Genomic DNA, 71937 nt, shown 5'->3' on the forward strand with positions numbered 1-71937 from the left:
GAAGGGCTCCATGCCGTTGTTGATATGTCTGCTATTCTTCGTTTTGGCATCTGTAAAGTAGGCGGAGTATCGGGGGGGGGGGGGGGGGGGGGGGCACACAGTCGAACACCTTTATAACGAAGTGCTTGCAGCCTGTGAATTCGTTGGTTATGCAGGTCACTTCACTATAAAAGTAGCACACCATGCACTTCACAATGGAACTGGGACAATAATTGTTCCTTCGTTGTCGACGCCATTTCGTTGCAGAGACATTCGAAGTAGAGGCGCTCGAGTGCATTATCAGTTCTTGTTTCCTGTTTTCATTTCCTCGTCTATCGAGCTAGAGTCACTCAGTTTGAGTTCTATTGATCCCTCAGAGGACGCGCATTAACCCAGGAATTCTCCCTAGTAGAGTCTCATTCCGCTTGGACACGGCCTCTCGCGCGCCTGCAGAATTACCGCTGGACGTTACTGCAGTACCGGCAGAGGCAACAACCCTGTCTGGCTGGTTCCCTTTGAGGGGTGCTTCGAGCTGCTTGAGTGACCGATAGGCAGTACAATACCAGCTTCATACGGCGACTCCTCGTTACCAGAATACTACCGACTGTTATTCAAATATACGTAGTACTGATCAATAAGACACTAGGAAGCAAGGACTTAATGTTGTGTTTCCATTGCGAACCATGGTAAATCGTCCCCTAGTGGGTACGTGCCATAATTCCTAGGAAGAAGAAGTAGACGAAGAAGATGGAGATCCCTGGCCAACCTCGTCTACTCGAAATCCCGCTTCGCACTATTGGTCTAAATTTAGCAGTGCCTGTGATCCTATCTTTTGGAGCCTCCATTATGGGTTCAGTCACAGAAATGTTTGCTTGGCAATCAGAAATTACCTCATTGAGACCAATCGATTTCCATGTTAGACTGATCGTTCTCCCTCCCCACCATAGCTTTCTTTTAGTTCTGATCTATTATCATTATTTTTATACCCGGTTTTCTTAGGATTATTTTCTTTTCTCCGAACACAAAACGATCACTATTAAACTCCAATTTTCAAATTGTTAACTCCCTCATTATTATTTTTTGCACCTCATTTAAGCACCTGATTGATGGCCAATCCCCCACTGTGGGTATGTGCCATGGCCACTCAGGACAACAACAACAGCAACAACCTCGCCAACCATCCTTTCTTTTGGGGCGACGTCACTGGGATCCAACCACAGGGATACTTTTCTTGCAGTTTACAATTTTATTAGAGGGACAAAAAGAGTACCTTGCTGAATTTCTAAAATTATCAATAATTTCTGGTATTCCATTTACTTACGTTACCTCATTTTATCACAATTCTTAATATTTTCATTACACGTCTAAATTACAGTTCTATATTCCCACGCTCCACTATTTAAATCTAGTTTGGCTTTACTTATAAGTATACGAAAAACCGCCTGCTTCTTGGCCAATCCTCCATAGTGGGTATGCGCCACTGTCTGGGATACAAGACAAGACAATCTCCCAGTGCGAGTACGAGGCATAGTATGACGCAATCATCATCATCATCATCATCAGAATAATAATAATCGTGATCATCAGCGGCTGACCTGTTTAGCGCTTGGAGTCGTAGTCTCCGCAATGCGCTTTGTGTCCCGCGAAGACCAAGATATTTCTCTTTAAACCTCCTTGGACGAGCCGTACGTGTAAGCAGGAACAAAGCGCCTTCCTCTCGCAGAGCTGCACGCATTTCCAATGCTTATGGATACTGCACCAACGATTACCTAACGATAACACGAGGACTCGCCTAACGCAAAGTAGTCTTCCTTCTGAGCTGAGGAATCGGGACCGTTTGATCTCGCGGCCATTCAGGTGAACACAATGGCAGCCCCTTCCGTGAAAAAAGATCCGTCGCTCGTTGGTGGCTGCGTAGAGAGCAGTGATACCCCTAACTCTGATCGCGGACCATTACCGACCGGCGTGCACTGCTTCTGACGACCAAGCGTGCCAGATAAACGACCATCTCCGCATTTGCAACGAGTTGCTCTTCAATGCCTACCTACAGCTGCGCGAACTTCCAGGAACCCACGGTTTGCTCACCGTCGCGAGCCTTAACGAATGCGAGCCAATGCTGACGTGCCCAACAGACTTCGAATCGCACAAGGCGATTGCGTTTCTTCAATGGTTACACAGGACCCACGTCTGCGTCGTAGGTCTTGACCTCGACTTCCTTGCCATAGACAGACATGGCCCGACCTTCTGGGAAATCCTGCCTTAACAGTCCGCACTGAACATGATAAAGCTACAGTTCATTGGACCCACCTCAGACACACATTTCGCAGCCACCCTACCTTGCCTGACGAGTCTGAGTGAACTCGAATGTCGCATCTCCTGGAGCCGCACGGACGCGCTGGTTGCTTCGCTCGCGACACTTCTGCCAGCAACGAGTTGCCTGACTTCGCTAACGCTGGAAGAGGTCTTTCTCGACGGCGAGCCCGCGAAGATATTCTTCGAGGCACTCGCTGCGAACTCGAGGCTCAAATTTCTCGACCTGAGTTTCTACAGCGCCGAAGCAAACGAGACGGGCGTGATTGCGGAGAACGCGAAGATCACCAGATTGCGGGAGAGTTGGTCAATTCGTGACGCGACTTTCAACACAGTGCTTCTCGGGGAGGTCATCCTAGCCAACAGGAGGCTTTCGACGCTGCGTATTGATTCTATTCTCCACAATGAAAGATGCGTGGAGTACCTGTCGCGAATTCTCACGGAATGCGACGCCCTCACGAAGCTGACCATTGACGCGCAGTGGCTATGGAGTGTCAGGATACCAGAATCCACTTTCGAACGCTGCGTGAAGGCGCTGGTAGAGAACAAGACGTTGGAAGAGCTCGCCCTTCCTTACGGCTTGTGGAGTCCGAGGAAGTGGATCGCATTATTCGCGTTTCTGCCACAAAACAAATGTCTAAAGAACCTACACGTCTCGGGAAACGATACTATGTTTTGTGGAAGAGTCCAGCATGTCCTTGAAGCACTAGAGCAAAGCGAGTCGTCAAAAGTTTCTTTAGGAGCTAATGTACACGGTCACAGACTAGACCTCATGAAATTCGCGGCATTTTCAAACATGGAGCTTCAGTGCCCCGACAACGTGCCACTGACCGCTTTAGAACGCCTGCCTACGTTGCCTCACTTCACTGTCGCTCGAAATCTCCGAGAGAAATTTGATTTTGTTCACCTCTCTCGCCAAGTACATCCGGGAAACGATCGTACTTCGCGAACTAATCCTGGATGTCAGCAAAGACGAGGTCCCTACGAATGCACCAACCCCGTGCTGGATAATGCTGTGTGATGCCATCACGCGTAACGCGAGTCGTCGTCAAAAGTTTCTTTCGGAGCTAATGTACACGGTCACAGACTAGACCTCATGAAATTCGGGGCATTTTCAAACATGGAGCTTCAGTGCCCCGACAACGTGCCACTGACCGCTTTAGAACGCCTGCCTACGTTGCCTCACTTCACTTCACTGTCGCTCGAAGTCTCCGAGAGTAATTTGATTTTGTTCATCTCTCTCGCCAAGTACATCCGGGAAACGACCGTACTACGCGAACTAATCTTGGATGTCAGCAAAGACGAGGTCCCTACGTATGCACCAACCCCGTGCTGGATAATTCTGGGTGATGCCATCACGCTTAACGCGAGCATAGGAACTGGCAGCAACAAGGACGAGGAGTGCCTGGCTGACACAGTCAGCCACAGCAGGAACATCACGCGAGTGACACTGGTACTGGGCAATTTTCTCCGGCATCCTACGGACTTCGTCTAGCGACTGTCGAGGAATATCGAGGACAACCACACTCTCCTCGAAATCATTCTGCTCACTGGTGAGCTCGACGCCGAAGGAACGCTGGCCTGGTGGCTCGAGCGAGCAGTGTTTTCCCGCACTGCTCGTCTCGACTGGTAGCTGTATCTGAATTTTTTTAATGATAAGGTAAAGACGTATCTCCTGTGAATTAAACACACCGTGAGGTAGTGTTTTGAATATTCTAAAAAAATAGGAGCACCGGGAGCCAGATCTACTCATCTGAGCTCTGTTCTAACCTAACCTAGATATTATGCGAAGCATATTACGAGGGCTCAACCCAGCTCCTCAGGCGCGGCGGTGACCATGAAATCACGTGACACCGTGACGTCACGACAGAGGAGAAGTGGCTTTGGCTCAACTCCTGCAAGACGGGCTGGGTGGGAATCGAACCAGGGTCTCCGGAGTGTGGGACGGAGACGCTACCACTGAGCCACGAGTACAACGCTTCAAAGCGGTACAAAAGCGCCTCTAGTGAATGCGGTGTTGCCTTAGAAACGCGCTGTTTCTAAGGCGTGCGTCTCTTGCTCAGGCGCACATTTCGTTGCCGCGCCGAACGCTGCTTTGCTCGACGCTCACCGCGTCCAATGCGGGGCGCGTAGTCGCTGCCCTGTAGCCCATTGTCTTACACCCCTTGGCGGGTCGACGGGAACGCTGTCGCGTTCCACTCTTGAAGGCGAAGAAGTAATGCATGAGTTGTTTCTTCGTCTAGCCGAACCAAATATAGCCAAGCAACAGCAGTTCACCAGGCTAAACAGTGGTTCAACAACTAAAATAAAGGCTAGTATGCTTCGCATCCTGGGCTTAACCTTACCTAAGCCACAGCCATTTTTTTGCTGTAAGTGCATTTCCCCCCTTATTAAATGCCATCGCAAGTTCCTATCGATATTTTACCGTACTGCAAATCTTATGTGAGATCATAAAAAGGATACACGCCCAACGACAACGTACGAAGTCATTATAAATACTAAAGACGTTTGCAATAGGCAACTGACCATGTGTAACATAACGAAACGCAAGGCAACTTTGACCCTAGACCCTGGAGTAACTGCAGTTTGAACAGACAGTCATTACAAAAGTGCTTACCCTAACTCACGGTGTAAAGAATATTATGAGAGGTGTGCGAACAGCGGCTCCTCGCCGTGCTGAGCGCACGTCGGCGACTCGCGTGTGCTTCGGCCATCCTTCGAGTGCGGCGCTATATGTTCGGGGGCCGCCAGCTCGTTCTAAAGGGCGAAGCCAAACCGACATGACATCATTGCTCGCGTTCGTCGCACGCAGTTGCGAGCACTTCTGTTATATACTTCTGTGCTTTGCGCTGGTGTACGTGTGTTGCTTTAGCACGGCTTCTTGCGGTATGAATTGTTTTGCGAACCTGCTCACCCATTTATTACTCACCATGGCATTTGAAGCAAGCGCGAACAAGGCCAAACCAACAAAACAAAACAAGCGCGAGCAGACGATAGTACGAAACGAGCGGTCGGGCGGGTCCGCGTAATACCAGTTTCCCCCGCGCACGCCACCTAAAGAGATTCTAAAGAAGGAGATGGAAATATGGGATTAAGTGCAGCGCAGTAATTGTCTTTCCGCAGAGGAATAGAGCCACTGAATTTTTTTTTTTTCCAGTGACTCTACAGAGGACACCTCAACCGCGCTGCACACGGGGAAAAGGGGAATTAAAAGATGGGTGAGAAAGAAAGAAAAGCCCGGCGGCGACAACCGAAGCGGTAAGAAGGGGCAGCTCTCTTTGGTCGCCACCAATTGTGGCTCGCGTTCTCCATCTCCCGCTGTGCTCGTTCGCTTATGGCGAGGCGACGCCAACGGCGGATGCAAGTCGCTCCTCCATTCCAAGCCAAGCGTAGGTGGCGCTGTTGGCCGTAATGGAAGGCTTAGGTAACGATTGCATACAGCTTTTGAGAGAGATTTACCTGGAAAATACCGTTTGCGTTGAATGGGAAGGGATGAGGAGCGAGGAGAAAGTTCATATCAACAAGGGACTGAGGCAGGGGTGCCCTTTATCCCCGCTGTTATGATGTACATGGTGAGAATGGAGAGGGCGCTAGAAGAAGTAATATCGGGTTTAATCTCTCATACAAACAGGCGGGTACAGTAATAGAGCAGCAACTCCCAGGTTTATTTTATGCGGACGACATTGTGTTGCTAGCTAACAAGCAAAGTGATTTGCAATGTCTGGCTAATATCTGTGGACAGGAAGGCAACGATTTTGGTTTGAAGTTTAGTGTTAGAAAATCAGGCGTTATGGTATTCAATGAAAACAGTGAACAGACAGTGGAGATAAAGGGCCAAGAAATACCTCGGGTAACAGAATATAAATACCTTGGTATATGGATAAACGAAGGCAATGGATATATAGAAACACAGGAAAAAACCATAACAGTAAAGGGGAAGAAAAATGCAGCCATAATGAAGCACAGAGCGCTATGGGGATACAATAGGTACGAGGTCCTCCGAGGTATGTGGAAAGGTGTAATGGTTCCAGGACTTACTTTTGGAAATGCGGTTGTTTGCTATAAATCAGGGGTACAATCAGGACTCGACGGGAACCAAAGGTCAGTGGGTCGCCTCGCATTGGGCGCTCACGGGAAGACTACAAATGAAGCTGTGCAGGGTGATACGGGTTGGACTAGTTTTGTAGTGAGGGAAGCTTGCAGTAAAATTGAGTATGAAGAACGGCTGAGGAATATGGAAGAAAGTAAATGGGCTGGGAGAGTGTTCAGGTATCTGTACAGGAAAAACATTGATTCACAGTAGAGAAAAAGAACTAGGAAGCTTACCAGCAAGTATGCGGCCTGCAGGGTGGACAACACAACAACAAAGGTCAAGCGGAAAGTCAGAGAAGCTGAAATAATCTCATGGGTGGCGGCAATGGAAAAGAAACCTGCCATGAGTAACTACTTGAGAGGAAAAAACGAAATCAGGAAAGAAACCATTTATGATAACTCAAAGGGAAGCTCATTACTTTTCGAAGCGAGATCAGGATGCCTTAGAACACGCACCTATAAAGCGAGATATAAGGAAGAAGAAGCATGTGCTTGCTGTGGTAAAGCTAGGGAAACTACGGAGCATGTTTTATTAGAATGTGAAGACGTCTACCCAGCAGTCGATTTAGGCACCACTGGCCTCCTTGAAGCCCTTGGGTTCAGAGGGAGCAGTGGTAAAGCAAACATGACCGCAATAGACATTAGTAAGAGGCGACTGGAGTGGTGGAAGAAAAGTAGGGAAACGACAAAAGACGGAGACGTACAAAAGCACAGTTCGCAATAGGGGATCAGAAAATTTGGCCGTGGTAGTTCATAGTGTTCTTTTGTGTCTTTTTTCATTGTTTAACCTAGGTAGAATATTAGGCAGTATAGTAGCAAGAGCTTGGTGGAGCAACCCACCGCCCCGTTCCAAAGGGGACGCTCATAACATCAATTCATCCATCCATCGATGCATGGTACGCGCCGCTGGCTTTGAGCATACGCAAGGACGCAGGCCTGCCGTGCACGCAACGCGTTGGCCTTTCAGTGATGTTGTTGCAAGAATGGTTTAGCTCATTAAACGCTAGTCGAACGTGACTACGGCGGACAGAATGCAATTTTAAGCCGTGGTAGTGCAGTGGTTAGGGCGCCCGACTGTTGTGCCCAAGGAGGAGGATGGCATCCCGGCCGCGGCGGCCGCTTTTCGATAGAGGCAAAAAACAAGGCGGCCGTTTGCTGTGCGATGTTAGTACACGTCAAAGAACCCCAGGTGGTCGAAATTTACAGAGTCCTTCATGCCTCCACTATGGCATCTCTCATAGCCTGAGTCACTTTAGCACGTGAAACCCCACAAACAAAACCATTAAAATCGAGTGGTTGCCTCTGCAATACATCTGCTGCGTAACACATCGGCGTATCTAAAGCGTTATTCGCGAATCCTTTCAGTTTCAGGAATTGAAGGGTCCGAATGAGTCCCGTGTGGTCAAGATAGTACATGATGACAGTAGGAGACACAGACCCAAAGAATTAAGATAGAAATATGTTTCGGGTCCGTGTGATTGCATTTTTTTAATAACGTTGTTTATTGCCTCAGGGCATAAAGGAACATGTAAAAAGGAAATTAAAAGGGCTATTAAATGAGAGAAAAAAGGTTGGCTGTTCTTTGGCTGGTGTCTTCCACTCCTTAAGTTTCAGTAATATGAAGCGTCAGCTTACTCCTAAAAAATGTGAATGGGGTTCAGAACAGGTAATACAAAGCATAGCTAGCATACATAGCAGCACATTATGCGCTGTTCAGTTTTTGTATGCACACAAAAATTTCAGCTCCAATTACTCCTCAAACTATTGTACCTAAAGTTGTTTCTATGAAAACCTATTAAAATTTTATGTGAGACGAGTATTCTTCTAAAAAGTAAAATGCACCCAATAAACATAGCAACGCCTAGTGACGCTGGCAACCATGTGTTTACCTGTGTTTTTTTGTGTGCAGCATGGCACGGCTACTTATTTTTGCTGTGACTGTGTCCTGACTAACATTTTGTTCCCGGTCCTTTTGCACACAATTAGAAAGCATGACGGGGCACTACCACAACATGATGCATGCAAAGTAAACCCAACAGTGGCTCTAGGTAGAGAATATAGGGAAGCAGCAAACATAAATGTAATATAGCATTCCTTGAACTGTGCTGTAATGGAACCAAACTCACTATATTTACAAGCAAGAGCAAATTAAAGACAAACGAAATTAACATTTCAGTTCTGTCATGTACTGTGGGAACAAGAGTACTCCCTTCAGCCTCCCCCATCCCCCTTTCCTCAAGGGAAATCACCAAACTCCCTTCACCAAAAGCTCTATTAAACTTCCTTAGCAAAAGGGTGGCCGCGTGACTGAGTGAAAATCCCTTGAGATAAGGATGAAGGAGTTAAAATGATTTTACGGGTTCCCATGTGACATGGGTATTACATAAACTGGCTCACCATAGTTGTAAACACTCCACCTTGTAATATGTCGACTAAATGAAATGCGAAATATGACATTACACAAAACTTCTTTATTGCAAGATGCCTTCTAGATGGCTTTTTTAATTTATTTACAGAGCTAGAGAAATGTTAAAACAGTACTCAGCATTCAAAGTCTGCCTTTTTTCACCTACTCTGAATGACAGTTCATTTTGGCATGTAATGCATAGCTGAAGTGCATGCACACAAACTGAGTTGCCTATCTAACAGGCAAATCACTTTCAGCATGACCCATATTTGAGGGCATCTCATCAAGTGCTGTTTTTGGGATGCTATGGCTTCCTAGTTTACTAACAAAAGCTATATACTGTCTACGCAACAATAAAGCCTGCTAGGCTTCAAGGAATGTCAACCCCAACCACGTGTCTCTGCCACTTCATTTTCATAGCGGTTGTGCCGAGGCCGCTTCCATGAACTTTGGTGATGCTTTGCCTTCTTGGTGCTTCTTTGAATGTCTCGTTTTGAGACATGCAAGTTCACCAGCTGCTGCAGTTCCTCTGGCACGTCTTGATGAGCTTCCTGTAGTACTGCAATAAGCTGCTTAGCCTGTGCAGCATTGTCAGGAGTGAATAAGGTGATGGAAGTGCCCTCTTGGTCACTGCGACCCGTGCGGCCAATCCGATGCACATAGCTTTCTGATGTGTCCGGGTAGTCATAGTTGATGACATACTTAATGTCACTCACATCAAGGCCCCTTGCAGCAACATCAGTGGCGACCATGATCGGAGTGGCACCACTGCGAAAACGATCAAGTGCAATGTCCCGCTTGCTCTGTGATAGGTCACCATGAGTGGCCACAGCTCGGAAGCCCTTGCTTTGCAGTTTCTGCAGCAGGTGTACCACCCTCGACTTGCGGGCAACAAAGATCAGTGTCCGCTGTTCCCCTTCCTCCATGATGTCCTGTAGAATGTTCAGCAGCTTGCTTTCTTTCTCAAACTGATCACATACCTGCACAAAATACCAGTTGTTGAAACACCATTAGCAAATGGATGCCACTTCTGACACACTTAAAAATGTGGATGGGAAGAGTGTCATCCATACGACTGTAACAAAGGAAACCCAATATGGGTTTCTCAGACAGAAAGCTTCGTGATTGAATCTTCCCTTTCATGAACTTTTCTTCATGTGGACTTCTGCAGAACTGATTTACCGTATTCCGCATCCCTGTGCTTTATGAGTTGTCAACTGATTTACCCTCACTCTGCGACCGTTTAGCCTCCTGGTTAGCTCAGATGGCACAACTGTCCCAGAAAGGCACTGGTTCCTGGTTTGATTCCCGATCCAGAAAAATTTTCTTCATCTGCAAAGCTTTCTTTCTGAGAAATCCTTTCCTTTATAGCTTTGCACTAGTCAGGTGAATGGCTATCTTCCCTTTCATAAACCTTCCCTTCCTCCACCTTGCGTGCTTCCGCAAATTTAATTTGCCACTTGAAAATGTGCCGCAACGCTATCCCTTCAACTGGCAAGATACGAATCAAATGCACAGGTAATTTTTGTTTGATTCTTTCTTTACTTTAACTGATATCATGTGAGCATCTAATTGACTTTAAGAAACAATGCAAATTTTACTGATCTGTCAGTCGAGTTTGATGTTCTGTCTGACGTGCTACACAATATGCAGAGGTATTGATAACTCAATAAACAAAGCATAAAACAAATCCCTGCAGTTTGCAAAAGCAGTTTTTCTCTGTTAACTGCAGTGGCGGCAAATTGTAAAGAAAAACATATTCTTAGTTGCTATTTTTAATGCATGATTCCCCACCCCCTACATGTTTAAATGGACAATAAAGAGAAAGTTTATTTGAATTGTTTTAGTAACTTAGCCTTCTACAGTACCAAAAAAAAAAAACACTCTTGCCATGAAAAGCTTGGCAAACCAGAAAAGATGCAGAAACGAAAGGAAGGTGGCAATGCCACCTGGAAGTTTTCACATCAGTTAGCTGTGATGTAACAGATCTTGACGATGTCTGCTTCAGGCCAAGTTAACATTTCATTGGTAAAGATGGACAGCATTGTGTTTTAATAGAGCCAAGACTGAACTTAGCAAGTTTCAAGAACTTTTAGTTGAATTAAATAAAGACTTTATTCGCACAGCAGCCACTGCAACTATATTACACCAGGGCAGTTATTGTTAGAGAACGAGGGTGGATATTTTTGGGTCAAAATTTTCTTACATTTTCTTTTTCTTTCTTACAAATCTTACACATGGCTAGAGATGGCGTAAAGTAGCTATTAGAGAGTTTTAGATTAGGGGGACGCAAGGCGTTAGGGCCCCCTAGTGCTATGGGGCCCCAACGCCTTGCATCGCCCTAATCAAACTCTCTATGGCTTGTAGGTACTTGAAGGTGTTTTTGAGTGGTGCTGATTTATACAATGTTCTATAACTACCAAACAGCATTCCACTCTAAATTAATACTTCAAAATCAAGACCTTCTACTGGGCTAAAACACCCGAAGACAAGAAAATACATGAAATCCGTCATGTCACACTGACGCACAATTTCTAGGGCTTTGGAGCAGGGAAACAGAAAAAGAAACCTTGATTTTCATTTTCTCTTCTAATAATCAACTAATTACCACGAAGTTAATGAATATAAGATTTTGAAAAATATACTTTGTCAGTCTAAACTGATATAGTGTTCCTTTACAACACACATAATGTAAACCTCAAGGTTCAAGACCAACTGCAACAAAATTTCACTTTGGCTAAATTGATTATAAATGAGAGGTGTACACTATCGAAGAAATCTTGGCAAAGCTGCAGGGTTGGTAATGATCAAATTTTCTTATTAACAGCCTTTCAATAGCAACTAAGTAGGTGACTAGTGAACCTGGTAGTTAGCGAATATGATGCAAAACTCAGGATGCAGCCTCTAAGGAACCATGCTAATTCTGAAAAATCTGGGTGGTGTATCATTTCTGGCAAGCAGTAATAGCAGTGGATTTTTTCACTTGCAGTATGAAAAACATTTACATGTGCAAGCTTTTCACGATGCATCGACTTGCATTTCAAACGTAAAGTATTGTGCGGAGGCTGCTCTGTACCTGCACTATCTGAGACTAGACTTTTTACACTGCCAAAGATTTCATTGCCGTTGGCCTTTAAAGGAAACTAAAAGCAGAGACACAGCTCTTTCAATGTTTTGAGGTTTGTATGCTGCAAGGTCTTACAGTCTACCAAGTTATAGTTGTCTACAACTCACGGCAAAGCAAGCTTTTTGTTGCACTGAATATACAGCACACTAGAAGGCACGGTTTCATTGCCACTGCAGCATGCTTTGCTTGTCCTACTTAAAGAGCATTGCATGCGTAATGCGAAGACACGTCACATGGAATCATTGCCCACGTGCGGCAAGTAGATTTTTCATCCTTTCATTGCCATTAATTTATCATTTCTTTAATTCAATTAGTAAGTACAAGTAATTTCCCCTATGTTGTCCTTGGTGTCTTTGTTGGCTTCTCATGATTAATAAAAATTGGGACCCTCGGTTAACCCCCTTTTCATGAAAGGATTAAGGTTGCACAGAGACAACACCACACATCCCGGCAAGAACAAAATAAACCAAGTCTTTGTTGCTCTGTCATGCACAATTTGCAGGAATCTGTTTTCCATACCTCACTGTCCATGTCACTTTACCATGCAGCAACTTTGGCAACATCACAGAAAAAGTACAATGTAGTGGCAAGTCACACAGATGTAGTCTGTCAAAAGTTGACTCCATCACCACACAGAACACTTGCTTTTTATTACTTCATGCTCTAATACCAAACTGCAGTTGTAACACTTTTTACTCAATAATCTGCATATCTCACCACAAAACCACTGTCTGATGCTTTTGAGGCATTAAAATGTATTCATAAAAAATTTAGAGGCCACTCCTTAAGCCACGAGGTTTGCTGTAGGACTCCTGCAACATGCCTAGCACTCCACCCAAAGATGAGTAAAAAAATGCATACACTGTCCCTCACAACCTCTGCAACTGTGAGCAACTAAAGTTCTACAAGATAATATATAGCTTGACTAAAGGTCTGGTCAAGTGTGCAAGGAAATTGAGACGGACTACAACCTCCAGGAAACTTGTATAGAATGCATAGGCAGTGCATTGTAGAACAAAGAAAACATTAGAATGGCACCATGAGTATTGGAGTATGGTGCATGCATCTATAGAACTTGAACACTCATGCAAGTGTACCTATGTGCAACTGCAGAGTTTGAAGTCGAGCAGCTACTGAAATGTTGCTTCCTCCACTCAGCAATTCACTGACTGTGCACACTCAAAAACTGTGCTGGTAGGAGTATGTTGCCATGTTAAAAAGCTTGTGAGGGTAAGGATTAGTGTTTACTGACAGCACATCAATTCCTAGAGGATAATGTTTTGCTTTTGAATATGTACAAGAACTTCACATTCACAGAATGACAATTTGACCAGGCTCAGGAGTTGACCCCACCATCACTGCCTTTCAAGGGCAATTGCTCTTTCAACTGAGCTAACCAGGAAGTCAAAGAAGGCAGTATGAGAGTGAATTAAGTTTCCAAGTTGTCAACTTGCATCTAAAGCTACCTGATTAGCTGTTAGTACTAGCGACTGCACCAGGAAGGCCAGGTTTGATCCTTCGGCCTGGATGAATTTTTTCATCTGTGAGGCTGTCTTTCTCAGGAATCTGCGTGGGCTTCCTTTATAGCTCCACGGCAATTTTGTGTGTACAATATTTTTTTAAAGTGACAAGTACACTGCCCATTGATAGATAAAAACTTTACTTTCTTCAATTTGTAGCCTTTTCATTTATGCAAGTAAATGACTAAATCATGCAAACATGATTTCGTACGGCTACCATTGGTACAATGGTATGGGTGCAAAATTCAAGTTTGGCCATGCTGCACTAATAAGCCACATTTTTCAACCAGACTAAAAAAAAAGGGGGGGGGGGGCAATTACAACACATGCTATGAGCCTAGCCTGATTTACTGTTTCTGGCTCAAAACTAGCGTAGTAGGGAGTTAAAATTACCTTACTTATTTCGAATAGCTCTTGCAGCTGTATGCTTCCGTGTTTGAAGAAACAAAGTGAACAGTAGGGTATAAACAATGGGTATTACAAATGACAAGCACAAACTTCTTTCTGCATGTGGTTAAAACCATGCAAATCTCCGAACAGATTCCAAAGCACCGCATATGGATAATACAATTACGAAGCTGTCACTGTCTCAATCTGCAAGTCTTTAGAATATTAAGGCTTTTTCCAAGCAACACTATCATATATATAGGCCTCTTCCTGCTATCTCCAATTAGCCCTGTCTTGCGCCAACCGATTCTAGCAAGTGCCCGCGCATTTCCTAATTTCATTGCTCCACCTAGTCTTCTGCCGTCCTCGAGCGAGTTTCCCTTCTCTTGGTATACATTCTGTAACCCTAATGGTCCAACGGGTGTCTAATCGGTGCATTACATGACCTTCCCCGCTCCATTTCTTTTCCCTTAATGTCGATTAGAATATCGGCTATACCCGTTTTCACTCTGATCCAAGCCGTTCTCTTTCTGTCTCTAAATGCTATACCTAGCATTCTTTGTTCCATCGCTCTTTGCGGGGTCCTTAACTTGTTCTCAAGCTTCTTTGCCAGTCTCCAAGTCTCTGCCCCATATGTCAGCACCAGTAAAATGCACTGATTTGATTGTACATCTTCCTTTTCAATGATAATGGCAAGCTTCCAGTCAGGAGCTCACAATGTCTACTGTATGCGATCCAACCCATTTTTATTTTTCTATTAATTTCCTTCTCATGATCAGGGTTTCCTGTGACTAATTGACCTAAGTAAACCTACTCCTTCACCGACTCTAGAGGCTGATTGGCGATCCTGAATTCTTGTTTTCTTGCCCGGCTATTTACCATTATCTTTGTGTTCTGCATATTAATCTTCAACCCCACTCTTATGCTCTCTTTTATTAAGGTCTTCTATCATTTGTTGCAAGTCGTCCCCAGTGTTGCTGAATAGAACAATGTCATCGGCAAAGCGAAGGTTGCCGAGATATTCGCCGTCGATACTTACTCCTAAGCATTCCCAGTTTAATAGCTTGAATACTTCTTCCAAGCACGCAGTGAATAGCATTGGAGAGATTGTCTCCTTGTCTGACCCCTTTCTTTATACGTATCTTCCTACTTTTCTTGTGTAGAATTAGGGTGGCTGTGGAACCTCTGGATATTTTTCAAGGTATTTATGGAAGCGGTTTGTGCTTGATTATGTAATGCCTCTATGACTGCTGGTATCTCTACTGAACCAAATGCCTTTTCGTAATCTATGAAAGCCATACTGAGAGGTTTATTGTACAGTGTGGATTTCTCGATTACCTGATTAATGGCATGGATGTGATCTATTGTAGAGTATCTTTCCTGAAGCCAGCCTGTTATCTTGATTGACTAAAGTCCAGTGTTGCCCTTATTCTATTCAATATTATTTTGGTGAATAGTTTATATAATAGTGGGAGTAAACTAATGGGCCTAAAGTTTTCCAATTCTTTAACGTCTCCCTATATATATATATATATATATATATATATATATATATATATATATATATATATATATATATATACACACACAAAACACCAACCCTCAAAGCTGGTTTACACAAGTGACTGGAGGACTTACGTGGATGACTTGCTTAATGTTGTGGTTAGCGCACAGGTCTGTCGAGCCTACTGTGACCTGCATGTGATCAGGGATCAGAAACTCTTGAGCCAGAGAGCGCACCTCGTTAGGCCAAGTAGCGCTCCACATGACGGTCTGCCGATCTGGTCGGATCTGCTCGATGATTTTGCGGATCTGCGGTTCGAAGCCCATGTCCAACATGCGGTCCGCCTCGTCCAAGACAAGAAAGGTACAGCGTAGTAGGTTCACAGCACCTGTCTCCAAGATATCCAGAAGTCTGCCGGGTGTCGCTACACACATATGCACGCCCCGTCGGAGCCGCTCAATCTGAGGACCCTTTGAGACGCCTCCGTACACTGGCGTGCCTGTCAAGCCAAACGCACCTTCGCACCATTCATACGCTACCTGCGAGATCTGCTGGACAAGCTCGCGCGTCGGCGCCAGCACCACGCTAATCGGCCCCTCTCCTCGTGGTTGCTGCTGGTGCGACATGTGAATGGCCGCAGGGAGCACGTACGCCAGCGTTTTTCCGGAGCCGGTCTGGGCGATGCCGACCAAATCGCAGCCACTCATAACTATTGGCCATGCCTGCGCTTGTATGGGCGACGGCTGTGTAATGTTCTTGCGCTCAAAGAGGGGACGGCATTCTGGTGGGAAGTTGCACTCTTCAAGCGTTAGAATGGGCTTCGGCACACGATCTCGACCGTGGCCTTGCACAGTTATTTCGTTTTCTGTGCGGAACGCACTCACATCTGTCTCGCTTCGCGCAGCTGTCACTTCGCTCTCCGCATAAAAGTTCTTTTCAAACGGCGGTAGTTTAAGACTGTCGAACCTCGGAGAGACCAACGTTCGCCCAAGCGTGTTACCTGCTCGCCAAATTGCGTCGCGCTCTCCAGGCCATCTATTGTACGTGTTCTTTCCTCTCGAAGCAACTGGAATGCACTGCCGGACGAATTTAGCGAACATTATTGAGACTTCCGTGCTGTCGAGGTGAGCTTTACAGTAATTCTATCATTGCGATTACAAAGACCATTGCCAATTCAGATTGCATGAACTACACGAACCATGTGCCTTTCCGTCCTTGGCGTGGATACAGATCGGCCGATCGGCTTCGCACAGATTCTTGCGAGGCTGTTTGCAATTAGATCATTTTATGCGTCTTTAAAACAGTAAACTTAAGCAATATAATTTTTAAATGAGAAAATATAAGTTATTTTTTAAATATATTAATAATTCTCATTAATGTTTTGTTTTTTACATTTTTTTGCAAGAGTTTAACCAATGAACTTGCGGGGTTTTGGCGCGCTCCTGAGTCGCCGTCTCTCGCAGTCTTCACTTCTCCCGCCACATTGCTCATAGGCGCAGGTTCATTGCTATTTGGCGCGCTAGTAGTTGCGACGTCGGCCTGTACTCAAAACTCCGCGCGCATTTTTTTAATATCGGGTATAGCTGAAGCTTGCCGCTTAGTATTTGAAATCATGTTCGAAGCGCGCCTTGTCCAGGGAGCTCTGCTTAAGAAAGTTCTCGAAGCCGTGAAAGATCTGATCAACGAGGCGACATGGGACTGCTCAGCGACAGGCATCAGTCTCCAAGCCATGGACAACTCGCACGTTAGTCTAGTCTCGTTAAATTTGCGTAGCGATGGCTTCGACAAGTTTCGGTGCGATCGTAACCTTTCCATGGGCATGAACCTTGCAAGGTAAGACCTTCGCATTGTCTCGCCTTAAGGCGATCGTTTGTAGTGCCTAACTCCTTTGTTTGTCCACTTTCAGTGTATCGAAAATCCTGAGGTGTGCTGCGAATGATGACATTATTACCATCAAGGCACAGGATGATGCGGACTCCGTTAATTTTGTGTTCGAGGCCCCGAGTAAGTGCGCTTTCATTGCGGGTCCTTCTGCGCGCTATTTGGGTAGGGCCCGCCAATTCTCGTGATGTCGTATTTTTGTGTCTGGGCTGTTGAAGTAGGTTTTCTTTGATTTTTTCTTGCGCTGTATCTGCTGTTTCACATCAGTAAACACTCTAATCTCTTGCATTAACGGTCGATGTTTCATTGTTCATTTCATAGACCAAGAAAAGGTGTCCGACTATGAGATGAAGCTCATGAACATTGACGCGGAGCACTTGGGCATTCCGGTAAGTTGTCTGTGTGTGCCGTTTCTTCCCGATGGCGTGGTAGAAGGTGTCAGAATTCTGCTGTTGAGCACAGTTGTCATGCTTGTCAGATGAGCGGAACATCTTACGCTTAGAAAACTTGCGACGTGCCGAGACAACACAACCCTGTCTTGTGTTCCCTGTGGTGCTGTGTTGTTTTGGAGGTGCTAACTGCAGTTGTGTTGTGCTCCCTCTTTGCCTGGTACTTTCGCAGGAGACTGACTACAGTGTCGTCATTAAGATGCCTTCTGGAGAATTCCAGCGCATCTGCCGGGATCTAAGCCAGATCGGCGACTCTGTACAGATTACTTGCACAAAGGATGGTGTGCGGTTTTCCGTCAGCGGTGATCTGGGAACAGGTAATGCAGCGTCATATGTTGACATGATCCGTACATTGTACTATAGGATTCACTTTTGAATCTGTAGTCAGAAGAGAGCACGGATTTTGTGGCTAGACAACAAGTCAATTCTTCAAGGCTGGTGTGTTTGTCCAAGTGCCTGTTATACGTTATTAACCATCATTGGTTGTGCAAGCCTTTTATGGCAGTGTGATTTACAGCTGTTTTACAGAACAATATTTAAATTGCTCTGCTGTTACATGAGCCTTCCTCATAGCTGCAACAAGTTGTGTTGATAGCGGCTAGTGCGATTTTCCTATATTTCCTGCATTTGTTGTATTAAAAACAAGGCTATTCAAATAATGTTCATCGTCTTGGAACATTTCATTTTTGCTTATATGTGCTTGATGTACTAATGTACTTTGGCATGAAAGTTTGGGCTGGAAAATGAAAAACATGTTTCCCACTTTGCAGTAAAAGATGGACCAGTTGGTTCATTACTCATACATTTCTATTGCTAGAGTTTTAAACAAAGGAACACAAGACGAGCATGCCACTAAATGGCATGTTTGTATTGTTTCTATTTGTTGTAGTGCATAGTGCACAACCCATATGTTAACAATTTAGCTGCCTCCCTTTGTCATCATGAATACTTGTTGAGGTTTTAATTTCCTTATTTGCACATAAGTACTCAAGCTGGGGGGTAACACATTTTCTGTGGGGAATGTTTTTGCTTGTTCATTTTGTGTTGCTAATACAGCTGAAATAGCATAACAGGGACTATAAAAGCCAAGTAGCAATATTAACTTGTTCCTATAGATTTTCATGGCCTGTGTTGTCATGCATGCAGTAACAAAGCAATGTCAAGTACTGTAGCTGTAACCAGGGCATGGGGGAAGGCTCAGATTTTCAAACTGCAATATATCACTTAGGTGAACGCCAAGATATTCGCCGTCGATACTTACTCCTAAGCATTCCCCGTTTAATAGCTTGAATACTTCTTCCAAGCACGCAGTGAATAGCATTGGAGAGATTGTGTCTCCTTGTTTGACCCCTTTCTTTATAGGCATCTTCCTACTTTTCTTGTGTAGAATTAGGGTGGCTGTGGAATCTCTGTGGATATTTTCCAAGGTACTTATGTAAGCGGTCTGTACTTGATTACGTGATGCCTCTGACTGCTGGTAATCTATGAAAGCCATATAGAGAGGTTTGTTTTACATTGCGTATTTCAATTACCTGATTAATGGCATGGATGTGATCCATTGTAGAGTATCCCTTCCTGAAACCAGCCTGTTCTTTTGTTTGACTGAAGACCAGCGTTGCCCTTATTCTATCGGAAATTATGTTGATGAATATTTTATGCAATACTGGAAGTAAGCTAATGGGCCTATAATTTTTTTTATTCTGTGGCATCTCCGTTTTTGTCGATTTATATGATGTTGACATTCTTCCAGTGCTCTGGAAGCCTTGAAATCGCAGTTGCCTAGAGTAATCTAGATAAGCGACCAAGCTGCACCGCCAGTTATGTTGGTTTGCATTGCAGCCATCCTGAGTTCGTTTTTGTGCAGTGATTTTGTGAGACTAGTCCCGAGACGTGTTGGCATCTACGGGTGACAGCGTTCTTGTGCAGTGCCAAGTCACAACGGATCTACAGTGTGCATCTGGCATTTAAACACACTGGCCATAGACAAGCACACTATTTTAGCACAGTGCCAGGAACACAGTCATTCATAGACACTGATGCGTTGGCCCTAGTCTCGCATAAGTATCAATCTGGAAGTTGTTGCCCAACCCTTGGCTCTAAATATGCCTGGAGTAGAGTAAGTTTCAGCCATTTGGCTTTAATTAATATCTTTAGGTAGAGCAACAAACACTACTAACCCTCATCGAGTGAAGTGTGTGATGTGGCGCAATGTGATTGACATTGTTACAATGGCAGTTCGACTTTGGAAAGCCACCTGAAGAGCATGTGTGTAATCTTGGCAGTAAAGAATTGTGACTAAGAAGTTGAATGTTTTTAGTTTTATCTGTATGACCGAAGTTCTTGAGTTTTGGTTTTCAGCAACATGGATAACCTTGAATTGTTCTTGAATTATGCACCAGATGTTCTGTATGAATGCTGTGTAAAGTTGCTTTTAAAGATTTAGTTTGGGCTATCTTTAGGTGCCATGCTTAGCTACATATTCATTTAAAAATGGTCTGTTTGCATGACTTGTCCCATCAAACCACCTTGCTCTCCATACACCCCCAAAGCCAGTGAGTGGATTGGGGGCTCCCCTTTGTGTTGAAATAATTGTTTGAGAGTGAAATATACAATTCTTGTGATACTAATCTTGAAAGCTGGCAGATATGATGTATATATTAGTAATATCTTACATCATACCTGCCGCCTTTTAAGATTTTATCTTAATATGCTTGCTTTCGAGCTTGATTACGATTTTTGTGTGAACAACCCTCATCTTACAACCTTTAAATTGTATTCATTTTAAAATATAAATTATTTCAAAGGGATACAAATACATTCACCAACCAGTTTCTCAGTGCCTAGTTTTTTGGACCTGCTCGATTAATTTGGACCTACGCACAACAGCAGGGTTGAATGAACGGTAATTGACTATTTTATTTTTAAGTCTCTAAACGATTGCAGTGTGGCGTTTCCACAGCCACCAGCAGGCTTGTTTAAGTAGCCGTAGTCATCATGGTGCTCAACAAAGCCAGATAAAGCGACCTAGCTGTGCCTCCAGATTGTTTTGCCAGTTGGTTTACACCGCAGCCACCATGGCACCTTTTATGAGATATACGCTCTAGAAATGTCTGGTAGAAAGTAAGTTTTAGCCATTTGTCATTAATGTGATAAGCATATACTGTGGAGCATATATGCTGGAGTCGCATTACTAACCATCATGCCAGAAGGGATTGACATCATTAAAATGGGAAAGTTCATTTAGAAAAACGACCTGAAGAGTTCGAAGCTTGTCGAACTCGGCAGCTGCTTAGCTGCAAGAAATTACAGTGAAGAAAGAGATCTCGCTATTTTTCAGTTTACGTGTACAAATAAGGGTTGTTTCCCCCTGCTTGAATTTCAGCCTCCTGCATCCTTGAGTTGCCTTGAATTTTGAGTCATATGTTCTGTAAAAACCCTGTCTGTGTGAAAAGTAGTGAGAAGTTCCTTGCCATAAGCATTATTTGTTCTTAAGAGCTCTAACTGAAGCATCAATTGCAGATTGACATCTTTGGTCATCCTATAATTGCATGCTAGTTGCGTGCTTTTGCAAAGAACAACAAGATTAAAATGAAGACATGCCATTAACCACAGCAAGCTACTGATAATGCGCATGGGAAAACAGTTGCACTGTCAGCAGAGTGTCAAGTTCATTCAACATTATTGAGGGTGTGTATTTTCTGAGTGCTATACTGTGCTTGGAGAAAGGTGTGGGTGACATCTTCAGGCTATCATGGAGTCTAGCTGTGATTCTGCTGCTAGACACAAACTAGAAATGGATGGAGAAAGAAAGAATTAGGTTTCTAGATGGTTGAAGTCTATTGTGGCAACTGTACAGTGTGTTTGTTCTTATTCTTTGTAGGGAATGTGAAGCTTTCTCAAACAGCCAATGTGGACAAGGAAGAGGAGGCGGTAATCATTGAAATGCAGGAGGCAGTGTCGCTAACGTTTGCCTTGCGCTACCTTAACTCTTTCACCAAGGCCACACCTCTGTCAGCACAGGTGCAACTGTCAATGTCTGCAGATGTGCCTTTAGGTGAGCAGGCAATTGCTATTTTTTTTCTTTTCATTACAAGTGCAATCTTTGTCAGCCTATTTTTTATAATCCCAATTTGTAACACATTTTTCTCTCAATGCGTTAAGAACTACTACAATTCGCATTCCTTCTGGCAGCGGTGACGTGAAACTTGTCATCAAATCGGTCTATTGGGTATGTTCTAAGCATTGCATGACCTGTTCATTACCACTTCCTATCAAGTTGGCTTGAATTTGATCAGGCTGCTTCTTATCTTTATTCTGCACTGCCATCTATCCACATGCTTTTGATCAATTATTGAAAACTTGCTAATAACTTACTGCTGGTGCACGTCTCTATGGATTGTTTTTTGCACTTTTACGAGTGAGAAGAGCATCTTTGTGACCTTGATTTGACGTTCGGAGTTTTTATAATGGCGGCTGTCTACTAAATTTACGCAATAGATAACCCGCTGTGGTTGCTTAGTAGCTATGGTGTTGGGCTGCTAAGCATGGGAGGTCGCAGGATCGAATCCCGGCCATGGCGGCCGCATTTCGATGAGGGCGAATTGCGAAAACACCTGTGTACTTAAATTTAGGTGCACAAGAACCCCAAGTGGACCCGCCGCGGTTGCTCAGCGGCTATGGTGTTAGGCTGCTGAGCACGAGGTCGCGGGATCGAATCCCGGCCACGGCGGCCGCATTTCGATGGGGGCGAAATGCGAAAACACCCGTGTACTTAGATTTAGGTGCACGTTAAAGAACCCCAGGTGGTCAAAATTTCCGGAGTCCCCCACTACGGCGTGCCTCATAATCAGAAAGTGGTTTTGGCACGTAAAACCCCATATATTATTATTATTAACCCCAAGTGGTCCAAATTTCTGGAGTTCCCCACTACAGCGTGCCTTATAATCAGATCGTGGTTTTGCCATGCAAAACTCCATAATTGAATTGATTACGCAATAGATATCAATAGAAAGGAAATGCTGTTGAGGGCAGCAGAGAATCGGACAGGGTGATCAGGAAACATGCAGGTATGAGCATTCAGAAATAATAATAATATTTGGGGTTTTATGTGCCAAAACCACTTTCTGATTATGAGGCACGCCGTAGTGGAGGACTCCGGAAATTTTGACCACCTGGGGTTCTTTAACGTGCACCTAAATCTAAGCACACGGGTGTTTTCGCATGTCGCCCCCATCGAAATGCGGCCGCCGTGGCCGGGATTCGATCCCGCGACCTCGTGCTCAGCAGCCCAACACCATAACCACTGAGCAACCACGGCGGGTAGCATTCAGAAAGGAGCAACACCGAGTACATTAGTCACCATAAACTCAAGCCTGAATGATATTCAAAGTGATTGTCTGGTGAAAGGAAAGCCTGGAGTGTTTTTAACGTGCAAGCGTACATAGCTCGCCAGTGAAATCGGTAATGCGATGTTTGAAGTCGTGAAGGAAGGAAGCGCCGGAGGGGGAAGGTGCCTGGAGGTGAAGAAAACTGTGTGTGGCAAAGCAGCGCCACTATAGGAAAGTCTAGGCGGCGTCCAGAAGGTGGGGAAGGAGACAGGATTCAAAGCGTCTCAGAGGAAGAGGGTAGGCCGAGGCGCGCTAGGTTGACCTTCCCTGGCAGTTGCTAAAGGTTGCATGTGCGTTATAGAGGTACTGGGTTCGTCTTGTGATCGAGTGGTCGAGCACTGAACGAGAAGGACTGAGCAGCAACGCAAAAGTGACGGCAAGCTGACCGCGAGTCGGCCGACCCTGAAGTTGTCGCCAAGCACTGTACATGACCAGATGGCTTGAAATAATAAAGACTGCATTTCCTCACAGTGCCTTACCATCTTTTCTAGTGGCACTTTACACTTAATTAAAATTAACAAAGCAGACATAAAACATACAAAAAGTAGGTTTCACCTGAAAAACGAAGCATTGATTACGATAGCCAATTAGTAGACAGCTATACGAAGTGACGATAGTTTTATCGGCTGTATCAACTTCTAAACATTTGCCTACTAACTAAATTAACAAGCATAGTGTCAGCGCACACAGTCAAACATGAAAACATCACACTCGAGGTGTACCCTTGCTGTCAAAACGCTGGTGTAAGGAACTGCAGCAGCGAGTGAAGTGACCTTCGTGCTGTCTATCGCTTCAACTCAAACTGAGCAGCAAGTACACAGCACGCACAAAGGTATGAGTTGTCTTAAGTTCCTAGACTGCTCTCCACACAGATCGCTTTCAGGATAGGGTGCGCTCAGCCGCGGAATAAGCTGTTGCTACCGAGATACAACGGCCCCCCACCGGAGCCTAGCAGCGCACTTCCTTCCTGCTTTCCTATATAGGAATGGTGCCCATATGCTTGCGTGTAACCTGCGTTCATGAAGTGAAACGCCACTAATTTTTCCCCTGTACAAATGTAGGGCTCAGTTATCTAAAAACTAATCGCTAGACCTTTCAGGATGTAGAGACAGCGAAGTGATAATCCAGCCACCACACTGTCCCACTGAGGGCAGAGGGAAAGAGCTGAAATGGAATACACCTACTTGAGGGCAGGCTGATGATGCCGCAAACCTAGCCTTTTAACTAACTTATGCGCATGTAGATTGGAGGACTGCTGCTTGGAAAGAAAGTGGATCCACATGGTACTGACAGTTGGGAGTTTGATACCAAACCTTCACATCTAATACATAGCTAAGCATACTGCTGCACATTGTTAAGGAGCACCCTGTGGTTTTTAGATCATGAAGAAACTTGCTGGGATTATGTATTTCAATACGCTAATTTAAGATATATGTTGAGTTTTTTTTTTTTTTTGCAGAGTCAATAGCTTTTTAGAAATTAAGAAAATGCTTTTTCCTACAACTTGCATGTAGGTAAACTATTTACTAAAGTGTATATGGTGTAATAAAGATTAGCAGACTAAAATTATCTGGAACCAACAAAGAGTGCAAAACAGCTAGAATGGTGTTCTAAGCCAGTTTTCTATCAAGTGAGAGTATAGAAATTTTTTTTTCAAGTAAGAACCACTTGTAACAAACAGGCCAAATTACTTTTGAAAATTTGTGTAATAATTTACATTGTACTGCCCACTACACTGGCAATTGTCTACCTTTGTGGTAAAAAAAATATTGTTAGAATAAGTAGGACCATAGTTATCACTCCCAAGGAGTGTCCGAAAAATCAGGCGAGAGGTTGCAAGGTGTCTGAACTTTTGGCAGTTGTTATACATTATGGTCTATGGGGAGAATGGCGGTGCCGCGAAGCAGACCGAAAAATCGAGCATGTTTGAACTTTTGGAGACCGAAAAATCAGTCGGCAACTGTACTTGTGTGGCTGTGTGTACATGACAAGTAAAAATTATTGGCCTGTATCTGTTGCATTGTATTTAGTGCCCAGGAAAGGAAGGGAGAATCACTCTTTCAGCTGCTGCTTTATTTTACATGAACATTGTTTTTCATGAACTACCTGCATTGACTCGTGCATTACCAGCTCACCCAAAGTGCTGTGCTTGTGCTTTTATTTACTTGCAGTGGTGGAGTACAAAATTGAAGACATGGGCTATGTGCGCTACTACCTGGCACCAAAGATAGAGGATTCAGAAGATAACTAAGCACTGACATCTTGTTCATTCTGCTTATAATTTTTCACCACCACCCTAACCACCTTTCCCAGTTTAATTAATGTCACCAAATAAAATCACTTGTTCTTTCTCAGCCATGTATCTTATATTTTGCTTATGTTTACTAAGAAAAAATTGGTTAGTGGGCTTTCTGCTGTGATACTGCTTTAGCCGATAATTTCAGTTGGCAGACTAGTCACTGTTTACTGCTGGTTCAACTGCAGCCCTTCTAGGAAAGAGAGCAAGCAGGGCATCAGCTGTGAAAGTGTCATTTCATTGTGTCTGGCAAAGAGTTATTCAGTTGTGTAACTGGAAGTGCAGACTGCAGGGCATGCCCACTGGCAACTTGGGTAGCTTTTGCAGTAGGATGTCTCATTGCACATTACAGCTCTAGTTAACCCTAATGCTCAGAAAAATGCTAGATGTTGGTAAATGTGTTGCACAGGTTGGCACATTGAAGAAGAGATTTGCACCCTTCACTTTGTTACTGGACCTGAATTTAATTAACATTGCACGACTTTACAAAAGTGGATCCACATGGTACGGCCAGTTAGGAGTTCGATACGAAACCTTCACATCTAATACACAGCTAAGCATACTGCTGCACATTGTTAAGGGAGGACTCTGTGCTTTTTAGATCTTGAAGAAACTTGCTGGGATTATGTATCTCAATATGTTAATTTAAGATGTATGTTGAGTTTTTTTTTTTTTTTGCTGAGTAAATAACTTTTTTAAGAATTAAGAAAATGCTTTTTGCCACAATTTGTATGTAGGTGGACTATTTACTAAAGTGTATGTGGTGTAATAAAGATTAGCAGACTAAAATTATATGGAACCAACAAGGAGTGCAAAACAACTAGAATAGTGTTCTAAGCCAATTTTCTATCAAGTGAGAGTATAGAAATTTTTTTCAAGTAAGAACTAGTAACAAACAGGCCAACTTACTTTTGAAAATTTGTGTAATAATTATTTACATTGCACTGCCCACTGCACTTTAATTGTCTACCTTTGTGGTAAAAAAAATATTGTAATAGAATAAGTAGGACCATAGTTATCAGGATAAGCATTCATGTTCATGGTTATTATGGCAACGACTGAATCAATAAAGGATGAAACATGGGTCCAATCAAGCAAAAATCGGCGCTGTATACCTACCTGTAGCAGAGTAATGTGAAAATATATTTGGGCCAATTTACAACTCCAAAGAGCAATGTCTCCCCTTAATGTGCACAAGATGTCGCATATTAGTAGCCACCCTAACCAGTGTTTGTGAACCTTCTAAATCAGCATGTTAGACAACAAATTAGGAACCTTATGCAGTAGCTGGAGATGTTGGACAATGAATCAGCTGCTGTGTTTGTAATGTCCCTTGCGTTTTTGTGCTTTCTTGTCATGTGTCTCGAGACGTGGGATTACAGGCTTTTGTCTTGTGCCTATAAAATGAACTACACATGGGCAATGTGCCAAGATCAGAAAATTATGCTAGATCTAGTTAATACAAACCTAACAAAAATATTTTGAACTATTATGCATATTGCATAGAATAGATGACGGAATAATGCGAGTAAAAAGTGCCTAGTTGAACAAAGGCTGGTAGGGCTGGTTCATATTAATTTTGTGCGTTTTTATGCCACTGCCCATTTTGGTGTCTGAATGTGGTGCACATGCATTGGAAAGGGGATCTTGCATGTACGCCTTTCAATTTTAGTATGAGGTGAGCCGCTGCCGCTGTGCCTTGATTATAGAATCATCCCAATTAAGTGGACACATTCTTGGACATGTTATGTATGGTATTGAGCCATGGCCACATTCACATATGACGTGATTTGCTTTAATTACTGCGAACTTGTTTCTGTCAAAATCTCGGTGTGGGGCATTTTGGGCATCGTGCATTTTGAAATTGAATGACAAACAGGCAATGATGAAGTGCCGACTTTAAAGGAACTTGGCTGTTTGCAAGATGTATTTTACGTAAATAAGGCTTGCAGGAATTAACAAAACCTGGAATTTGTAAAACATGATTCAAGGGCCCTTCAAACTCCTTGAAAGTAAAAGCACTACTTGAATTCCCTGAAAACGGGTTGGGGGTGACTTCTGAATATTCAAACAAAGAGCACCTGTGGTATGCTATGGGTACAGTCTATCGGGAAATGATATGTCTATGCTGAATAGTAAACCGAACTCAAAGGGAATTGCAGAATAGTTAAATATATTGATGAAGTCTAAATAAAGATATGCTTCTGAAGCTTACACTCTTTAAGTGTGCACCCTTTGGGGGATGTATTCTGCAGTGATTACTGCGGCGATACTATCGCCTTTGTGTGACGTAATGCTCGCCTACCCAATTGGTGCATGCCTCACAGTGATACTATTACTGAAAGTGATTGTCGCAGAATACGTCCCCAAACAATAACGATAATTTGTCTTGCGCACCTTAAAAATTACTTTAATAATTTTATTTTTTTAAAACAATTTGGATGAAATTTGCAGTTGGTGTGTTTTTACCAGGCAGTTTCAGAAATGCAATTATTTTCTTCCTAGAATAAATATTTTTTGATATCCAAAACAAGATGTGGTACTTTTTTTAAGGCCTGATTGGCTAAACAGCAACTTGTGCAGTTAAGTACAGCACATGAAATCGATCTTGAATGCTCATAGCGTGTCGTAAGCTACAAGTTATTTTAGCTAATTTTGAAGTGAAGTTGCAGGTTGTCAAACTTGGTCATAAAGAATGCCCACCTTGATACTAGGGAAAAAAATGTAATTTTGAAAATTCCCATGAAAAAAAGTATAAAATCTACTTCATGACACACATCTATTTATATTAGATTTGATTATTAGATAATGAGGCGTGCCATAGTGCGAAACTGGAATAATTTGGACCACCTGGGGTTCTTTAACCTGCACCTAAATGTAAGTACACAGGTGTTTTTGCATTTTGCCCGCATAGAAAATTATTTAACATAAATAGATATTCCCTACTCATCTATTTATGTTTCTAGGGGCCTAAAATTATAATGATAGCCAAAGATACTGCTTCTCAACAGAAATGATACAAAAGTTGCTTTGAGAAATGAAGGAAAAACATTCCGAGGCATTTTTATTGGGTCAAAGCTTATAAAATCTTGTGAAAATAAAGGGTAATGAAGTCTTGTAGAGTTAGTGGTCTTGGAAACAGGAAAATGAAAACACTGAAAGTAAAATTTTTTGGATAATTTTCAGCCTTCAAACGCTGCTTTGCCCTTGACACTGCATTTCGTGTGGCACCAGCTCTGATGTGGCACCTGTAGCTGTTTTTTCATCTATTTTCTGTGGGTTGAACATCGGGGAAAAAAGTTGCAGGAAACTAAATCCAGAGAATAGGGGGAGAGTTCCAGTACAGTGATGGAATTTGAAAAAAAAACTAGTGCGCTATCAATGCAGAGTGCAGGGGCATTATTGTGGCGCAGAATCTAGCGCCCCCTTTTCGACGAATTTTGTTGCACACGGTGCACACCATCTTTGAGACACTTCAGGATCTCCACATAGAAAGCTGCATTGACATTTCGACTGAGGTATAAATTTGTGGTGCACAATTCCATGGCAGTCAAATAATACAGTCAACATTGACAGATCTTTGTTTCGTCCTTCCACACTTATGGCCTCAGCTCATCTTCCTTTTTCCACTCCTTCCTCTGCGACTTCAGCTCGACATCGTATTCAAAAATCCATGTTTCATTGAGAGTGACAACACATTGCAAGAATTCATCACTGTCACCTGACGTTATCCAATCAATGCAAGTCTTTTCGTCAGAACTTGCTCAGGAGTCAGCAGTTGCCAGTTTCAGCACCATCCTGGTGCATACCTTTCCAATTTTGAAATTCTGTCAAAATCTGGTGAACGGACAATTTTCTCAAACCAAATGCTTCTGTTATTCTAGCAGTTATTTTGCGATCACTGAGCACAAGAGAATGCACATGATCCATGTTTTCATCTTCGCATGAAGTGGAAGGGCATCCCGATTTTGCATTGTCCTTGGAGTCTTCATGGCCTTCTGAAAAAAAACTGGACTCACTTGAACACTACTTTCCTTTCGGGCAGCCTTTCCATAGGTTTTTTGCAACATTTGATGCATTTCTGCGCCATCCTTGCCCAGTGTCACAAGGAGTTTGATAACTCGTTTGTTCCGTTGTTTCATATATTGCGATTTCAACAAAATGGTTTGCATAAAAAGTGCACACATAAAATTTTGCTTTGTCATACAGCAGTGCAGCTTGTACTAGAGGTCAACTGGGTTCTTTATAGTCTCCTGGAGAGCTGCAACACCCTCTACTACTTTTCTACTGACTCGCTGCACGGACAGGACAGACTTTGTACATGTGTGCAGTGGCGTGGCTAGGTCGTCTGGCACCCGGGGCCCATAGGTCTTCCGTCACCCCCAGGTGTAGTCGAGGAAGGCGAGGATATTGACAATTTCCGGGCGTCTTCAGACGTATACGACCCCCCCCCCCCCCCCCCAACTGGTCCCTTGCACCCGGGGCCCACGGCCCCCTCTGTTGCTACGCCACTGCATGTGTGGCATATTTCTAGGTGGTGAAGGGGAAAGCAGGCAGTTCCTTTAGTGAAGTTAGTCTCCCTTTTGCACGTAGGATAATACTATTTGGCTCAGATGTTAATGATAGCACTGACTAGCTACTAAGCAGGTCTTTTTACAATCAGAAAGCGTTGTAGGCTCCCCTACCCCCTTAAAGTTTCATTAGTCATTTTATTACCATTAATCTGCATTACAAAGTAAAGAAAGCTCATGTTAAAAAGCAGTGTTGCCTTCATGTCAATACATGGAATTGCAAAACAGCAATGATGCTCATTGGATAGCAACACACTAAAAGTGCTTTTGTATTTATTTGAGTTCACAATTCTCTCCGTCAGCAAGGATGCTGTAAACTTATTGTGCTCTGAAGGAGTGTCAGTACAGCAAGAAGAGGAACCACATAGTCACAAAAGTGTTTTGCCTTGAAAGACTTCGTTTGGTTAGTCAAAAGAGAACAGCACAAGAGACAGCTGACAAGCCCTATCAAAGGTGCATCAACATTGTTGCAGAAATTATTCAACAGTTCTGAAGGCACGATTTATGGCAAGACTGCCTTTATAAAATAATCTTTTTAACTGAACCACACTTGTTTTCAGCTTCTCTCATATTCTTGCATACAGTCACTACTATGCCAATGATGATGATGATGAAACCACTGCCCTTTGAAGCGTGTGATTACGATAGTACCAGGCCAAAAAAGAAAACTGCATTCAGTTATCACAGTATGCAGCATAGGACTACACAAACATTGCCAAAATGCTTAGAAAAGATATTCATAGCATTTTGCATACATATATGCTGCAAGATTAGCAGCAGGTAAGCTTTCTGCTGCACTAAAATAATCTCTGGCTTCAAAATCAGCTTTGAGTTGCTTCAACAGTCCTTAACGTTCTAACAATATTACAGGTATATGTTTAAAAGAGACAGCTTTCTTTTATTCTGTATTTCACCTACACATGACCATTCTACTGGTGAACCATAAAACAATCGGGACAAAATTCGCTATATCTCTTTATTACTATCTTTGATCCTCAGTAGTGCAGGAAATACTTCACAACCAAGACAAAGGTTTCATCAATGCAAACACCACACTAAGAAATAGTGCATTAACAACATGGCAACAAGAACGACTGCTGAAGACATGGAAACGGCCAACATTTCTGTGCACTCCAGATGCCTGGGACACCAACTCTGAAATATCTGAACGTGGCAATATAATGGAACAAGCATCACATTGTACTGGTATATGAACATTTACAGGGTGTCATGTGTAATGTGGGCCAAGATCAAAAATATTGGACAGATCAGACAGACGTATCAGATAAGACGTGACATACTAATATATCATTTTTTAATTATTATTATTATAAACAGATTAGTTAAAGTGGTCCAAGAACCAGAAGAATTTCAACTAACATATAATGTGACAATTGAAATACTAAGCTGGATCACGACTACCTGGAAAAGGAAGTTTTCAAGAAACCTACGTCGCATACTTAAGGGTACCTACTACAGACAATATCATGGTGTACAAGCCTACATCCACTAGAACCACATTGAAGTCTGCAGTGCTGTTTTTGCACACTATTTGAAACATGGAAATCTCCCTGAAATTTTCTAAAGAACTATAGTATTAGTCCTTTCATTTGAGATCCAACAACTTTTAATGGAGTCATTTTTATCTATATATATTCAGTTCTTAATCTTTTAAAGATTAAAGATACCACAAGGTCTGCAGCAAAACTAAAACGAGCTGCAGAACTTCACACATGGGGAAAATGCTAATATTTCTGAAGCTTGGTCCATTTTACTGATGATACACCTGCATGTGCATTTTTATATTATGCGACTCTGAAGTACTACTGTGCGAAGCACCCTGCTCATGTTTAGGCTGTTAAAGTAGGCAACCTAGGCTCTTGTCTTCAGCCGACAGCACTGCACTTGCCCTCTCGTAGTATTGCCAGCATCCTTATAAAACAAACTTGCACGGCACCATGTGATCACTTAGTTTTATTTTAAGAACAGAAATGGTGCGATTAGTCTGTGTGCATAGACAACCACACCACCATAAATAAAAGCAGCAAAAAAGTTCACTCTACCATATGTCACATAAATAAGGGAAATGCCCATGTCCAGATATAGTATTAGCTGCACCATGCCAATCACAGAGTCAAAGCAAAAGCTAGCAAAAATGAAGTATTACAACGTCTGTTCTGAAATAGTGCCAGCAATCATGGCTGTACATGTTCATTACACACTCAAAAACAACTGTTACCAATGCATTAGCGTCAACAATGCATATCTTTTGGATCTTCATGAAACGTCACATGCTAATGGAGTAAAAATGTTTTCTATTCACGTCTCATTTGCAGTACTGTAAGCCACCTGTCTTCCTTAGTGAGGACATCAGGAAATACAGTAAACTGTACATAATGCACGTGCTTCTGCTTCCACAAAGCTCCTTCGGGTGTGTGCTTTTGAACTGATTTCCTCTGATAAGAGGTGTATTATCGACTAGGAATGTGCACCTCTACAGCAGCTGACATGTCAAAAACATCAAGTTGAATGCAAGCTTCACAAAAGTGCACCAAAAAAAAATAAAGCAACATGGAATGCAGCAAACATGAAACATTGGCACGTATAGCATAACAAAACAAGTATTGGCTCACAGAAAAGCAGTACTGCATGCTGCGACATGTATTTCCTGGAGCTTGTGTACCTTTGTTGAAGTAGCCAAGATTGCCCAACACCCAAATAAAAATAATGTTAGTTAGATATGAGAACTTACAGTCAATGAATGAACAACACAAACAAAAGCTTCCAAGTTTCAGAGCAAATGTGCTTGTACTTTTACTGACACATTGTATTTAACAAGGCTGCCTCTTCTTTCAACACACCGTAGCACAACATATACACTTTTTGGCATCATAATTACCCATTTGTAATCAATCTTTAATGAGCATCCAAGAATACCATGCTGCATATTTTACATTACTGCACTGTCATTTGTAAAAGCAAATTAGAAGCATACATGCTGCATATGAACGCTGCCACATTGCTTAAATTTACCTCCGCACAAGTATAATGGTTCCAACATTGGTAAAGTCTGAAATGGATGCACCCACAATTGCATGTACATCTTCGTTGTCAAAGCAAGAGATCCATGCATTTGACCAACTACATCAGAACATCCTGTAGAACTTCTGGGTTTGATGCAACTTCAAGACTTGCGAGCAAGCTAAAGAACTAAAACACACATCACAATTAGACATACAATTAACTGTATAGAATACGCTGTAGCATACGGTTTCACAAGACGAATGAGTAAGTGCATAAAAAAAATGGAATGCGCAACACCCAGCCAGAAGAAACGCCAAGCAAGTCAACCTGCCAAGCACCGTTGCCATTATAGGCATAGCAGATCCTACACAAGTGGGAGTAATTCATTTAGGAGCACATTATGCCAACTGCTGATACCAAAGAATACGACAGAACACCTGAAGTAAACCTTGGAGCCTTTTTAAATGCATCGAAATAGTATTCTGACTCAAGCACACATATGACAGATTTTTGGTCCATGATTTCCTTTGCACCTTGGATAGTATGTTATATACTCCCACATCAATGCGTTGACTGTTGGTGGTTTCCTCAATTTACGAGTGACCGCAACAGCTGAAAAGCTCTACTATAGTCAATTTTCAAAAAGCAGGAAAGAGTGTGGGAGGGGGGTGGCAGGGCAATGAACCTTAAGTATAGAACAAGGTAGTGATGCCCACAACATGAGTGACTAGTTCAGTAGCGACTGTTGCTTCCTTGATGGTGCTCCCTTTAGGAAGGGAGCAGGCCCCGTGCTATCAGTGTGTCCCGCAAGCTGCCAAAAATCTGCAGCTGTACTTCTGGCTTCATCAGGTAGATCTGTTGCAGAATCTTCTGCTGGTTTGGAGCCCTGTGAAAGTAAACAAATCTGATTATCCATTAGCCTGCAATACCTGCCTTTATGGAATACTTAAAATTTTCACATAAGAAATACAGAACTGAGCTGAAATGATTGCAATGGCATTCAAACAGGACAGAACAGCACATACAAATAGCCAACATACCTGATAAAACTGTGATAGTAAACATTCACAAAGGAAGCCATCAAAATCTGGCAGTCAAAACGATCCATTATGCCTCCATGGCCAGGGATGATGTCCCCAAAGTCCTTCAGAGGGAGAAAGACAATAGATGCACAAAATGGCATATATAATACATAGTAAATACACTACATATAGAAGAAACTAGACACCAAAAATTTGCTAAGCTGGAAAGCAACGCAAAAGTAAAAGACTGGTGAAAATTCCATCTTTGGATATGCAAAGCTGATCCAGGAAACACCACAAAATTTTGGCATCTACACCACTTGAATGATGATTTATGTTAACTGTTCATTGTCTAAAACAATTACATTTAGTTTGAAAACGGAGGAAACTTTAATGAGGCAACTTCAGTATGATATCATACAATCAGACAGTAAATACATGTTGGTGCTAGGGCAATAATTTTCTTCTAGTAAGGCTTGAACATTAATGCGGCCATGGCACAGTTGTCAGGCTATTCTCAGATTATCATTATAACTGACCAATATGGTAATACACAAAATGACTGGGCTCTCAGCACACATTTAACTCAAAATTTAAATTTTGAAATTGCTGCCCCTAAGCCACTCCCAGCCCGCCATTTTGACAAGGGCTGTGTGACACAAGCAGAAGCCAGGCCACACAATTGTGTCACCTGCTCTAAAACACTTCAAGACCACATCAAATGTTTTGCTCCACAAGCTCTGGCACCCAGCTCTCCACTCTGGCACCCAATTTCTTCACTTGCCTGATAAAAACCAGCAGTCGCAAGCCGCCGAGATGCACATGCAAAAACAAAACAACGTATAGCAGCCACAACTGATTTCCAGCTCCTGCCAATCACTTCCGGTGCTTACAGTGCGCAAAAGTATGGGCTTTTAGATCAGCTTCCATTACTCCGAGGGAGCTGTTTCCGGAAAGTGCGAGTTCATTTCGTCACCACTCAGTGTTGCAGGACTGCTGTATGGTTCAACAGCGATATGAAAAAAAAAAAATCGAATACAAATTTTCTACCACACCGAATTCGCTAAAATTTTGCCAGCCTGCTGTGGGATATGTATGGTTGTATGGATATGTATGTATGGTATGGTTTAACATACCATAAATCTACACCTTATCTGGGTGTTCACAATACAACTTCATCATTTTCTGCCAAGAAGAGCAAGCCTTACCAACTCTAGGTGTACAGAAAAAACATTGAGCACTGCTCTTATTATTGTCAATAGGTCGCGGAAGTATACTCTAGGGCTCAAATAACCAAGTTCAAATATGCATTTCTCACTAACTACCTAAATGCAGCAATCACAAGGTGTTGCTTAGACAGCTCTAATGGTCCTTAAGAAAAATTTAATTGCAAGATTTAACATTCCAGAACTGCACTGTAGGTTATGAAGACGCCGTAGTAGAAGGCTATGGATCAATTTTTACCACCTAGGGTTTAACTTTCATACTTGACTTAAGGTGCAAAAAATGAGTCCTTTTCCAGCACTGAGATAGGACAACTAGGTAGGTTGTAAAAACTTTCTACATTTAAAAAAGATGGTTCCACATATGTCAGTCAGTCCTCGATAAACCTTCACACAAGTGAAATAGCACATCTCGATAAGATGTTTTTTGCTGCAAATCCAACGCTATCAGTGCCCACATGATAAAGGCCCGAGTCAGAACTCGTTTCTATAAGTCTTAGCTTTCGGAGCTTTCATTTTTCTGTGTTTTTGTATGAGCATAGCCGTAACTTTCAGAACTTTCTTGAACTATTGGGGGGTTAGGAGTGCACTTGCGCAATGATGTACTTTGCTTTTGGTCTCTGTGTCAACTGATAAATAGGCATGTTTTTCCGAAAATAAACTGTAGTCTGAAGTAGCGCCCGTCTTGTCTGGTTTTCCTTCTTCTTGTGTCCTCGTTTTTAGTGCTTTAAGTCGAGTATGAATTCTCACGTACTCGCACAAATTTCATTTATTGTAGGTTTAATCTGCACACAAAGCACAGAACATAAATGTTCTTGCATTCCGCCCTCCATCGGCATGTGGCGGCCGCAAACAGAACTCGGGACCTTGTGCTACCACAGCGCACTACCATAGCAAATTATCCATTACACCGGGTTGCCCTTAAAAGCACCAACCTTGATCAACACATGAAAATTTAGCACATTATATTTCTGAAGAATGCTCAGCAATGCTGGAACATTTGTCCCCTGCATATAGTCACACCCATCGCATTAAAATTTTGTAACCATAACCTTGCAATTATTCTGTAAAATACGCTTACAACTCTTTTGCAGCTTTTTCATACAATGCCCAACAAACACTCTTCTTCAATAAAGTAAGCAGTACCACTTCAACAATGTCATGCAAATTATGTTCCAATTTAAAAATGTACAGGATATGGAACTACATTTAGGAGCGTCATGGTAAAGATGAAACCAAATTATGTGGATTAACCCCCTTCTGTGCCACTATTCTGAATTCTGATAACAAATGGCCAAATCTTTTTACAGTGGAATTCTTTATGAAAAACAAAGTCAATTTATTTATACACTGTTTATTTATATAAAATGTTAAGGATAGGATAGGGGTAACTTTAATAAAATGCCGGCAAACGACGGTTTAAGCTTTATCATAAATTAAAGCTAAACAGCAGTATACAAGAAAATGAAAGAAACTGAAAAGTATTGTGAATGAAAAAAAAATGGGAACTGCATGAAAATGAGAAGTATCATTGACAAGCTGTGCTTGTCCTTGGGTGTTTTTACCAGGAACATGCAAATGAACCCCACTTGTCTATGGCAGGGAAGAGGTTATTGCCTTAGGACAATTAAAATATCTATATATAGGGTGTCCCAGCTATCATGCATTGCGTTTTTTTAAAAATACAGGCCATTCTATGCAAAAATAACCAAGTGCCTATTGTTCACAGTTGAGTAGAGTAGCTGCCAGTAACTTTTTTGATAATGCCATTCAAATTAATAATTAGCTACTTTCTTATTTACTGCTCTGAATGCTGCAATGTCAATGAAGAATTTGTAGGAAATTGAAACTCAAAGCTGGCATGTTTTCAGTCACGTACGTTTTGCCTGTTTATTTTATCTGGCCGATAAAGAAAGCCTGTGAAAAATGAAAAATATCACGTGACTAACCGTCCGCCTGCATCAAAAAGCAGCGCCCTCAAACAAGCTCGATAGCAGTTAGTGGCAGAGCTGGCGCATGATCTAGCACGCCCCGCCTGTGAAAGCGTGACGCGGCAGATCGCCAGGTAAAGAACCATGATCAAGAGATACAAGAACCATAAAATTCCTTAATGTGGTGCAAAATTCAGCCCAGCTGATTCACCCTGCCCACCAAAACAGTTCCAGTTACTCAGGAAAAGTGTAACTGCCATCAGCTGACAAAGACTGCTGGAAACATTTGAGGAAAATTGTTTAAGACGAAAACAACAAGACTACTTCTAATAATTAATCAAGCGATCAATTTTATTAATGTTCCCAAGAACAACCTGGTGGTCTTTGAACTGACGCTTGTGAGAAATGGAATAACATACATACACAGGTATACAGGGTAATCATTCTTAAGTTTTTCGGAATTTAAAAATATTGCCTGTGGCAGATCGCATAATTCTTGTCCTTTAGCTGGATTAGACGAAAAGGTGGATATTACTAGCACGATAAATCAGCACTACAAATTATCAGCAAATTAGCACTCAACTAATTACACTCAACTAATTAACAAAAATTCAGAAATTAATAATTTTACAGCACATATTGCGACTTATGAATTGTAGCCGGTGAGTTTGTAAGGTGTATCCATTTCGAATGAACTTTCAGGATGACACCAGTTTCAAGGTATTCATTCCAACATTGTGTGAAAAAATACCTGGGTGTTCCATTTACTTTTGTGCTTCAGTGCATAAAACAGCATTTTCATTCAAAAGTAAGGGGAACGACGGAGCATTTTTATCACAAGTTTTTGACAACGCTATCTCGAAACCGGTGCCATTCTCAAAATTTGTTCCAGGTCAATATGCCTTGCAAACTCACTAGCTACAATTCGTAAATTGCAATATGTGCTGTAAATTATTTCATAAAACTTAATAAGTGAATTTCATTTGGTTAATTAACAAAACAAATGAGTCAAATATGCATTTCAATTTCTCATGTGAATAATACCCGCCTTGTCAAGTAATCCAGCTCAAGGACTACAACCGTGCTACCTGCTGCAGGCGATTTTTGAAAATTTTGTATGATCTAAAAATAAAAGAAATGCCATATAGGTAGCTTATAGTTCCAGTTGCGACTCTTAAGGTCACAGTACATTCATTCTTGATCATGATGCTTCATATGTTTTCCTATTGCTGTTATGAACATCAAAACTATGGATTATGAAATAAGCACAAATATATATCACAATACTGCTGAAAACATATTAGTTAAGTGTATATGCAAAGTGTGATCGATGTCTCTGGCCTCAGATTAATAAACGTCTGAAGAGAGCAGTCACAACGCAGTGGAGGGTTGTCGCAGGGTACTACATTGTCATTCGGGAAAATGGCGTCGGCTGTTATTTCCAGAGCGCTAAAAATCTAAGATCTTGCATTTGCCGAAACAGGTGAGGTTATTGGTGCTGAATGTGCTTAATGCAGTCAAGAAATAATTTAGGAAGAGTGCTAGTATGAGCACAGTTATCAAGAGAGCCGCATTGCTCACAAACACCAGCAAGTGCTGCCTGTACCAGTGGGTCTCCAAACAAATAGAGACAGCAGGGTGGCAACCAGACACCAAGCAGATGATGCAGCACAAACATATCATATGGTACCATTTGACTGGTTCCTACCGCACTCCAACTCGGTTTGCAACAATGTGGAGCCCTCTCAACGATGGAGCCAAACAAAGCCTTCCCCAGCCAAACATGCTTGCTCTCAGAGCAATCGGAGTAGCCACATGATCAACTTTCTGTCGTATCTCAGTTGCGCTCCCAGGGTGAAGATGAGAGCACCTCCGAGCCCTCTAGGCTGCAGCGCAGTGCTCTGAATGAACCAGGCGAATGTGTTCTGAGCGCTTGAAAGCGACCAGTCAAATGTATCATCATAAGGGCATTTGCACCTGCTATTGGCTAAGGAGGTTGTGAGGAACTACTGAAATGGAGTAGAGAAAATGTCCAATGTCGTGTTCATCTAAACACGGGTTATCATACATAGCACCGATGAATCTCTTGCATCAACACACATGCAATTCAGAAAATGCGGTTCGACGATGCAGCAAGCAGACAACGTGGCACAGATGAACAAATCTTTAGGGGGCATTCGCTCCTCCTATTAACTAAGGAGCCCTGCAGCTTTCACAGCACTGCAAGGAAGTGCTGACATAGAGTGTAAGTGGACCTGTACACAGTGCAAGACGCTCAAATTGATACAACTGTGCACAGGTATCTATTGAGAAACATTCAGATTGTGTTTAAGGAGAAAATGCTCAACTTAAAGATTTCTTTTTCTTTTTTTACAAGTCTCCCAGCTTCTGGCTGCCACATGAAGTTTACTACACAAGCAATGCTTGCTTCCAAGCAAGCTTTCAAGCAAGTTCTACAAAATTGGAGCGGTATTCTCACTTTTCACTTTCTGGATATCAATTTCAGTATATGCCGAATGGCTAAGCCAACAGGCACAACACCTGTCACTAGAGCGAAGTGTCAAACCAGATACCATGCCACACAAAAATGAAAGTATCCCTGAAAGTGATCAATTGAGAATGTGGCTCCAAAATGTAAAATTCAGGCAATAAAACACAGTTTGCAACATATATGACAGCTGCTTCGATGGATGTAGTATCACATAATGCTCTTTACAAAATGTTCTGTCTTGAAGGGGCCCTGCAGCACTTTTTGAGCTGGTTAAATAAACTTATGTCACTAGACAATACTGTTGGGAACATCCGAGTAATGAAAACTGTTGCAGGGCCCCTTTAATGAATTTGGATGTCAATGGCATGTGACTGCCGTACCTTAATCTTGAAGGCCCTCTTGAAACCGCTGGCAAAGAATCCTCCAAAAGGTCCAATGATGGAGCTGAACAATGAGAAGCTCAACGAGTGAAGTACAAAAGGATAGAGTGTGATGGTAGTCTTCAAGTGCAACTGCAAAAACAATGAAGTGCATAAGCAAAGGCATTCTTCATATCATAAAGGACAAAAGAACAGTCCTGCACACACTACAATATGTCAATCAGCATGCACAGTTTCACCGAACAACATGGTATGAGCAGGACACTTGCGTACTGGTATGCATATATTATGTTAACTACAGTTGAACCTCATTGTAATGAAACTAAATGTCATAAAAAAATTGGTATAACAACTCAAATAAAATTTCTAGGGGTGTGCAAACATGCCGTATCTTGAATATGAATAAAATAACATTGGCTATTTTATTTATATTTGTGTTCGATCCAAAAATTCAGTATTCTAAATTATTGAATGCGATTAACAACTGATTTTTTGGACATGCCTCATAATTCAAACGCCTTTGTGGCACCGCCACGTACCCTTAGAGCCAATTTATAAGGATGTTTGCAATTTTAGGTGCTGAAAGCCTTCGCAGTATGATTTTTCAGACTTTCTGCCATGACCACAGGTCCGAAAAGGCATTAATTAAGGACCCCACGGCTGCCATTTCGATTATTTCACAGCCCCTAACCAGCACTCTTGCATACCGATTCGCTGGCAGCTGTAGTTGTCTTTTAGTGCTGTCATTAGGCCTAGCTGCTTCGACGTTCGCTATCAAGGTTTTTTTGCTGTTCGGTGCTGTGTTTTTCATTTAAAGGATTCAACACAGTTGGCAATGGCATCGGCTCCGTCATCCTTGCCAACAGCATTGCAGTGCAGAAAGCACAGAAAAAGTCAAGTCTTTCCCCATTCGCACAATCATCAAAAGCTAATAACGACCTTTGGTCACACAACATACTCAAAAAAGGGAGTCACATTGTGCATTAGCTTATGTTTGCTTTTCGATGTTGCAATGAAAACTAGTTGCTGACTTATTTTTCAGATGTGACGGGAGTCACCGAATGACTGAAAAATCAGGCAGTTCGAAAAAAAAAAAAAAACCTTCGCAAGAAAAAGTTGTCTTACAACACTTTATTCAGCCAACAGATGAAAAGATTGCTAACACACTTTTTCAAGTAACACCAATAACACGAAAGCACAATTCCAACTAAAATGAATGGAAAAATTATTTTAATACAATCATGCTATAGCTTGAATAGTCGCAAATTTGGTTGAGTTTGCCTTATCATGTATGGGGAACAGCTGCCAGTATATAATTATCAAAGAGGTAGAGAAATACACCTGATAGTAGATGCAGTTTTTCTTAACTTTAAGAAAAAACAGCAAGGCATGTTTCTCTATAGCATCCCAGTGCCTCCTCATTTTGGCGTTCCCATTTTGTGGATGATTTTTTGCCTATCTACCTGTGATAGGTCTACTGTATTAACTCTTGCAAATGTACTCTCCATTGTACACAGAGTGAAACTAGCTATCTGTGTTTCAGAATATATCTGATATTTATTTATGAAAGAAGAAACATGAGTACTGGTCATTATAATTTATTTGAAAACAATTTATTTGAAAGCAAGTTCTAAGCCCACAATTGCACTCTCAAAGTAAAAAAAAGCCTGTACATGAAAGGAAACATTTGACTGTATTAAGCCACATATCAGAAAGTCAAGCCACATAAGAAATCACACGTCTGAAAAAACAAACAAACATCGTTTATAACTGGCTTAAATTTTATAACACAACTACCTAAAATAATAAAATATTGGTTTCTGAGGTGTATGCTCTCAGTGTTACAGCTGCTTAGTGGCACAAGCTCCAGTCCCTTAATATAAACTTGCACTAACAGCACAATCAATGTGCCAGTTTACACTTCACTTGAACAGGCTTGTGATGCTTCAGCTGGTCCAAATTTTCAAATGGATACCTACTAACATACAAACTGCCCACAAAAACTCACAACACATGCAAAAGTACAAGAGTAAAGTGACATAGGCAAAGTGTAATATAAATGCGAGGCGGCACTCACAAGATTGCACACTGTCTCAATCCACTCTGGAAAACCATATTCTGTTGGTTGGAACAGTGGTGAAGGTTCACAGTCCATAGTCATGCGCTCCAACTCTTCAGAGTACTCAATCGGACAGACGAAGTATTTGAACTGGCACAGGTACTGTGATATCTGCAAAAAATGCCCATTACTTAGAGGTGGGCATGAAGACACACTTAAAAGAAAGTCATACAGCTCTGTGTTAATTTCCTCGAAAGGTGCCACTTATGCCACAAAATCAGTCATGTGATATGTACAAAGTCATCTCCTCATGTAATATTCCCAAATGGTTCCATCGATCTTGGTTCACTTCCAACGCAGGTCTCCTGTGTGCAATGAGAAGACCTGACCGTAACCTGCTCATTCTGGGCAACTTCAACTGCTTCCATATGACACGGGGCTATTCCAAAACCTCTGCGACTGGAAGCAAGCTAGATACCTACTATCATGAGCAATTACTACGTATCTCTGCTCAATGACACCAAAACCAGAACAGGTTAACTCTCGTGAACAGAATAAGACCCTCATCTTGCCTTGGTGCTTGCTCATAAAAGCATCTGGGAAAACACTCGCGATGCCCTCGGCAACAACCACTGCCTTTGAGCCGAAATTAATCAATCCTAATCGTGGAAATTAATATGTTCCTCGGCAAAACCTGTGGTAACAAAACTCCTCGCAACCGAACCACCTGCATCACAAATTGAACCAAAAAAGCACACATTCAGAAGGATTCCCCAATGATACCACTGACCTAGGGGACTGGGCTTGGGACATCCCTTCTGTTGTTTGTCAGCATTTGTCTTCTATAGCTAACACAGAGGATCATACCTATGTTGACATCCTTTATAATGCCCTATGGAAGAAGTGTCCCAAACTTATAAAAAAGATACAGTACAAGCACAAGTCTCTTCATCACTGCATCTGTGAAATCACCCAAGAAAGTCAGGAGTGCATGGAGGGGCTTGCAGCACAGCATTGGAGTCAGATTTGTAAATAAATGAATGGCCAGATTCACAGGGCTCAAGTCCAAGAACTTGTAGCAGCGTGGCGATGGAGCTGCGCACCACCGCCGCAGCCCCACAAACAATTCCGCGGGTCGTCCCGCGGGCCTCCCATGAGCGGACCTTCGTGAGTGCTGGACACCAGGCACACGGACACAAGATACGATTGCGCTTGAGTGACTCAAGCCAGCATTCAGCGAAGCACCCACACTTAATTATCTCACTGTGCCTTCCTTCCCAGGACATGCGGACTCCGCCTTGCAAGTGCGCTTGTGCATTGTGAGCATCGTTCGTCGCTTCAGCTTCCTCTCTAAGGGGGCAGCAATCTGCAGAGGCGTGGCGATGGGACCGTGCAACCCTGCAGCCCTGCAGCCATAACCCTGCAGCCATAAACCAACCCTGCAGCCATAACCCTGCAGCCATAAACAACTCCGTGGGGCGTCCCGCAAGCGGACCTTCATGAGTGCTGGACACCAGGCACACGGACCCATTATCCAACTCACTGCGCCAAATGTCGTCTGCAAGCTCCCTTTTCTGATTACTTTATTTACTGCTTTCCTTTGGCACTAGGTCCGCGCACTGCACTTCTCTCTTCTCCTCTCTCTCTAAAGCTCTTGTCACTTCTGGTGCACTGCGCACGCCCTCTCAATTCTCTCTTTTCTGAACAGAAATAAACTAGACCTTGATACCGAAAAGACGTGTGTCCGTCTCATTTACCACGGCTCTACAAACTGTTTCAATTGCACATGGTTCAATCCAAACCCTATCACACACTTAGGGGTGCAACAGCTGAAATAGGATTGGGAGCAATTTTTGGGGCAGAAACACCTTAGTTTTGATGCAGAAATATCAAATTTTGGAGCAGCCTATGAAGAAAGAAAATTCCATTTTGGAGCACCAAATTCCGAATTCGGGGCAGTTTAACAGAGAAGAAATTATGCAGAAACCATCGACAATGATTGTCAATGTAAGCGACTAGCCTGAACAAACGAGCAAGTGACAGTCCCCCATCTCTTTGCTGCACCTTTCTACTCAGCATGTTTCCTTGCCTTCCCTCCTCCAAGTTCAACCACCATCGTACTACCAACCTGCCATGAAAACAACTGCAATAGCCAAATAAAGCTATTCGCTTTAAAAGGTACATTGCAACCAGAAAGCAGCATTGCAAAAGCAACACTCTGGGTGCCCAATACCAAGCACACCCACACTACTAGTATACTCTATCAGTGCCTTTCCGTTGATGTGTCTCCATGATTAGAGAGTGGATCGGCAACATTCGACACACGAATGATGATGGCAAAACTGCAGGTTGCCAACACAGATCTTACTTTCTGCTAAATCTAGTCCAGCTAAAAACTTTTGCAGCTAGTCAGGGCATTTTGGTGCAGCGTGGCAAAATTTCAACAAATTTCACACTCTTGGTGCAGCTGCTGCACCCCTGCGCACTCCAAGGATACCAGCTCCAATGTGGCTGCATCACTGCTGAGCTTCTCTGGGAAGTAAAGGGTACCTTCTATCAAGACTTCAACCCTTCCCCACTTTCTCCACCAGTTGCCAACCCGGATCGAGACAACTGAATCAATTCACACTAGCTGAACTTTGTGTTGCTCTTCTACAACTTAGTCACAACACCTCACCTGGCCTTGATGAAATTACACATGCAGTTCAATAATGTTGATAATTGGACTAGTTGGTGTACCATCATCTTGAAAGGGGGGGCAGTGCACAAAGAAGAGGGGACGACACAAACGCTGCTCTTCTTTGTGCTGTGTTCTTGCGCGTTGCGCACCCCACTTTTCAATATTACTATGCAGTTCTATGTAACCTCCCTCAAGTGCAGGTGTGAAGGTGTTCCTGGGGTTGAACAAAGCAGTAAACATATCCTTCACTTTGCTTGTCTATCTTCTATCTACAGCAATAGAAACTTACAGCAGCACCAAAGATGACAGTTGCAATGCCTCCACCGACAAAGCCCTCCCAGGTCTTTTTTGGTGACAGCTTGATCAATGGTGTCCGGCCAAAGAAAAAGCCAAACATGTAGGCCATGACATCATTGCAGACAATCATAGACACTGGAGCTATGAACCTGCAAAAGGTGCACACAGACCAGAAGCTGATTGGCACAACATAGCAGCCTAAATGCTGCATTAAAGAAAAATGTTTCCACAGTGAAGCAGTTGAGCAACAACTGTGTAGTTCAATATAGTGCCCCACAGAGACAAAGATGCAAAGGAACCAGAGCACTTTTCCCACACTGCAGCAGAAGCAATAATCCGGTCCTGAGATCCATTAAAGGGCTACGCCAAGTCTCAGAGCCTTTTGAACATGGCCAACACAATCAGTACGTGCAATTTGCTTACAAGCTCTTGCATGAACCTGCAGCCACTGCGCTGCCACTAGTCTAAATGTAGGGCATGGTTCTCCCTCACATGTGATCATCTATGCGATTGTGCCTCCCAAAAGACACACGCATGAGCAGAGTCAACAGCTCTCCAAATTTATTGGGGGTACTGTGCATACAATATTAACACAAGTCAGGGCATACTCTCCTTCTCAGAAAAGCCAGTCTCCCCACCAGTAAAAATATTGGCTCGTCTCTCATCTCAAGTTCAAGCATCCTGCCTGCAGTGCACAAATAGCCAGCAGCAACACAAACAACTTGAGAATATTCATGAAATGCAGAGTGTGCAAAAACTGTCACCAGAAATGTGCTGTGCAACAAGAAAGAGAAAGTGTGGGGGGAGGGCACACAAGCCAGAAGGAGGGAGTAGAGACCTGAACGTCATGTGGATCTTAGGCTTTGATAAGAAAGGCAGAAAGGTTTCAAAGTTTCAGTGTATAATCAGAACTTTCAATGAGGCCTTCAATTATGGATATGAATTTCTTGGGTGCAGTCCAGATGAGTAAAAAGTGCATAAATGCATATCTGCTTTGCGGAACATACGTGCGACAACCTTTGGATGCCTTTGTTTTAGGTTCAGTTAGTTATCATCGGTAGCACAAACTGCAGTGCTAAGTAGCTGGAGTCTAGTTCACTGGAAGCATGCTGTTCAAAGATGAAGCCAGTCATATTCATATGCAGGCTCGGATGTCGTGCCACATGCAAGTTTGCACAATGAAAAAAGCTACTGGGGTTCTCACGCAAAGTGTGAATGTCATGTTTCATAGTGCCTGTGTATGCTTTAGGCACCAACGTAAACATGTACAAAGCTCAGAAAGCCTGTGTGCAAATGTCGATGTTTTAGGCTAGTGTGCAGTGATCGTACACATTGCACAAATGCATACGCACTGAGGGAAAGTGCAACAAGACAAGCTGTGAAGTGCCTGGAGAGAGAGAGAATAAACATTTTTATTAGGTAAATGCAGCTAGGGAGAGGCGTCCTCATTCCAGGATGCCTTGAGCTCGGGCCGCGTCCTGGGCCCTCGCAATCAGCCGTTGCTGATCCTCGAGGTCGGAGCTGGCCAAGGCTCTCTCCCAAAGCTCGTTAGTGGGGTAAGGGTTCGGATGATTTAATGGTGCCGCTCTGCAACCCCCTACTATGTGCCTAAGGGACCCGGGCTCTGCGCAGAAGCGGCATTGCGGAGAGAATTTTGTAGGGTCTATGAGGTGATTTCTGGTTGGGTGGGGGAATGTATTGACCTGTAGAGCTCGGAGGAATCGCTCCTGCTCTCTAGGTAGTGACTTGTGTGGGGGTGCATATGTTCTGCGGGTTAGCTTGTAGTGTTGTGTGATGTCTTGGTAAGAGACTAGAGGGTGCATGCGCTCGGGTTCAGATTCCTCGGCGTCGGCTCGGTGGGTCAGATCTCGAGCCACGTGGTTGGCGACCTCGTTGCCAGGAATGCCTTGATGAGCTGGCGCCCAGATGATCATGACTGATCTCGTTGGCGGCTTTTGCTTGATGATCCGGAGTGTAGTGGCATGAATTCTGCCGCTAGCAAAGTTGCGGCACGCCTGTTGGGAGTCGGTCACTATGACTTCAACCTCTGTTTGGGAGAGAGCGAGGGCTATGGCCGCTTCCTCGGCTTGGAGGGGATTGTGTCGTGTGAGCGAAATGCTGCTCCGATGTTCTGTGTTGACGACTACGGTGGCTGTTGTGGCTGCGCGTCTGGAGTAAGAAGCCGCGTCAGTGTAGGCTGTAGAGGATAAAGTTCCGTATCGCTTGTGTATGGCCAGGGCGCGGGCCTCCCTTCGCTCTGCGTGGTGCACTGGGTGCATATTGCGAGGTAGAGGACGTACGGTGATGTTTCTCCGGATGGCATGGGGTAAGCTCACAGTCTGAGGCGGCGGATGGCTCAGAGGGGCAGAGAGCCCCAGGCGTAAGAGAATAGATCTCCCTGCTTCCGTAATCGCCAGCCTTGTTCGCTGACTGGATAAATGTGCCTCGATCAGCTCCTCGGCCGTGTTGTGCACACCTAGTCGTAGTAGGCGTTCTGTGGACGTACTGATTGGCAGGCCCATCGCCTGCTTATATGCCTTTCTGATCATTGTGTTGATTTTCTTGAGTTCCGTCTCGTTGAGTAGTGCGTACGGAATAGCGTAAGTTATTCGAGACACGACGAACGCTTGGACAAGCCGAAGCGTGTCCGCCTCCCCCATGCCTCTTGTCTTGGTTGTTATTCGCCGGATCATGTGCGTAACTTGGGCTGTTGTATTCTTAAGCTTTTGAATTAATATTGTATTGGTGCGATCCGATTGGAAAACCATTCCTAATATCTTTACGCTCTGAGACGGAACGATGGTGTGTCCCTCCAGTCGTATGTTGATAGTGGGCGAGTCGCTTCTGTGCTTCTTTCGCGGTGAGACCAGGAGTAGCTCCGACTTTTGGGGGGCGCAGCTGAGCCCGCATGACTTAGCATAGTCGCTCACCACGTCTGCAGCTTCCTGCAAGCGGCTCTCCATTTCCCCGATGGACCCTGTGGACGACCAGATGGTAATGTCGTCGGCATATAGGCCATGCCGGATCCCTGGGATGTTATCGAGGAGCGGCGGTAGGCCTATTAGGGCGATATTGAAAAGGAGAGGGGATAACACTGCGCCCTGTGGTGTGCCGCGCCCGCCCAGTAGGAAGGGGTTTGTGGCTTTGTCCCTGACCTTTAGGATGGCTTTTCTATCGGAGAGGAAATCTCTGATATAGGAGTACGTCCTGGCCCCACAGCCCAGCGCGTTTAGCCTCTGTAAGATTGCTGTGTGCTTGACGTTATCGAACGCCCCTTTAAGATCTAAGGCGAGGATAGCCGTGGGGGAGTTGCGTGTCGCTGGTACAATCACCTCCTCTTTCAGCTGAAGTAGGATGTCTTGAGTTGAGAGGTGTGGACGGAATCCTATCATCGTTGTTGGAAGTTTCCCCGAGTCTTCCAGGAATGGTTGTAACCGATTGAGAACGATGTGCTCTAGGAGCTTTCCTACACACGAAGTGAGGGAGATCGGTCGTAGGTTCTCAATGGCTTGTGGCTTGCCTGGCTTCGGTATCAGACGAACCTCGGCTACTTTCCAGTCCTCGGGAAGGTTTCCTTTCCTCCATACTTCATTAAGATGAGCGGTAAGCTCTAGTAGCGAGGGGCTGTCAAGATTTACGAGTGCCTTATTGGTAATTTGGTCCATGCCTGGATATGAATTCAGTTATTACATCAACAGTTAGTTGACGAGCTCCTCTCTAACAAATTATAACCCGCCGTGGTTGCTCAGTGGCTATGGTGTTGGACTGCTGAGCACGAGGTCGCGGGATCGAATCCCAGCCACGGCGGCCGCATTTCGATGGGGGCGAAATGCGAAAACACCCGTGTACTTAGCTTTAGGTGCACGTTAAAGAACCCCAGGCGGTCGAAATTTCCGGAGTCCTCCACTACGGCATGCCTCATAATCAGAAAGTGGTTTTGGCACGTATATCCCCATAATTTAATTTTAATTTAACAAATCATAATGTGTAAAAGCAACAAATATACCAAAGAGAAGCCTGATACACCTCTATGCACTGCAGCAATAACATGAGGAGATCATACACCGTGTGCCACACAGCTGTGGCCGATGAGGGGCACACTTGCGAAAGACTGTGAAGCACAAGCATGAGGGGATAATTTTTGAAATATTTTTTTTCTTCTTAAATATTTAGATCCAAGTTTAGGGGTGTAGCCTTTACACAGGTGTATACATATACGGTAACTCCATTGCTGTATACTTACTCGTACCATCTGGATACTGGTTGGTGCTATGAATCAATTTAGTGGGGGATGAATTTGAAACCATAAAATGAGCTGTAGTTTGGAAGGATGTGCACAGCAGTCTGTATCTGTATATGCTAGGATAGTCATTACTTGTTTATACTCAGGAGCGCCTTTGGTCAATGAAGGAGCTATGTGACAAATGTACAGTGCTCAGCGATTGAAACGCAATACTCAAACAACGTGGCGGCCCGTATTTCTTGTGCCACCGATGGGCACTGGTGACACTGAGATGATGTGTCAGATATTTTTGTGTCACATGAAAGCGAGAATCTTTTTAATGCATCGTAACTGCATTCGGCCTCCTCAGTGGTCACCCAGCGATCACTGGTGGCACAAAAAGCGCCGACCGCCACGCTGCCCAAGTAACACGTTTCAATCGTTGAGCACTGTACAGCAACATCTTGCCTTCAAGAGGCCCCACAAAATTGTGAGCCTTGCTTTGCACAATGTGTCTCCTCATCCACTTACATTTCGAGACTGAAGTTTTCCAAAATATTATCTAGAAGGAAATCTAGCACCACTGTCCATGCAAGCTTAACAGCATTGTGAGACCATTGTCAGGACACGGAAGATAAGGCTTGTCATGAACGTGGCCTGGCCATGGTCAAAACTGTGCAAGCATCATGCAGCTCCATTAGCATGGTAATAAATACCACACGTGCCTCACTCATGAGTGGTATTTATTCACATCAGGAGCACACAAAGCACAAATTGATTGTTATTGCCCGTTTTCGAGAAATATGCATTTCAATGAGTGTAAAAACCACAAAATATTATGTGCAAACTCTGCATTCAAAATGTGATGTACGAACTCCGCATTCAAATTTTCATAGGTAATAAGTAAATTGTCTTTAGTGTCTTTTTTCATTACTTGCAAGTGCAACAGAATAAAAGTATGAGAAACAGCAAGTGGCTCATGGGTGCACTCATTTCTGTGCACTGCATAGACAAAGAGAAACTTCAGTCTCAAGCACTTCTATTACCTTCATGCTGAAATTTCACACAGCAGGTTAGTGAATAACTAAGTGACACTGCTAATGGCTATTTACAACACTTGCAACAATACTTCACACATGTGATGAAATAATTCTCACTCACCAGATCAAACCTTCAAACATGTTTTGAATGAGAAAGTACGATTGGGTCACGATGATGACTAATGTCACATGTGTCCAGGCAAACTTCAGAGAGAAAAAGGAAGATAAGCAGTTCAAGTCAATGCACTTGCACATATTTCACAAACTTCAAAAGCTTCCTTGACATACTTACCAAAGAGAACTGGCGCATGTAATATTTCTTTACAAGGCTCAGCACAAACCAGATGAAGCCCAGCAAGTACAGGCAAAATGAAATGAAGCGGTGGCAGCGGACAAGAGGCTTGAGTGAGTCCTAATGAAAGCAAAAATACATAAAACTTCAAAAAGTGCCAAGAACAACAGTCAGTAGTGCGAGTGTGTGCGGTGAGGGGCAATTCATATCCCTTCAGTCTGTGAGACTGCCTTTACCGAGCTTCTGGTCAGACAGTGAAGTAGCAAGCAAATAACCATTGCATCCCATCTCTGCACCCAGACTAAACAAGCACTTCTGGCACCCCGTGACCATAAATTAATGCAAAACACAAAATTATGCATGAAACGAAAATTCCTTGACAACTAAGAGTAAAGCACATTGACCACAAAAATGAAAAGCCATAAGCTAAGCATCCTAGGAAACATATTTCACATAACTTTGCAACTACAAGATAATCACACTATATCACATAGCTTGGCATGGCAGATAAGGTAACTTTTTTCAATAATGGTGCATGAAAGTGTCAGTGCTGCAAATGACTATAGCAAAAACAATAAAAAAGAAACATCACAATGTGCTTTTTGATATCATTGTGCATGTTAAAAGCGACAAACATCTGATAATAATGACAGTATCTTATCTCCTAAGAAATATCTCTAGACTATCATAATGTTCAAATTCATGATGATTCATGAAAGTAATGATTACAGGCCTCTAGTAATTTTGTAAATATTACACTAATTAAGCAAAAAATTTGTAAGTGGACAAGGTGTTGAACCTACTTTTAGTAGTATAAGATGTCTTTAATATGGAAGAATTTTGTTCTTTAATGTCTGTTGGGATAATTTCCAAATCTTGAGACATAATCATCGCTTAAATATACATGTCCATCAATATAATAGCGACATTCTCTGTGTCCACCTTTTGATGCACTTGTGCAGGATATGGTGATACCATTACCATGAACTCATATGCAGTCATTTGTGCTCTGCCTCAAGTTTCACTTGTATAAATGCCACTGATGCAAAATACAGGGTGATGATTTTCAATTTTTACACAATTTTTATAAACTGCCTGTTGCAGATAACACAATTCTAGTCCTTGAGATGGATTATTCGGAGAGGCAGACATTACTTGCATGAGAAATCAAAACACATATTCAGTAAACTTTTAAAAATCCACCAATTAACTTCTTAATTACTTTATGGCACATATTGCAATTCATGAATCATAGCTGCTGAGTTTGCAAAGCGTATTTACTTGGAATGAATTTCCAAAATGACACCAGTTTGGAGATATGTGCCATCAGACTCACTGTAAAAATGCACTGTTCCATTTTTTTTAAACAAAATACTCCTTTATGCATTGAGGCACGAAAGTAACTGGAATGCCCATGTATTTTGTCCCACACTGGAAATAATATTTTGAAACTGGTGTAGTCCCGGAAATTCATTTCAAGTGGACACGTCTTGCAAGCTCACCGGCTACAATTAGTATGTTGCAATATGTGCCAGAAGTTAATTAATTAGGAAATTAATTATAAAGTTTTCGTTAATTAGTTGAATATATGTTTCAATTTCTCGTTCTAGAAATGCCCGCTTCTTTGAATAATACAGCTCAAGGACAAGAATTATGCTATCTGCCCAAGGCAATTTTTAAAAATTCAGTAAAACTTAAAGATGATCATTCTGCATGCTGATTATATCAAAATGGACATAGGATACTATAAACTCTTCAATGTTCCTCCACCACTGAACTATTTCCGCATTTTTTTCCTTCTGTCACCAAGCTTTGTTCCAGTATAGAGTTGGTGAAAGGGATATGGCAGTATCAATAACTCCCCGAACAAGGTAGAATCGCTCCTTTGCCATGACGGCACCATGCTTGGCTTCAATGTGCTTTTCAATCTATCAATATTTTTATATCTGCATTTTCTGGAGAATTTCAAGGTGAAATGCCATCAAGGTGAAATGCCATCTGAGTCACCACATTTTTTAACCTATGGCTGGCATTGTTATCTCTGCAAATTATATGTGTGCTCTTTGATGTCTTAATTCAAACTCAGCTCCAGGGCCTGACACCATTTCTAATCATGTATTGAAGAGATGCAAGAGCCTTGACACCCTTTCTTGCTATTTTGTTTTCTAACTCTCTAGAAGATCAGGAATTCCTAACTGCGTGGAATTTTGCTAATGTTGTGTCAATACTAAAGTCCAGCAAGAAAAATACTCCAACTAATTACAGACCAAGTTATTTGACAAGTTTCTGCTGCGAAACCCTTGAGCATGTAATTTATAGCACAGTATTATAAAACATTTGGAATTCAATAGTTTCTTTTCTTCAGTACAAGATGGTTTTAGGTTCGGTTTTGGCATGTGGTACACAAATGTGTGAATTTTCTCATAATGTGTTAAGTTTATATGATAGGGGGCTTCAAGCTGATTCCACATTCCTAGATTTTCAGAAGGCATTGATACTGTTTCACATGCTCTTTTAGTGCATAAAGTGTCATTTTTAGGCTTTCTTGCTTCTATTCTTGGTTGGCAGAGCAGTTACCTGTAATTTCAGTCTGTTGTCACGAATGGTTCTTCAAATGTTGACGCAACTTCCAGGGTGCCACGGGGTTTAATGTTAGGACCGCAATTTTTTTTGCTGTGTATTAATGATTTGGTCAAACCGTTAACTTCAAATGTCAGGCTGTACGCAGATGATGGTGTAATATATAGATCTATACATGGAACGAATTATGTTGATGTCTTACAATGCGATCTTGACAATGTGGTTTTGTGGTGCAAAATATGAAAAATGTATCGGAATGTAAGTAAGTCTTGTTTTATTAGTTTTACCAGGAAACACAAACCGCTCTATTCTTGTTGTAGCCTGTCTGGTACCCCACTTATCCCATAGAATATCTTAAATATCTTGGTGCCTATTTTTTTTCCGACTTATCTAGGAAGAAACATATAGGCTATGCACTTGGTAAAGCCAACAGTGTGTTAAATTTCATTAAATGCAATTCCAAATCTGCCCCAAAAAGCCTTTAAGAAGCTCTGTGTATCACCAATATGCAACCAATCTTTGAACATGCCTATACAGTACGGGGTTCTCATGGCCAAACGCTTATCTATAATATAAGCTTGAATGCATACCAAACTGTGCAGCACACTTTGTCACTTGTAATTACAAAATTATTTCTAGTACAACTAGCATTAAGATTAACTAGGTTGGAAAGCTCTAGAGCAATGATGAACACTTTTGCAATTAAAATTTTTGTATTTCTTTTTTAATGATGCAATTGGTTTTACTAAAAGCTTCTACATGACGAGCTCATACTATATATTGCACATATGGTCATGATGAAGCGGTTTGAGAAATAAAATGTCGTACAGATGTACCAACGCATTTGTTTTTTCCTTCTATAATTCCCAAGTGGAATCAGTTGGATGCGAGTGCTGTGGACATTTCCGTAAATATGTTGTTCTCATCCTTGCAAGCTGTATGCTTTAGTTCAATGTGCAAGTGACAACTGTACCTATTGTTCCCATGTTTTCATTCTTGTTATAGTTTAGACCCCCCTATAATAATGCCCAACCAGACGTAGGCTCCTGAATGAAATCAAAATAAATGCTCACCTGCTGCGATTGTACACATCCACAATAATTTTGAAAATGGGCAGGCCAACTTACAAAGCTACTTTAGCACATGATGCTAAAGAACCTCATCCATACTTTAAAGTAGCTACTAATATCATCTTATAAGCACATATAAATTTCTCTTGAGAATATATTTTCTGGAACAATTACCACTGTTTTAGGTGCCAGCTGGTTATAGAAATATGGCTGGTGGGCACAAGTCAACAAATGACAACATGCAATAAACGTGTGTTTAGAGCACTAGGTGTAGTGGTTATATTGCTTTTGTTTTGCATCTGATATGAGTACAGTAACTTTGTAATTAGCATGCATATGACAATTTGATTAGATTAAACTAGTGCATACACCAGACAAGCCTTTGAGCATCCTGTAACCCATGAGCAGGTCTTACTGCTGTCATTTGTGCATACTATAGTCTGCCAATGTCTACTGCAAAGATAACTGTGACATACTCAGTATTTTCCTCTTGATGCAGTTGTTATGCAGGGTACCACCGAATGCTCGCCTTCAGAGCCCGATACATCAACAAGTCACCGGACCTGTCCTGTTGTTCTTGTGATGCAAGTGAGCCAGTTACAGTGCACCACATGTTATGGATGAGTCCGGGACTATCCACACTCTGATACACCTGCATTACTAGGCTGTGGAGCTCACTATAGGTACTATCAAAGAGTGGATTCTGCCACAAGGGGCCAGTGCCCATGAAAAGGCCATCTAGGACAGCTTGCTGCAACACCTGTTAAAGAGCAAGACAATCAATTTAATTTAGGTGGCCCACCAGCAATCATGTAGAACCTGCCTTTTCCATTTTTCTTTCAATAACATTTTTTCTTTTATTTTCTCTCTACTGCAAAGATACAGTCAATGAAGGCTGAGCTCACTGCTGGTGCATTAATACCTTTGCTTTGTAGTCACAATTCTCAGTATGCCTACCAACTACCAAAACTACCAACTACAGAAAAATGGCACAAAGAACAGCAATAATATGCAACAAACTACCATCATTGCTGGTATTGCCATTTGCAGTCCATATGTATGCAGTCTAATTACATTATATAAATGTTAAATACATATGTATTACATACACCGCATAAGTGAAGGGAGTTTTGACCTGATCTCAGTTGTCTCTGCTTTCTTTTATGCAGAGCCATAAATGGGTTTAGGCTTGCATTTTATAGCAATCAACTGGCCCTACAGTTGCCAACACATTTTGAACTAGTTTCCAGATGAAGTAGGAAAGGAATGTTAACTCTCTTTTATGGTAGCACACGTAGCTAGTTGCCCGAGTAAGATCTATTGCATATCTCAGTTGAGTCAATTTTTTGAAAGCATGATAAACAATGCCTTCAGATCATTGACCCTGATAACGCAGATCAATTAGTAAGACCAGGAACTTCATTTTATATCCTGCTATGAATGACTTGCTCCCACCAATGTAGTCTAACTTTAACTTTAATGCTACTGTACTCAAGTTTCTATAGCATATATAATAGATTTAAGCTCAATTTCTTTTAATCTTCTCACACAACCGGTCACAGAAATATTAAATACAATGAAGAGGCCATAATTAGCAATAACATACCGTTCGACTGATAAGAACACCAAAGTAATCCACGAGACTTTCTCCATATAGGAAGTAGTTTGTTGTCAGGAGGAAGTACCAGGACAGCGAGCGAAACCACGGAAGCCCGTGCACTCGGTAGACAGCATAGCCAATGGCAATAATCTCCTGGAAGCACTTCACTTGGATTGCTAGGGTCTGTGAAAAATGCAGGCACTGTCACTTGAGTAGTCCCTCACATTCAATCAGTCATGAGCTAATTGTACTAGAAACAGGCAGCAAACAAGAAACAGGTGCAGAAACAGAGCACACAATTGGTATGCTAATGACAACCACTCACAACAGTGCCAACACTGCTCTGGCCATCAGATAATTTTACAAGTAACATATGAGATGTTAAGCTCTTGAATTTGTTACAAAAGTTGAATTGATTTGTGTCTACAGATACTCAGCACATTCAATATACAAGAAATGACTTCTCTATTTTAATGGTGCTTCACAGCAAAGCATTTCAAAGTTTGGGTGCTTACAATTTAAGCGATATCTTAAACAACCCCACATGGCAACAACACACCAAATTACAGCTAAGTCACAAAAGCAAGGTTCTCCATTTAACTGCACAGCTCTTGCCAAAGCTCTAGACATTTCTCACACGGAATGGCTAGAGTGATGGCAACAAATTTTAAATCAAACTAGCGCTTTCAAAAAGTCTGCATTTAAATTCACTATAACTACATCAAAGAACACTAAAGGCCTACAAGTACATTGTGGCAATGCAGACTATAATGCTTAAGTAAGGGCGGCACTGCATAAACCGCATCAATAGCAACATAGCACAGCACACTTCAATTCCTGGAAACCGGGAACTATCAATTAACAACTTATATGAGGTAATAAGCCATTTATCCATGTTAACAAATGAGGCGATCTTACTTTGCAGTGTTCACCAATTATAAATAATAGAAAACAGTGCTGATTCACCTAGTAAATGTCAACAGATGTACCACGTTAAAACATCCTACTGGATTACTGTCCAACTGCCATTTGCAAACAGTTCAAGCTACCCAAAATAAAAAAATAAAACAAAGCTGTACAAGCTAGGCATTCGGTCAGTTGTTTTCACCTGGCACGTTTAACATTTTACAGTATAGCTTGCTTTGTACAAAATAACAGTAAAAAAGAGTGCAAAATGTAGCCTTACTAGAATCATTAGAGCCAAAGGTCCCATCCAAATGACGAATGCAAAAAATGACATCATGAGCAGCGTGAAGATTCCTCTGACGACCCAGTTCCTCCATCTAGCGCACCAAAACAAACAGTCAAAGCACACAGGTAAACAAATATCAACGGCATCGTACCATTCAGGAATCAGCGCATCTGTTCATCGAGCTAGGAAGGTAAAAGAAGGCACTTTAAATGCACGAACCTTCTCGACAGACCGCTCAAGTAATTGTCCAAAACAGCTGTGGTTTCGTCAGTCGCCTGAGGCAGGTCTTTCGTCAGGTTGTCTACTTGGCTTTCCTCTGGTAGCTTTTCGTCATCAGAGTCGACTGCATGCTCCTAACGTGGGAGGCATCAAGAGAAATCACTCTCAGACTGCAACGTCAGCTTGCAGATTCAATGAACTTCGCCCGAGCATCGCAAGATCCCGAGCGCGCGCGCTATAATCACTGAGGGATGGCCACAAGCTCACCTCTTCGGCAAATAGCTTGCACTGAGCGTCGCCTGTTCACCGCATGCGCAGTCTAAAACTAGCCAGAAAAACTGAAAACAAACATCGTGCGGCGGCGATCATAAGCAGTCAAAATCTTGGTGCAGGACGATTTTTACGAACATTGAAAAAGAAAGCGCTGATCATTCAAGGAAAAGAGCCAGTTAGCTCAAGGAAATGGCGAAGGTACAAATTTAAGGAGAGAACCTGGATTGCGAGTTCGGCACACAACCGATAAGGTGATTTCTACGACAGAGCTCTCTATGGCTGGAGCATCGCGCCCGGGGAGCCTGAACACGGAAAGGAAACAACGCTTACCTTCGGTTCTTTCTGCTCGGAATCCGTGGCTCTTTTCCGAAGCTCGGACATGGTTGGCTGCGTACGCGGCACTTGTTTCTATGTAGCCTGTTGCTATATGGCGTCTTATTCCTAATTATTAAACTTCCCTGGCCCCTGCGAAGCAAAGAACGAGCGCTCGGAACCAGCACCGCAGTTCGCTGTTTGTTTGCATCGATCCGTTTTACCGCAACGATTCCAAAGCTAGGGCGCCAGCACGCATGCCCAGCACTCGAGCAGCTGAGGCAGGCTGGCTGATGCTGTGGAGAAAACGTAGTTCCGGCGAATGTCGCTAGCGTAGCCTTCTGGCGGCGCCTGCGGGCCTGCGTCACTTTCGCTACTTTCAGCCTTCAGGAAGCGCGCGCTATTGAAACTTTAAAAGTTGCTAAGGAATACAACATCGCGCAAAGGCAAACGTCTCGCTCAGTTTTTCGAGAAGAGTACCATAGTGAAGCTTTTTAAAAGGATGTCTGTACCCCATGCTAACTGAATAATTTAACGCGAACTTCGTACCGCTGCCAAACATATCGTAATGCAAATGCAATCCGTAATGTGCGGGCTGTGTGAGTGCATGTATATCGCATGAACCTTCGTACCTAAATATTAACTTCTTTCTGCTGGTTTGTGGTCAGTTTAACTGCGTGATTAGCTTAAGAGATGTACCTTCCCGATGAAAACATTCTAGACATCCGCACGACACTTATCGGATATCTTATCAAGGTCACGTAAGGATACCGCATCTGGATCTTTTTCAACCTTTACATGAATAGTCATCCTTCCAATGTCTTGGCCTTTCCGTTTTCTCTCGTTCTCGTGTGCGTATGTGTGCCTGCAGGGTACAGCTAGCTGAGCGGCGGCTGTGCTGTCATTACTCGAGCCTTTGTTTTCTCCGCGATTCGTAGCCGAATGCGGCAAACGTCTGCGCCTGGACATAATGGACTGAAGCAAAGAAGTGCTGATGGAACAGCGTGCGTGGTGCAAGCGTTCAGGCACTTGTATATATGTGGCGTGAGACGTGACGCTAGCAGCGTAATATGAGAAGCGACGCGCACGAGTTACTCTTTTTATGTGATAAATTTAAGAACACTCCGCTGGGCTGCTTATGACAAACAATAACATCCATGGAAACATAGATTTTATGTAGAATATTTTATCTGCTAACTGTGCAGTGCATTGTCTATCAGCACAATTTTCAGAACGCTAACAAAATGTGACATGTCAAACTGATACCATAATGTATTGTAGGTCGAGTGACGCCACTGTTCATTGATTGACCCCAGGTACAAGTGATGGCCGCTTCGGCCCGGAGACTCCGGAGAGGGACTTCCACCTTAGAAAGATTTCGGGAAAGGGAGCAGGGGCATGCGTGTCCCGCCGGAGGATAGATTTTTGGGCAATGAGGACAGAAGGGGTGTTACAGGCGGCGAGAAAGAGTGAGCACTGCGGTCCGTAGCGTCATTGCTGTAGCCATGACCAAGTGCCTAAACTCATGCAGTGGACAGTATACTCACACGCGAAGACTGGTCAAGTTTGTCAATCTGTTCAAAAATACGCAGCGTTCTTGTTACTTGCTTGAGCTGCCTAACTGCGCTGAGGCTTTCATTGTAGATTAGGCTTCTTTACTAGCCTTCTGGTTAGGTGGTGGAGCGACAGCTCTGGAAAGGCGCATTGGTCCCGGGTTTGATTTCTGGATCAGGACAAATTTTTCTTCAACTGCGAAGCTTTCTTTCTCTGAAAAACATATGGGTTGCCTGTGTAGCTTCGATATCGTGCTACAGTTGGGTGGATGACAATTCTCCCTTTCATAATTTTAGTCTATATAAATCCGCACAGAGGAATCCCCAGGTTTCCACTAATGTTAGCTCGAGAAAGGCATATATATATATAGAGCCCTATACGTCTACATGCTGCTTTGCAGGGAAAGGGTCACGGAGAGATAAAAGCCCTAGATGAAAGTGGGCTACGGGACAAGAGTAAAGGTAGAGCGTCAATGTGTGTGGCCGCATTCTCGGGGGCGGATATGTTAAAACCGGGGCTAGCCTTGTGAATGGACATGCTTTGAGTACGGGACGTACCTGTCTACAGAAGAAAACTCGCGCGCTTGCGCAACTCGCCCCGGCGACCTGTACTTAATTCTTAGAGGAAGCTTTAGCTCGGGCGCTTCTATCTAAATACGCGTAAAAGCAGAATTCGTTTTTCTCAGCAACCACTGCACCAAATTTGACGAGGTCTGTTGCATTTAAAAGGAAAACTTAAGATCTGGTGACTGCTGGTTTCGAATTTTCGATTAAAAATTGGCAAATTGGCAATTTATTAAAAATTGGCAAAAATCCAAATTTTCAGAAAATGAAAATATCAAGTTTCATCATCAGCCTCGTTACGCCCACTGCAGGGCAAAGGCCACTCCCATACTTCTCCGACTACCCCGGTCATGTATTAATTGTGGCCATGTCGTCCCTGCAAACTTCTTAATCTCATCCGCCCACCTAAATTTCTGCCGCCCCCTGCTACGCTTCCCTTCCCTTGGGAAGGGATGTGTCAAAAGAGCCAGGCTTTGAAGATCGGTGTATGTTTTGATTTGTGACTCACATATCCCTTTGCGACACGCATTAGGATATAGTCATCAGAAAATTTTGAAACTGCCTGTGTGCACTCTTGATGAACAATATTTCAGTAAAAAACCATAAACAAGCCGGTACCTTAGGTACTTAATAAATTAGGTCGCGTCCTCATATGTACACACTGTGACTCAATACAACTAAGTCAGCAAAAGTCAACCGAAGGCTTTATTGCATGAAAATATTGCAGGTAGAGCGATAAAAAATTCCTCTTTGGTCATCAGCTGATCAGCCTTCTTGCTTACTTGGTGTGATATTCATAAAAACAGTCATTAGTGGCGGACAGGCACAAGAACACTTCTCACTTCCTGCACCGAACTCGTGATTTGGAATTGCATCCAGGCTTCCGGCAACGCTGTGGGAATCGTGCATCCACGTGCTGAGGCCAGTGCGCTTTACCATCCAAACGAACAGTGTTTGTAAGGAGGGGTCCACTATTATGAGGTGCTTTTGATACCCTCTGTAAGCTTTCCGCACTTGGTCGCCCTCGCTTCTTCTCCAAAGGTTTCTCGGAAACAAGCAGGCTCATGGCAGTATCGGTTTGAAACTGTAGCATGTCCATCGTGTTCTTTCGGACAAGGCCTTCAGTAGAAGCATCTCTTAAATACTGCAACCATGAGTTTGCAAGCGCAAATGAGGTGAGGTGTGAAATTACCCTTACAGGCCATTTTTTGTCTTTGCTCTGATGTGATAGAGCGACATGATAAAATCCAACTTATCAACCCCACCCATGTGGCGATTATACTCTAGTATAGCCTGTGGGCATTCTACCTCGATGCGCTCCTTTTTCGAGGAGCTCCACCTGCTCACAGCCCTAGCTTCACCAGTGTAAACCTGTGTTGAGGCCACCGTGACCAGATTGTTGTCCTTCCATCGCACAAGGGCAACGTCTCCTTCCTCTGTCACCTTGACATCGGTGCTCCCACGCTCCTCCTTTCGCATTTCTTTTTCGCCCTTCAGCTTACAACCCAGCAGCCTGTTGCACCTGATCGTACCCGTGGCAAGGATTCCAATACCTTTTAGCTCCCTCAGAAGCAGCACGGACGTGAAGTAATTGTCAAAGAACAATTTCAGGTTGCGGTGCTGTGGGAATGACTCCACAAGTCTCATTACCACACAGCCCCCTAGACCAAGGTAGGAGAACTCCCGGTCTACTCCTGTGCCTTTGCCCTGATAGAGTTCAAAATCATGCGCCAGACCATCGGTGCTGCATCGCACAAAGATCTTCACACCAACAGGGTTTGGCTTACTTTTCACCACCTGTTTTGCTGGGACCCTTCCTGTAAATGCCACCATCTGCTCATCAATGCAGTTATGTTCAAGCTCTTCAAGCTGAAGGCACCGGGACCTAATGACATCGAGGAGCGGCCTCACCTTCCAGAACTTGTCCACACTGGATGCATCCCTTGGCTCATTCTGGTCAGTTATGTGCAATGCGCTTCGCAATTTAAAAAATCTGTTTACCGCCATTGCATCTGCAATTGCAGAAATTCGGGTACCGCTTTGCCAATACATGCGGACACGTGGGAATTTCAGGACACCCATGTAAATGAGAATTCCAAAAAACACTTTCATCTCTTGCACGGAGCACGAAAGTTCGTTTCCTGTGTTCTGCAAGGCATAAATATTTGTGTACTTCGTGAAGTCCTCGAACACTTCATCGGTGAAATACTTCATGAAATACTTTAGCGGTTCTTCTGGCGTTGATCCGCCAAGCGGGTGGTAGGTGCAGCGCGTGTCCACTGGATCGAAAGGTTTGGAGAGCCACTTGACATGCTTCACTTTTTTCGCAGGCATCTCATCACTGTCACTGAGATCACCCTCGTCGTCTGCAGGATGCATTTTAGGGTCATGCTCCTCATTCGATGCAGTTACCTGCAAACGTAAAGGCAAAATGATGCAACTGCTAACAAGAAATTTCGCTATTTGCCACTTACCGCTTGAGCTGCCTGTACATCGGCGACTTCATCGTCAGAATGATCGGCGTCTGACACATCTCCATTCATGATGGCGTCAAAAAGCTGGTCTACTGACGAGTTCGGAGTCTTGCGTCTTGTTCTCGCATGAGTCTGGATGCCTATAAAAGGAAAAAAAGGCTCAGTAAAGCAGAAAAGCGACATTCGCCGCAGTTACAGCAGGATGAACCGGCGGCCGCCTAAACGGTGCATTTGTGACACGTTGTGTACAAATAGACACGCCATCGTAAACATGACCACCGTTTCCTAACCAGTAGTACAATAAAAAATAATTCCGTATTATTCTTATCTATAGCACTTAGTTATCAGGTCCACAGCTTTAGTTCCAGCTTAATCAACGTTTTAAATAGGCAGAAAAGATAAAGCTAAGAGCACCTACTTGACGCGCCGTAGAACGTCGAGGCGTCCATCTTGTTTTCTTGTTTTGGTAATGCATTTGGCGCGGCAATCACGAGATGGCAGCACCGTCCGGTAGAGCGGTAAATTCGAATGCGGCTCCAATGGCCCAAGTGTTGATGACGACGATAGAAGCTCGCAAAAAAGCTCGTGAAAATCGCGTGTACAATTGTACACGCCGTGTCGCAAAGGGATATCACTTCCCGTCCAGGATACGCTTCCCTTCCATTGGAAGGGAAGCGTATCCCTATTAAGTTTACAACTTTGTAACTCAGCAATTAAAAATGATATCACAATTCCGTGAATTGCATCTAATAGCACATGTAAATCGCACAAAATTGATATGTTGCACATGAATCTAAAAAAAAAACAGCAATATGGAAATACAGCTTTTGCAGAACCCTTGTACACAATGGAACAAATTCACATAAGATATCAATTGACATATCGAAATTGTCCGCTTTGAAGGATCTAATGGATGCCGTTTACAGAACCGCAATATTTGTTCTTGATGCAGAGACATTAATTTGTAAACTTCGTGCTTCTATTTCTTTCGAACAACCGAATTTTTGAAAATTGTTTTAACAGAATTCAGGACCTAAAGGATATTCCGCCGCCAACAGTCACTATTTAAGTTTCTCTCTCGAATGCAACACATTTCAGTAAAATCGGTCCAGGGGTTATCTCAGAAATGCATTTCTGCGTCTTACATGTGTTTGAATAGGCCGCGTCGGAGTTGGGCCCGAGCTAAAGCTTCCTCTTAATGTTTCCTCCTGGCACCCCGTGTCACGGACATAGGAAAACGACCGTAGTGTTTCACGCATTGTTTCTGTCACCTGACCACCTCCTCCCTTTCGAGAGAGGAAAAAGCCTTATTGTTGCGGCTCTTGTACGCCGGACGGAGACCACCTGATTGCAATTTAGATGAACGCACGCGCGGCCTCCCCGCTCCGTGCAAGGTGCGAGCGCTGCAGCCAGAAGCTGCAATATAGAGAAGGCCATCTTAGCTCGTACCTTGAGGATTCTTCCTAAGGTATACAATGCCGTAAAAACTGCCAACGGTCTCCGTCCGTCCCGGCTCCATGCCCTCCCACCTTTTCTTTAAGCGCCTGCAGATTCCCTTTGACTAAGATTACTTGTGAATTTATATTGCCGAATGAGAGGCTGTAAATATCCAACCCGGAAACGTCTTCGTGATCAGCCTACTCGGTTATACCGCGCTGACGCTTACAGTTTTACAGGTACGTACATTAGTGTACCGACCTGTGATGACCACTCGCCTCAGTGGTGAATCATTGGAATCGATCGCTCGTCCGTGGCAGCATTCATTACGCTGGTGATGGAGAGCGAAAAAGTCCGTGTGCTATAGGGATTTCGGTGCCGGTTGAGAAACTCCGGGTAAATCCAAATTATTTAAAGCACTCTATTAAAGCGTACACACCTCATAGCCTAGTCGTAGTGAGACGTAAAAGCAGCTATATATCGACCGAAATAATGATGCCTATACGTCTCCTTATTAGTGTCAAAAGAGCCAGGCTTTGAAGATCGGTGTATGTTTTGATTTGTGACTCACATATCGCTTCCCGTCCAGCGTCAGTTACCTTGTGTCATCTAGGCGTGTCGCATACACATCGTGTCGCGTACACGCCAGTCACGTACTGGCAGCTCACACGATGACCACGCAGAGCGGGCAACGCTGTTAGAGAAGCATGTGTTGGGTATAGATAAATTTATTGGCTTCCGGCCTCTTGTACTGGGCTACCGGCTGTTGGGTAGACTAAATCGAACTGAGGAATAACTGTATTTGATTGTGTTGCACTGAGCTTTGCCACTGAAAGAATGAAAGACCACGAGTATATACTAAAGACGAAGCAGAAATTACGAACTCTTTAATCTTCTCTGTGAACATTCATGAACATTCAGTGAAATCATGATCATGCACCAACTAGCTCCCTTCATCGTTTTACTAAAAAGCGCAGCCACCTTCTTAAACATGCTTTTGCATCTGTATATAGCACGATAAGAAAATTTGCACGTTAAACACTGAATCAAATTCCCGCATTATATGAGGACCGTTACCGTTTGTTCAGTGATTAGACTAAGGTGTATCTAACCAATGTCTGTGAAACTCGTGTATGCATGAATTGATCAGCAGTGGATGACCACTGAGGATGTACCACTGAGCCTGACGCTGGAGGCAATCTTTTGACAAGATGACCTGTATTCATCAGTGCCCTGGGACCTGGGTTGATCACTTCCCGTCTCCACCTTACTGCGAACGTCTGTGTAGTGTGGAGAAAGAAATTTAAAGGAATATAATGTATTCTTGCCTTAAGAAAGAAAGACGGAAGCTTAGAAAGAAACAAAGAAAGAAAACGGTCGATGGTGTACCGTATATCATAGTGTTCGATGAGGCAGTAATGGTAAAAATTTCAATCAAAGAAAACAATGTATAAAATTATTTCAAGTTAAGTCTGTCGTTTTTATCAGAACAAAGAACAATGCAGACCATTTGAAAATGAAATCGAGCATGAGATGGGCGACGAATTCAGCCCGGCTCCGCCATGCCCGTTGAAAAGACAAAGGGTCTCAATTCCCTCAGAAAAGCGATGCAGAGCCTAACGCTTAACGAAGATGGGAATATACTATGGTACACTGTATGACTTAGAAAACGTGGTCTTTATTGACGAGGCAAAAGAGCGGATTGGTCGAAGCTGCGACAAGCCACTCGTTTTATACGGACGCCTTCACATATCTCGGACTGGTAATCAATACGAAAGCCGTTGCACGGGGATTTTTAATGAAGCAATATATTCAGAGAACAATGGTGCCTTTCATTAGCGTGCCTTTCATACGTTACAGCGAAGGAGGCATCACCGCCAGCTGGTGCGCGCAGCGTGTAGGAACTGGTTTAGTGCGACTGGAGGAAGCGAAAAGAGAATAAACTGGCAGCGAACGCTAAGCTACAGGGAAAACGCAGGCGGCCAGGGCTCGCGGCCTCCAAAAAAAAAAAAAGAAAAAACAGAAGTATGGGGTTTTATGCGCCAAAACCACGGTCTGATTACGAGGCACGCTGTAAATTATGGGAGGCTCCGGAAATTTGGACCACCTGGGGTTCTTTAACGTGCACTTAAATCTAAGCACACGGATGTTTTCGCATTTCGCGCCCATCGAAACGCGGCCGCCGTGGCCGGGATTCGATCCCGCGACCTCGTGCATGCTCAGCAGCCCAACACCATGGCCACTAAGCAACCACGGCGGGTCCGCGGCCTTCTGGAATGAGGAGGCCGCCCACCTCGGGCGAAGACTTTGCTTGCTCAGACCAATAAAGTTTATTCGTCATCATGTCAGTGCGAAGATGCCCAGAGAAGAACACTACTCGGAACGGTGAAGTACAAGGAATGCTTCATGGGGCCTGTGCTCTTGCGTATGAGAAGAAAAATGAGGCAGTGAGACAAAGGAACAATCAGCAAGCTACTTTGCGGGTGCATGGGACAGATCTCGAGCTGCAACACGGCTATAGCTATATGTAATTTATGTTGCACGGGTCCTTTTCTGTACTGGTGTCCTCGGCGCCGAGCTTGATGATGATGATGATGTCCTTGATGAGTTTGGCGCTTACCCACTCGCGGGGGTTGGCCAAGAGTCGGGCAGATTTTGCTAATGTGTTCAGAAAATGGAGGTAAAAATCTATAATTTTGTTGCATGAATTTAGGCGAGGAAAAATCGAAAGGGTTCAGTAGACTGTCATGCTATGAAGAGGAAAACAAATAATTATCTATAATATATAAATGAGGCAATAGAGGAGGAATGAAAAGAATAATACGGTCATCAATGAAATCGGTTTGATTCAATAATAAATTTTTCTAAGGCGAAGCACACATTCCTGTGTGAGTGCCCAAGCACAGACGCTCCGAAAGACAGTAGTACCGGAGTGTTCAATGGCAGGTCAAGCTGTCGCACTGTAATTTCTAATGTCATTTTCCTCATGGAGGAGAAACGCCGGCATTCCATTAAGTAGTGCTCAATCATCTCTAACGCATTGCAAAAATGGCACAATGGGGATATTGCCAGACCAGATCGGTGCATGTAAAAATTTAGAGGTGGGACTCGACAACGTAGTCTCGTTAATGTAACTTCCGTTTGTCTTGTTTTGCAAGACTTCCTGCTCCAAGGGAATTGTAAGTGGTGTAGTTCCAAGGATGATTTAAGGTTTGATTGTGATGTTAAAAGGATGTATCTTCTGAACCTGGCAGACGTGATAAAACCGAGCTCCTCAGTCCTTCCTTCTTTTTTTCCTTCTACCAAATGAGATAACTTCATTGTTAACATCCACTGCTTTTCCTCTTCTTCGTCAGGCTACTTCTTTTTCCTTCCATAAAGGCTCGCCACGATTTGAAAGCAGCATTACACATGTTCCTACGAGCGCAATCTGCAGCTCAATTAAGTCGGTGGGCTAGTCACTGCAAATCGAGAGTTCCAAGACTTGATTCCGGGATAAACTATCAGAGGTGCAAAATTTAACTTAATTTTCAATTTTTCTACTGAATACCTGTGACGGGCCGTCTGCGTATTTAGGTGTCGTCAATTATCTGCAGAATTTGGTTAACACATTGACGCCATTGGCTCATGTAATGGGTGTCCGAAAAGTAACTGCGCAGTGAAAAAATAAAGAAATATGACGATAATTCTGAATGACATCGCAGTTTCACGTGCGATATGATAGCGCTTAGCGCGAGACCTGTAGATCTGATAGCGTCTGTGGGGTGCACCCAAAGGGCGGTGCACAAGAACAATTGTTACACACTGCATGAGGAGCTACAGTCACGCCATTACCCAGCTCATTGCATCCACAACTTCAGCAACCCGCCCCCTACCGACTGTTTAACAATATGCAACGTCGTGTGCAGACGTGTCCTCAAGCCGGTGGTGGGCATTTTCAGCATCTCCTGTAGTGATCACTGCGCTGATGTAAGCAAAAATTTCAAATTTTAAGACCACAATTTCCACATGCACAATTACTTTTCGTACAGCCTATAAGAGATGACTAGTGGGGGGAGGAGTTCCGGGACCCTAGCCCCGGCGCTCCGAAGTTTTCTTTTTCTTTTTTTTGGGGGGGGGGAGGGAGGGCGAGGGTGCCCCAGGCGAGGCCGAAGCCTAACCCGGCCACTTCACTCCTCGAAAGTGTCATTACCAGGGTTCTGTTACCCACATCTCTTGACGTTTCTTTTAAGTTGTCTCTACCTCTTAAAATTTTATAGTGGTGGTGGTGGTGAGTTGTGGCAACAGGTGGGTTTAGCCTGGCGATCAAGGCCGGCAATTGCTCCGCCCGAGCGGCTCTTATAATATCACTGCGGTGTTTTACCACATGTCGTGAAGTTTCTTTGTTGGCTGTAACTGTTCCTTCGGAGAACGCAAGGTGCTGCAGGCACGCATGCGGAAGGTCCTTTTCTTTCAGATTTTCCAGGAGAGCGTCCCTTTCATCTTTGAATTTCGGGCGCGACCACAGAAGGTGTTCAGTGTCTCCTATCTCATTGCATGCCGTACAGTCCAGACAATTGACAAGCCCGTCTTAAATAAGCATTCTGGTGTACTAGCAGGTCCTGTAATTATTCGATATAGAAATGAGGCTTCCTCTCGACGTAATATCTTGGTTACGCAGGGCATATGTGGTGGAAACCAAAGTGACCCAAAGTGATTTCGAATGTCAGATTTTAAAACTTGATTACTCTCTTGGGGCCTTGACTTTTGTAGGATGATAATGCGCTGTGTATGCAAGAGCATAAACTTTTTTGTTGCCAGCATTGCCAAAAAAATTAAATTATGGGGTTTTACGTGCCAAAACCACAATCTGATAATGAGGCACGCCGTAGCGGGGGACTCCGGAAATTTTCACCACCTGGGGTTCTTTAACGTGCACCTAAATCTAAGTACACAGGTGTTTTCGCCCCCATCGAACTGCGGCCGCCGTGGCCGGGATTCGATCCCGCGGCCTCGTGCTTAGCAGCTGTTGGATACGGGGCCGTTTCCTGAGCCTACTTCGAGTTCCCCAGACCACATCGAATCGCACCACAGCTAATTAAGGAGCGCAGAAACACGGATGCCACATTCCTGAGGCACGACACGTGCAAACAAGTTGGCGGACCCCACTTCGTGTGCAGCCGGTGGAGCTATTCACTGCTTGGCTCTTCCCGAAAGTGAGGGGAAGGGACTCTTCCGTCCTGGCACTGTTGCGGGTAAAGTGGGTCCCGAGGCAAGACGGCTGTGTTGTACCGGGAAGGCCTGGCAGCGTCGCCCCTGCCCTCTTTGAAGAGGGCATTTGCAAGCCAGCGAGGCAATACCGAAGGGAGAAGAAAGCCCTCGGACAATTGCGGCCCAAGCGTCGTCCTCGTCCACCAATTGTGACGACGCATTGCAAGTCAGCAAGGCAGGACCGCAGGGAGAAGTAAACCCTCGGACAAACACCCGAGCAGCGACTCTCTTCGCCGGGTGTGACTCCATCGCACGGGCGCCTACCATTGGCAGATAATGGCGTCATCTGAGCGGGCTCGCCCATTGGCCGAACGTGACGTGTCATCAAGACACCGAAGGGCTTAAAAGACGCAGACCGAGAGCATTGCTAGATGATTCCAGAGCAATTCCTTGATTCGTCTCTCTCGAACTTCTTGCGACGGGCCGCAGCGTCCGAGTTGCTGCCGGCCCGTAATGACTGCTATGACTGTTAATATATGCTCACTGTAAATAATGTAAATAAACATCCCAAGTGTTTCATCCCGAAGTCCTCCTCAACTCCTACACAGCCCAACACCATAGCCACTAAGCAACCACGGCGGGTGTCAGCGATACCAGTGTGGGTGGGAATCGACTGAAAGTTTACTGTGAAGCCTTTATTGCCGAGTTCTTTCACGATGGCTTGTGATTTGCGCGGAATCTTGATGAGCGGTAGACCACGGTAGAGTTGTTGCAACGCGGCCTTTGAGTCCGTAAGGAGAACCATATTCTGTGGAGGCAAAGTCTTTAGTTTGCGTAGAGTAACAGATATTACCGCGCCTTCCACAACTGTCGATGAGGCTATACAGTCCAGATGGCCAGACCACGCAAATCTCTGAGAGGGAATAGAGAACGCAGCTCCGCAGCAGAACAGGGCCATCTTGTATATTTGGAGGTTATTCGGGTAAGTCGTGCCCAAATGTTCAAGAACTAGTGACTTGGCTTCTGCAAATGGAATGCAGATCTTTGACTGCAATCGTGGTACCCTTGAGTTGCATGTGCTATCTTGGTGGGCCTACCTTTCCCTCTGTCTCGAGCAGCGCATTCCCAAGACTCGAAGCGTCTTCAGCGTTGCATAAAATGTGAGCGCGGCCTCTTACTTACCCTTATCTGATATCTGATCTAATCTGATGTCACCCTCAAATAGTCAATACGAGCGCTTAGAAGCCATACATAGAAAAGGTCTTCGACTGTGACTGGGAGACCCTCAGCCGACATCGAACAAAAGAGTGGTATACGAAGCTGAGTCATGACCTCTGCGACTTCAGGCTTCCTAGTCTCTCATGACCTACCTACTATGTTTGAGTGAGTCTTCGCCCAGCAAAGCTCTCTTAAAAATTTTATTGTGGCCAAATGCTTACTGCATCAATGTTGGCGCGGTAATGCACGGCTTTTAATTCATACTTTTGGTTTATTTCTGCAAATAATGAAAATATAGGAGGACAAGCGCATTAGAAGCGCCAGCAGCGGCTACCTCATCCGTATTTTTTCACTTCAGCATTCTTTTTTTTTCAGTTTCCAATGTGAACACCAGGCACAAAACAACATATTTAGATATATACATAGAAGAAAGTTAATTTTATCTTTTGGAGATTTTAAAGATAAGGAGGTAGCCAACTAACAATTATTTCTAATGGTATGGATAGCCTATGCCTAGAGAATGAATATGTTGCTGTATGTTCGCCTCGCTTCAGATTGCTTTGCACGCTTTTCTTTTTATCTCGAAAAAAAAAAAACACCTGCAGGCTTCAGTGACACCTTCGACAGAGCCTTTCATCAACGGCGTCTGAAATGCACGTGCATGGATGATGTGTCTCAGTATTGGTTGTCTTTCAGCAGACAATGTTAATGACTCATGAAAAAGAAAAGCTATTCTAACAAGTTACAACATTTATTAGGGATGAAAACATCGCCACTTGCATGTATACAAAGTTCATATATATATATATATATATATATATATATATATATATATATATATATATATATATAGAGTCAGTGTTTGTTGGCTTATTATATGACTAATAAAAATCGGGACCTTCAGTGGTTAACTCCGTTTCTTCTCGTTTATTATATATATATATATATATATATATATATATATATATATATATATATATATATATATATATATATATATATATATATAATAAACGAGAAGAAATGGAGTTAACCGAGGGTCCCGATTTTTATTAGTCATATAATAAGCCAACAAACACTTACACCAAGGACAACATAGGGGAAATTACTTGTGCTTAGTAAATGAAACAAAGAAACGATAAATTAATGGAAATGAAAGTGGATGAAAAAACAACTTGCCGCAGGTGGGGAACGATCCCACAACCTTCGCATTTCGCGTGCGATGCTCTACCAATTGAGCTACCGCGGCGCCGCTTTGCCATCCACTTTCTTGGGTATCTATGTTTCCTAGTAGAACCCTGGGAGTGTTAGCCAGCGCGACCACTCACATACCTTGGTGGCGGATGTGGCAAATCCTTTCTGCCGCGGGCGTCACGAGAACGTGATCTTTTGGGGGTGTTACGTTTCGCCTACGACGCGCGATATGGCCGGCGCGGATGCAACGGACGTCGGGGCTTCGTTTAAAGCGTCGGACATTTTGGCCCGTTCGGAGCGGCCGCGACGCATCCCCGTCGAGCGCGTCCCGGCATGTTCAGTGCCACGTGTCTTTGTGTGTGCGTGTGTGTGTGTGTGTGCCCACGCTTGTCAAAGCGCGGCAGCCGGGGAGAGGAGCTCCCCCAGTGTGGAGCGAGGAGGTCTGACCGGCGCCGGCCCGGCTGATGCGTCACCTCCTTGTCTCTACATG

The 71937-nt window shown here is 43.4% G+C and overlaps 3 protein-coding genes across 3 annotated transcripts; 1 reads left to right on the forward strand and 2 right to left on the reverse strand.

The window, feature by feature from the left end:
- Positions 1-8832: 8832 nt before the first annotated feature.
- On the reverse strand, positions 8833-16564 carry LOC135906178 (probable ATP-dependent RNA helicase DDX5). Its single transcript, XM_065437440.2, has 2 exons — positions 15461-16564; positions 8833-9768 (listed from the first exon to the last, which is right to left on the reverse strand). Exons 1-2 carry the CDS (start codon positions 16424-16426, stop codon positions 9169-9171), a joined length of 1566 nt encoding a protein of 521 aa, XP_065293512.1. The 5' UTR covers positions 16427-16564; the 3' UTR covers positions 8833-9168.
- A 212-nt stretch (positions 16565-16776) lies between these two features.
- PCNA (Proliferating cell nuclear antigen) lies at positions 16777-25397 on the forward strand. Its single transcript, XM_065437441.2, has 6 exons — positions 16777-17159; positions 17233-17330; positions 17529-17596; positions 17829-17973; positions 21537-21710; positions 25215-25397. Exons 1-6 carry the CDS (start codon positions 16939-16941, stop codon positions 25292-25294), a joined length of 786 nt encoding a protein of 261 aa, XP_065293513.1. The 5' UTR covers positions 16777-16938; the 3' UTR covers positions 25295-25397.
- A 5475-nt stretch (positions 25398-30872) lies between these two features.
- On the reverse strand, positions 30873-58131 carry Cds (CDP-diacylglycerol synthase). Its single transcript, XM_065437438.1, has 11 exons — positions 57836-58131; positions 57233-57366; positions 57008-57104; positions 55828-56004; positions 50572-50691; positions 50401-50483; positions 45010-45166; positions 42059-42211; positions 39982-40113; positions 33975-34078; positions 30873-33820 (listed from the first exon to the last, which is right to left on the reverse strand). Exons 1-11 carry the CDS (start codon positions 57884-57886, stop codon positions 33703-33705), a joined length of 1326 nt encoding a protein of 441 aa, XP_065293510.1. The 5' UTR covers positions 57887-58131; the 3' UTR covers positions 30873-33702.
- Between the last annotated feature and the right edge of the window lie 13806 nt (positions 58132-71937).

Source organism: Dermacentor albipictus, chromosome 1 (genome assembly GCF_038994185.2).
Source record: "Dermacentor albipictus isolate Rhodes 1998 colony chromosome 1, USDA_Dalb.pri_finalv2, whole genome shotgun sequence".
NCBI lineage: Eukaryota > Metazoa > Arthropoda > Arachnida > Ixodida > Ixodidae > Dermacentor > Dermacentor albipictus.

What these genes read in the sequence shown, in the direction of transcription:
- LOC135906178 (XM_065437440.2), bottom strand. Translation starts at nt 16,426, where the DNA reads ATGTTCGCTAAATTCGTCCGGCAGTGCATTCCAGTTGCTTCGAGAGGA. An exon ending in ACATTAAGCAAGTCATCCAC is followed by an intron (nt 9,769 to 15,460) that starts GTAAGTCCTCCA and finishes TATTTTGTGCAG; the next exon opens with GTATGTGATCAGTTTGAGAA.
- PCNA (XM_065437441.2), top strand. Translation starts at nt 16,939, where the DNA reads ATGTTCGAAGCGCGCCTTGTCCAGGGAGCTCTGCTTAAGAAAGTTCTC. An exon ending in CGGAGCACTTGGGCATTCCG is followed by an intron (nt 17,597 to 17,828) that starts GTAAGTTGTCTG and finishes GTACTTTCGCAG; the next exon opens with GAGACTGACTACAGTGTCGT. An exon ending in CAGCGGTGATCTGGGAACAG is followed by an intron (nt 17,974 to 21,536) that starts GTAATGCAGCGT and finishes TATTCTTTGTAG; the next exon opens with GGAATGTGAAGCTTTCTCAA.
- Cds (XM_065437438.1), bottom strand. Translation starts at nt 57,886, where the DNA reads ATGTCCGAGCTTCGGAAAAGAGCCACGGATTCCGAGCAGAAAGAACCG. An exon ending in TTGAGCGGTCTGTCGAGAAG is followed by an intron (nt 57,105 to 57,232) that starts GTTCGTGCATTT and finishes TTGGTGCGCTAG; the next exon opens with ATGGAGGAACTGGGTCGTCA. An exon ending in AGAGGGCCTTCAAGATTAAG is followed by an intron (nt 34,079 to 39,981) that starts GTACGGCAGTCA and finishes CTCCCTCTGAAG; the next exon opens with GACTTTGGGGACATCATCCC.